Source organism: Schistosoma mansoni (assembly GCF_000237925.1).
Source record: "Schistosoma mansoni, WGS project CABG00000000 data, supercontig 0306, strain Puerto Rico, whole genome shotgun sequence".
Classification (NCBI taxonomy): Eukaryota; Metazoa; Platyhelminthes; class Trematoda; order Strigeidida; family Schistosomatidae; genus Schistosoma; species Schistosoma mansoni.
Window position 1 is genome coordinate 339 of NW_017386162.1, and position 72,089 is coordinate 72,427.

General features: G+C 39.1%; 2 protein-coding genes across 2 annotated transcripts; one reads left to right on the top strand and one right to left on the bottom strand.

The window, feature by feature from the left end:
- Positions 1-7,160: 7,160 nt before the first annotated feature.
- On the top strand, positions 7,161-10,015 carry Smp_154450 (hypothetical protein; the record flags this gene model as incomplete). The annotated part of the gene is made up of 2 exons (XM_018790410.1): positions 7,161-7,380; positions 9,870-10,015. Coding segments are annotated over 2 exons (366 nt in total), but the record flags the coding sequence as incomplete, so codon positions are not given.
- A 20,940-nt stretch (positions 10,016-30,955) lies between these two features.
- Smp_060130 (Rho GTPase, putative) lies at positions 30,956-31,628 on the bottom strand (the record flags this gene model as incomplete). The annotated part of the gene is made up of 3 exons (XM_018790421.1): positions 30,956-31,189; positions 31,329-31,418; positions 31,482-31,628. 3 exons carry the CDS (start codon positions 31,626-31,628, stop codon positions 30,956-30,958), a joined length of 471 nt encoding a protein of 156 aa, XP_018647417.1.
- Between the last annotated feature and the right edge of the window lie 40,461 nt (positions 31,629-72,089).

Genomic DNA, 72,089 nt, shown 5'->3' on the forward strand with positions numbered 1-72,089 from the left:
CTTCAGAGTAACTGCACATAAGATGAAACTAAATGAATTGTATAGACAGTATGATTACTCTTCTGTAGTGATTAACTTGAAACGCTGTCTTGACAATTACATGTGGTATGTATAGAAAAGTAACTTGTCTCACGGCTACTTCAGTTTCATAAGCTTAACAACTCCTTTGTCCATTCACCCAGCATTCTGCGTCGAACATTGGCATTGCTCACTCGTTAATTGTATCACACATGAAAATTAGTCCAATAATACGTAGAATCGGATATCTACAAACAATTGGTGTTTTGCAGATGTGAAGTTATAGGAAGCCAGCCCCATGTCATGGCACTAGCCCTCTGCCTACGCCAAATGCAGCGTGTGTTGGGAGAGATGAAACGAACTCCTTGTCTCTCACCTGGCTTCATTAGCCGCCACATTGTCACGGCTAGAGGGGCATTTAGTTGAAGTGGTACATCTCCCTGACTACCTAGCTGCCAATTATCAAAGTAGACTAATATAGGCCAACCCTGAAGTACCGTCTGGCATCTGAAGCATAAACAGTGTAAATGTTTCGAACCACTCCGAGTAGTAGGGAAACTGTTATCTACCAACAACACGACTTCTGGTTAGTGAATCTACAGGATTTATTCGAGAAGTACAACAAGGAAGCACCACCTCACGGAGCATGTAGATGACGAAAATAAGTACAACTTTAGGGTAAAAAATCCATACGAAAATCACACCATTTAGATGAAGAATCTTTAACTCTGACTTATAATCTTAATGTCAGTTTCAAAAACTAACACCGTCACAAATCTCAACAAGTGGAATCAAGTATCACTGGTAAGTACAAGTTAGACGTTACGTGGTTAACAGAGCCTGACGAATGGTAGCCATTTAACCAACACACTATTGGTCATGCCCAAAACACAGACTTGCTGTCTCCCATCTGTAGTTAGGGATCAAATCGTTGTAGGACTGAGAATTTCAACACAATGTCAGCCAAGCTACTTCCCTGTGGTCATCACAAGACTCATGAGATTAGCAACTAGACACAGACAGAAAAAAATACCATTAGCTAAAGAACACACCAGGTAGTCGGATGACAGGTTTCAAGCTATTGATAGATAAGCATACATGGAGAGGTATACGCAATACTCAGTCTTAACAGGAAATAAAATACAGAGCAATGCAACGCGACTGGGACAATTCAAGACGAAAACTACTCACGGAGGAAGTCTAGGCAGATACCTCAACAACTACAACTCTTGCAAATATGGTTCAGTCGAGCATTTACATTTGGGCTACAAATAACAAGAATATTATTTGGCGTTCTGAGCCACTAGTCAATCAAATAGTGGTAGGTAATAGAGCTGTTTGTTGAGATATAGCAGAAGTATTTCGAATTCCACCAGATACTTGATGGTAACCTAGGTTTAGGGTTTGTGATGTTTAGGACAACGGACCAGGTTGGTTATAACAATATGTGTTCAAAACACCTCGAGATGATTCGAAGTATGCAGGAAAGTTAGGAACAAGAAGACCCCCTTTTATAACAAGTCCAAGTCGCTGGCCCTTTACACAAGTAAATAGTTTAATCCAGCTTTCTTGGTGGCAGTGGACTAGGCTGATTTCCACTGAGTCGCTTAAGTTGTTTTGTGAGACAAGTCCACCAATCCCCTAGGCACTACGATGTGTCGGATTTTCCACTACCACACAAATTCAGTTCATACTAGTAGGCGAAACTACATTGTCAAACAAATAAGGGTTAAAAAGTACGTTTCACAACAACGACAGGTAAAACACTTACTATATATCACAAAAACACCAGATAATGGCATTGGTAAATGAAACAGTATTCATGGCCAGTACACTGCTTCGAGCCAAAACTAAATCAGATGTAACTGGAGAAGTAACACTAATTGATCTAAACCAAACAGAAGTAAACAAGACAATATTCCAGCTCACTCCTGTGAATATACGAAGCAAAGCATTTGGTAAATAGGTGTGTCAATTATTTTCCAGACTAGATAACCTTGGAACAAAAGCTAGTTGTAAATTGGCTTTGTATATTTTGCTACACTTAGCAGGCAGAATGCTTGAAAACAAAGTTAGAAAGCTGACTGATTATAGTAATTTATTCTCAATAAATATAAGTTACATGAGGCATGCCCTATTTTAGTACCAAGGCAAAAATAAATGGCAAATATTTCCGCGGAATGGATTGTCTTGTTGGCAAACAAAAAATATGATTGTTAAAGAAACACGCAGCCGATAGAAGTAGCAATTTAAGGTCCTGAGGAAGAATTAGGAGGGGAATGTATGTTTCGGAGACCGGAAAATCAAATCTAGACAATTTAGAGAACAGTGGAGATCAAATTAAATCACACCTCCTCCTCTTCTTCTTCGCTGAATTCAAGGCGGCTCGAGTAGCTGCTACGAAAACATCGCTGACTCCTTCCTTGGTCTTAGCTAAAGAAGGCTAGACATAAGTAAAGACAGTACCTGAACACTCAAAGAAGGCATAAGCAGAAATCTTTTCAGCTACTTGTTTACCCTCGTTAAAAGTGACAGGAAGTTGTTTGGTTCTGTGTAGCTCATTCTTTGTAGCCTCGTCATGTCGTAAGTCTTTTTTGTTTCCAACTAAGACAATGGGAACATCAGGACAAAAATGACGGATCTATAATAGGATTTATGAACTCGCGGTATCTACTTCTGGTAACCATTTTTCCTCAATGTTTGCAAAACTATCGGGAGAATCAATACTATAACATAACAGAACTACATCCGTATCAGGATAAGAAAGTGGCCGTAGCCTATCATAATCTTCTTGGCCAGCAGTGTCCCAGAGAGCTAATTCAACCTAACACATATAGTAAGTACTTATACACCTACTTGTCTGTTATCAACTTCGATATCTGCAACATAGTTTTCGAATACAGTAGGAACGTAAACTTCGGGAAACTGGTCTTTGCTGAATACAATAAGTAAACAAGTTTTCCCGCATGCACCATCTCCAACAATAACAAGTTTCTTGCGTACCGCACTCGCCATTGTTGCGGCCCACAGCACACGAACTGACCGCGATTATTCAATTTCGGTTTCAGTTTTGAGATAGTAGAAGACTGGACGTTTTAGGAGTTGTATTACACTTTATGAGCATGCTTTTCGTATGAGGAAAGTGTCTAGAATGAGGAAGGACATCCATTCAGTGAACGAAAGAAACTTTTGAAAGACCTTACGAATCAGACATTGAATTCATGCATTAAGAATCGCAGAACTCATGTCAGTCAACACTCCAATTTATTTATTTGCTACGCGACACTTGTCCATAAACAGCAATCTCTTCTCCAATTTTCACACGATATTTGTTAATAATACCTCTCACAATATTAAAAATCTAAAAGTTGCTCAATATTGCAGAAACTGCATAGCTTGAACTCATCGTAAGATTCTGGAGTGTTGTCTTCGTTGTTATCCAATGGAACTGGAAAATTGGAAATCGGGCAGCCAATGGTCGAAAGTAAGAATTTTAGGGAATAGTCCGTGGTTTAATGTAGAGTGAAATGATAAGTGAAGAAACGAGAGGAAGAGTTAGATCGGAATAACTTACCGATCCTCCCTCACATCCATTGCCAGCCTATGTGTATCTACATCTATTAAGCGCCACATTTGCTAGTGGTTGGTGTTTCTAAATGTCTATTTTGCCGATGTAGACGATTGTGTATTTTTTGTTGGTGACACGACTGATGAGATCGATCTATGTATGGTGAAGGCCAGAGTGGCTTGTGTCAATCCGGGTCACCACTGATGTCTTCGTGATGTTATTCTGGCTGTTAAGCGTCGGGTGTGCAATGTGTCGGTGAGATATGTTTTGCTCCATGCTTGAGAAGTCTGTAGTCCTCGAGTTGAGTACGTTACGTAACTTTTATGCTTGATCATCGTTGTCTCCAAACTGTTGACCATATTTATCAAAATGCCATGCTAGTAATGCAGTTGCTGGTAATAAATGTTTTGGTCCAGTGACGATAGTTCAGTTGGTGTCAATATCTTAAACCATCGACTATGGTGGTTTGGATATATGCTACAAATATCGTGCATGTGAATTCACTATCACGCATCATATGCTTACGCTGTAACTGGTTGGGAAAAATAGGGAGGTGAATTGGTTATGACATGTTTCTTGGATTGTAGCGAAATAGGTACTTAGCAGGCTTCTACCAGTCGATCACGATCATCCATTTTGGTGTCCTACAATATGTACAACGTAGTGGCTCTGGAAATTATTGTAGAGGAATCACAACAAAGGCAGTTTGCAATCCTACACTATTTGCCCTTTACTTACTGAACAAAAAATCATGGGACCTTTTCTACTGAAACGATTTTTTCTGGTTTTATTTCTCTTGTCGCATGACTACGTTGGTATCCATTTGTACTAGTATCTGTGTTTAAGTAAATAGACATCAAACAATCAATTGTCCCATTATACTGTTTATCATCACAAAATAGTAATCCTCCTTTAATAGTAGCAATCTAAATGAAATATTGTTTTCCAGTAGTGTGTTAATTGATTCACTACATTTATGTTATCTATTTATAGAATTATGAGATTAACACAAATGCAGTAGTGTCATGAAAGACAATGAACATTCTATAAGCGCTAAAGTTGCATTTCAAATATGAATATGTAATTAGCTGACAGAAAGTGGGAGTTTGTTTTCTTATACTCATCAATATTTTTCATACGTTAAAGTACATAGTATTCGTGTCAGTTATCACTCACTTCTATTGCTGTGCTACGCTACAGTTGTCTGAATATAGCAAGCGTTACTTGCGATTTATCGGCCTATAAATTGTGCAAAGAGTGGTCTTTAGGTCATTTTTACCTATATATTCAAAGGGTTTTAGGAGGTTTCGAAGCTTTATTCACACACTTAATCTTATGCAACCCCTCACCTATGCGAAATGAACCATCAATGATAGGATTCCAAAGTTCTTAAATCAAGCGTAATTGAATTAGCTGTAACCTGTATTATTGGATAAAGTATATTGAGAACGAATAAAGTGACCTTATCCGGAATGACTCCACAAATTCAAGATCATGAATGATTAGATGTATGAATTTCTCTGTTTAGTTATCTCGGTCGCTAGGTGGAAACGCGGGTTTATCATTCTATATGACGAGTTAAGACTGTAAGTAAGATGTTGATAATCAAATGAGTTGAATGAGCGTAGAAAAAGTCCAGTGTGTCATGCATTTATTAACTATACTTGTTGCCAAATATCCCCACTTCATATAGGTTATTGTCACCGTAATTGTTGCGTACAAGCAGCTTATTCGTACATAGGTGTTGTGAAGAAACTCTAAGGATATTATACGATCTAACGTATTCATCATAATCTCAGACACTCCCAAACTCCTCAAAGAAGCCTGTGGTGAATGAGGTCAGTCTCTGGACCACGGGGAACAGACGGCCTTGATCGGTGTTGGTGCCACAATAAGTATGGTAAGTCTTCTAGACATTGAGCGAAACTACAGCCTCTCAATCTTCGAACCATCCGACACGAAAAATCTTTCGAGAAACTCCTCTACCGGTATGTGCTGGCGGCAACCGTAGCTGGCAGACATAGCTGTCTGTTATACGTCACTGAAGCGGCGACGAAAGTTTACCATCTCCTCGACAGTGACACAGGAGTAAGCATTCTTTCTGTGTATGCTAACGACTGTCTTCGAAAACTTGTCTTCAACCCACAGGCGGAAAATGAGGAGCCGATCACTACACACGGTAGAAGATATGGTTTTCTTAACTTGGGCTTACACAAACCCTATCACTGAATTTTCGTTGAGCTACACATCACTTTCGTCTACTGGTCAGCCTACTATAAACGCTCTTAACATATCGGCAACTTTCCAAATATTCCTTCACACTCATTCATTCCTGATTTTCTTTTCACTGGGTTTGTACTAATTTTCATCATAGCGCTATATACAAAATCGTTGTCAAACTCTAGATAACCATGGCGTATTTGGTGGTGAACCCGAAATGGCCTGGCACACCTATCGATTAAATGCTACTCCGTTCCTTGTTACTCAGTGGTGAATTAGTCACTAAATCTCCCGGCTGTGATTCTTACTCTATATGGTGAAATATGATGTTTGGTCTGTAAAACGTTACATATTAGTGACTTCGGGATTGACAGTCGAAACCACTCTGTTGAAACGCTTCATGCTACCTCAACATCGTCTTATCAAGTTTTTTCGAATCTTAAAGGGGTTTTGCTATAAAACCTTAGTGTGAGTAACCTAATATCGACCATTTGTGACGCTACTAACTTATGGAAAACGTTATTGGTTGTTGTCATTGTTTATCACTATCCTGGACAACACAAATACTGCGTCACTGTTTTCATAATCTTTATATTACATGTCACGAATAAATTGTGGTATGAAGTCGAGCTGACGAGGTTGCGTGAGCTGTAATTATCGTGGTCATGTATCAAGGTTTCATCTATGAACATTTGTTCGGTAAGTATCGTGAGGACTTTAGTCCCCTAACAAACGAAGAAAGTGCTTGATAGCTAGACAGACGGTTGACAGCTCTCTTCTGGACGTGCTGTATCAGACGTGGATTGGATTCAAACTTATCGTGGTGATCTGTTGCCATCACACCGTCCTCATTATAATATTGGAGGCATCTTCTGTAAGTATAAAAGGCCTTAACTGACTTGGTGCGCGAGTAATGCCTGGTCGTCTATTTCACTTTTGTGATCTTCAAAATGCCGGATAGCTTTGAATGACAAATTTGATGTGCGCGAGCGAATGCGTAAACAGTCCATGAAGAACTTCAATATAATTGTGCATTTTGGGGCCAAAAGACAATGGTCAATAGACTACTAAAAGCGATCGTAGTTTTCTAAATGAATCGGATGAGTGAGACTATACTAAAGTGGTCCATTCATTTTGCGAAAGTATCTTATAAAGCTGCATAAACTGGCCTGACTTGCTTTATATTGAACACGCTACGGATGCGAATGATTGGGGAATTACCAATATGCATATCGTAAGCCAGGAACTATGCTATCATGTATATCGGCTTAGTCCTGTTGACACGAATCCATGTTTCTTTAACCGTACGTGGAAATTATAACTCACTTCCGTCTTCACTGTGCACCCAGACAGAATAAACTCACCTGTTGTTTACCACACTAATTCACTCCAGATCCTTCCCTTGGAAGTGCAGTCTAGAATAACTGCGTACCTTAAGTCAGATCTTCAAGAACATCACTTACCGCGACGAGCTATACATATAGTGTGTGAAATGAAAAAGTCAATGAAGCATGACATAAAGAAGGGGTTTATTCACCTTCAGGGAATATGGGATACTGTTTTACATTTCCCAAGTTTCAGGAATTTGATAAACAGATTCGTTGCTGTATGCTCATTATCATGAGCTCTGATGTATAGCTTTTCGAGTCTACGCAAATTAGAAAACTTGGTTAGTTTACTCACCGAAAGACATTTTTGTGTTCGATGTTAACAAAGACCTTTTAAATTATTTGGATTTTCAGTATACAGTTGTGGAGGTTGCTGGGTTTAAATCGACATCATTAATGGATCAATTTTGGACTACCACTCGAAACCTGGAAGCACTGGACGGCCGTTTCATCCCAGTATGGGAATTCTGAGCAGTGCGCATCCACGATCTCACACACCGGGCTCGAATCCGGAACCTCGCGCGCTAACGCTCAAGCTCTAGATCGCTGAAACGGCATCCAATGGTGTCAATTGTTGGGATGACCCTGCGATTTTCTCGCAATCGACAAGACATACCAGTGGCGACGTGCAAAAACTACAATCAACAAGACTTATCAGTGGCGACGAGAAAAACTACAATGAGTATTTCTTTGGAGCAATTTGAAGCTTATATGGAGCGTCAAGAAGAACGGTTTGAACAGTCTCAAATCAGAATCATGGAAGCCTTTTTACAGAAATTTAGCATGTCCCAACAAAACTCTACTTCTGCTGAACTACAAGTATCTCATACTGATTCAGTTATTAATGCAATCCATGAATTTAATTTTGATGGTGCAGCAGGTGTCACTTTTAACTCTTGGTTTAAGAAGTATGAAGATTTGTTCCGTATTGATCTCTGCAGACTGGATGACGCTTCAAAAGTCAGAATACTTCTAAGAAAGCTTGGGACAACAGAACATGAACGCTATAGTAACTTTATTCTTCCGAAGAACCCACGAGACTTTAGTTTTGATGAAACAATTCAAACCCTGTCTCAAATCTTTGGAGAACAGTCGTCTCTATTTAATATCCGTTACCAGTGCTTGAAGATAACGAAAGAATCAGAAGATGACTGGGTGAAACATGCAGGCATTGTGAACCGAGAATGTGAGAGGTTCAAGCTGTCTTCCATGACTGAAAACCAGTTCAAATGCCTGATATTTGTCTATAGCCTGCGTTGACCTGAGGATGCCAACATCCGAACGAGAATCCTAAGCAAACTTGAACATTGTCCCAACATGACCCTGCAGGATGTGACTACTGAATGTCAAAGGTTAGTGAATTTGAAGCATGATACCTCGATGGTAGAAAACACTAACCAGTTCCCCCACGTTAATGCTGTTGAGAGAAAAGTCGTGCAAGGTTCCAGCATACAGAATTATCGAAATGACAGCGGTAAACCTCATGCTGGTTATGTGGAGGTTGGCATTTCAAAAGGTTTTGTCCGTTTAAAAGTCATCGTTGTACTACGTGTTCCAGGAAAGGACACAAAGAAAGTCATCGCGAAACCCGAAAACGCTGTCAGCCTAAAGTTTATTCTAAAAGATTCAAGCCACGTACAGCCAAAGTGACGGTAGCTGCTAACAGAATCGGCTCCCATAATCGTAGAAAGTATGTTTTCCTCAAGATTAACGGGTACGATGACCGCTTACAGCTAAAGACAGCCTCCGATATAACGCTTATAAGCAGGAGGACGTGGGAGAAAATTGGGAGGCCGAGAATATATTCAACTTATCAATCAGCACACGGCGGATCTGGGGGAATTCTAAACATTGCTGGTGAGGTTCACTGTGAAATCGCAGTCGAAGAGCTTACAAAGAAAGGAGTAATATTTTTGACAGAACGGCCATCACTCGACTTATTGGGGCTTGATTGGATAGGAAGGTTGAAATTATTAGATCGTCCCATAAACTCAATCTGCAACAACGTCAGTATGTCGAAAGTTGGGGACCCAACATTGTTTCGTGGGGGAGGATAAATGCAGTCTGGGTACCTACCCTGAATCTTCAGAAAAAAAGGGGAGGTGTTGGGATGACCCTGCAATTTTCTCGCAATCGACATGACAAGCTCATGAAACATCAAGGAGCATTTCAATCAATCAGCGATTGATTAGAAGTTATGTGAAGTCATGTTACTAAAATAGCGAAAATGAAAAGTCACATGTAGAGATTCTGATTGGCTGATAACTACACTGCGACTATGTTGAGTAGTATTCTGGAATTTTCAGTACAACCCAAAGACCTCTAAAATACTATAAAAACTCTATATTTTCTGTACATAAACGAACCTTGTAGTAAAGTGCTTCCCACATATTTTGTGCCTTTTCTCTCGTCTTCAAGTCGCTGTATAGTTCTAGCTCGGGGGTTACGAAACTAACTTAGGATCCGAATATAGCGTTCAATCCACAAGACGTATCATCAATGTCTAACTTTCACCGATCCACGATATTGCGCGACTGTACGCCATTGTCTTCGGTGAGTAACTGCCCCGCAACAGGCACGGTTGAACTCCACTGGCCACGGCTTTTCATTAGGAATCCAGGAGACTCATCTCACAGCCAGTCCCTAGTGAGTCTGAAAAATGTATTCATAGTTAGTCAGCCTAATTGAAACCCATCTTTTGAGGCTGATGAATGTCCAAGCAAAAGTTGACACTGTTGACCCACAACATAATCCTTCAAGCACGGAAAATATTCCTGGAAGTGAAGCCGACACGTGTTGCCTAAATGTGCCAAATACCTAGCCTAATGGTGTCTTATTGAGGCGCAACCAAGCAAAGCAATTATTATCACCATCCACAAACAGCTAATTCATGCAGAATTATTGTGAAGAAACCGTTTTGGGTTTCATCAAAAATACAATTATACACAACTTTCAATAGTTTTCGCTTAATATCCATCACATTTAAACAGTTCTTGTAGTATTTAGAAGAATACTAAGTTTAAGGAAAAAACGGGATTCGCTTCCACCAGGGTTCAAATCTGTGTTAGGAGGACGTAGCCGAATCGTTCACTCTGTATCTTGCAGCCTTAAACACGTGAATATAACCAGTGACATTTTACAAGGAAGTGTTGTTGGCCCATTACTTCTCCTATGCATGAATGAAGTGTGCGCATTCTTGAAATACGGTTAACCCTTCCTTTTTGCTGATGACCTGAAAGCAGTTTATTCACTCTCATTTTCTACCAAGGAATGCTATATTTCAGAGGTAATTCAAGGGGACATAAACGAGCCATACAAATTGACTGCGTAGTGGAATCTGTCACTGAGTGTTGATGAAGGTGGATTTATCTCCATTGGCAGTAGCTCTAACCTAAATCTGGTTCTACACAAACATGTACTGAAACTCCTCAACATTGTTCGCAACCTGAGTGCAAGGTGTAGCAACATGTTGAACTTTTCCGAGCACACTGCGCCACAAGTACCCAAAGCAAAAACCTGGTGGAATTCATAATGAAAAACTCCAATCAAAACGGATCTAGATTATTGTTATTACATACAATTGGGTTACACTCATCGTTGAATATGGTATTCTAGTTTATAGTAATTGCAGATATAATGATTTAATGAAAAATTGAACGTAGTCAAAGAAGGTTCGTTGAAGCTCCTTTGGGGTATTCTGACAAAAAAGATTATCACCAAATATATCGACAACTCAAGTAAGCACCTCTCTGGATCAGACAGATTAAATTAAACCGTGTCTTTGTCTACCGGTTTGTAAATGGTTCTCTCTACTCTTAGACTTTCACTCCTATGTCAATATCGTGTCATCTCACAACCTGCACATTAAGGAGAGTATTCTGTCGACTGCCAGAAGCTACACAAATTTATGTCGGGATTTTTTCGCTGTTTGCTATTCAACTACGTGGAACAGAATCCCAGAAAGCCAGTGTTCCAGTAAAACTATAACCCAGTTCAAGAGTCCCACTGATGACATTCTCTCCTAGGTAATCCCGTGTATATTCCATGCTACAGAGTGGACAATTTTGATACAAATGTTTTATCGAAAATACTTACGTATAAAAACATATTAGAAAACAAAGCGATTGAGTTGATTTCGACTCGATAGTTTAAAAATACTGAGAACACAACCAAATGATTCTTGTGTGCGTTAAGTGAGACAAAACGAAACTATATGGAGTTTCCATGTTCAGTAAATGTCCAAACACCCCAGAAACTTCAATATTCTTCCAGAGTACGTCGTTGAGAACTGCTTTCCAGATATCAGCGACGTTTCTTTGTGGTCGTTAATTATCGTGGAAGGCATCGCAATACTAAAGCTTATATCACTCGGTTGTTCAGGAGGAAACATGGAAAAGGTTCGATTATAAGTAAGCGGCTTTTAGTCGGCCAGTGCTGATACCTTCGTCATTTCTGTCCATATAAACAGTATGTTGCCCGGGTTCATGATGAATGATTTTTTAGGGCTCTTCGTATGTAGTTAATTAACCATAGTCTCGCGGAAAAGGGTTTGACTGAACTCTTACTGTTTGTAAGCCTGCTCGTATATGGTTTTGAGATCCATATTCGATGGGGAAGATAGAGGACCTACAGATTCTCCTGGAAACCTGAGTGTTGTTCCGTAAGGGATCTGTGCTGTAGTGTATCCAATGTTAGCTCTCACTGTATCGTGAATACCGGGTAAAGGAAGTGGAAGATCGTCAGTCCATCGTGGAGCGTTTGCAGCTCAGAGTAAAGCTTTCAACCGTCAGTTAAACCGTTCTACCAGACCGTTAGCTTTTGGGTGGTAGACGGTTTTTCGGAGTCTTGTGATCCCTAGTAAAGTAGTAAGATAACGGAAAAGTGCAAACTCAAATCGCCACTAACTATCTGTAGCAATGGCTGAAGAGTAGGCAAGGAAGAAGCAGACCACTGTTTCAGCAGTAATGTCCCTAATAGATACTGCTTCTGACCATCATGTGAAACGGTCAACTCACGCTAACAGGTAAGAGTGTCCATTCAACTCCGGCAAGGGTTCTACAAAATCATGATGACTATGGTCAAAGTGAGCGTCGGGAGTTGAGAGAAAGCCTAGGTGACATTTGCTTTGTCTGATGAACTTATATTTCTGACTGCCTACACTAGAGTGTGCATACACCCTCACATCTTTATTCGTACAAACTCAACAGAATCGTTCTGCTATGAGCTTGGTGGTTGTGCGGATAACCAGAGTAGAAGGTTTGTGCAACGTACTGAAGACATAGTATGGACAATGTTTCGGCACGATCGGGCCACTTTAGCGAGAACACACGGGTGAACGAGAAAGTATGTGGGGCTACCGCATAAAATATACGAATACTCACTTATATATGTGTATAACTGTGGTCCTTAGGAAAACTACCTATTTCCTAGACATTTTACCATTCTAAGGCACTTCGAACATCAGTTTTGCACTGACTCTTTTTACAATGACGCACGCTACCCACGTAGGCCTCCACTGTCGAAAGTTTGTTTAGTACACTGTTTATCTATTGAAAACTAATGTTCGTCGTTCCTCACCTTGGGTTTGAAACCCCGGATTCTTCTTTGTGGGTACGTGCTAACAAATGAAGTCCGAGTCTTCCTTCCGATCACTGATTAGCAGGGGAGACACCCTTGGGTGGAGCTGGATTCAGGGTTGTTCATAGTGATTTTACCCGTCCTGTCGTCTTTTTTGTGATCATTTTGAAGTTCACTGGAAAATTTCCGCCTCCATTTGTGCACCATATAAGAATAAGAAGATACCTGATTGCAGACAAGATTAAACGACTGATCGAGCGTTTTAAAATCAGGATTGTAAATTGGATTAAATGGACAACTATACAGTTTTAATTCTGTGATCCACTCAAAACTCAATAGATTGAAGAATCCATTAGTAGCATAACATATGGATTTTACTATTAAACCATTAAATTTGACAATATATTTGATAATTCCAAAAATGTTTATTGGGGTGCTAGATGCATTCTTTATGTGATCGTTAGTAGAAAGAATGCTTGGCTGACCAATATCGTGCCAAGTTTTATAAGAAACCAAGGTAGCGTCGGATCCACTGTCCAACTGCATTGTGGTGTTACGATCATTAACGTATATGGATAGATACTTGCGTAAGTACTGAGGGTTATACTTTGACAAATTATGCATACAATCGATGCTTTTTTACATTCGATATTGAAATGAGGGTTTGTTGTGTCTGCGATATCCCTCCTCATGGCTAATAACTCCACATTTTGCGCATTTAGGTTTATTGAAAGTGCAAAAACGGGAGAAATACCATGCCTCACAGTCTAGTAACTATTGGAAGGCCCTGTGCAACGACGTCGATTGGAATTATGGACATAAGACATTCTATTCGGATGGGAACATTTCAGCTAATCATGCTTTGAGACATCGATAATACTGAGTAAGAAATTTTCTAGTCAAATGATTTAGGATTAACGGAAAGTGTGTTATATCATTGGACCCTAACCAAACGACATTTGAAGCTCAGCATATAGTTGCTGGAAAGGTTTATATTTAACAAGTGACATGAAGAGTAGGTCAATAAGGGAGAAGGCGGAAAGAAAGAATCCAATTTAATCGGATGACATGGCTCAGCCTCATAGGCGTGGTCATTTATGTGTAACTTATCTCTTTTAGTCACACTAGACATATTGTTTTATCTCCAGCCTAGATGTGTTCTTTGGAAAGGCCAATCATATTGCTGATTGTCACAATACGGTAAGTCAGTGTAGAGAATGATGCGACCTCCATGTAAGATCTAATAGATTAGGCAGTCACATCATAACAGATTTACAAGATTAGGTCTAGTATTAGAGCAGTACTAATAAGAACTTAGACCGTATTTCTACAGATGTACGACAAGGATTCGGGCATTCTATCATTTTAGTAACATTCCTGTGATTAATAATGAGACAACATTCATTATCAATATCTTTCAACGCAAGATTGGGATCTGACTCTTTTCTGCTTAAGCTTCTAGCACTTGTATGTGAGTCTATCGCATCACTTCTAATTGCCATCGACTGACCTCTTCATTTAACTAATTCTGACTGTCTTGTCATATCACAAATAACGCATGCTTTAGATCAGTATCTTCTCTTCGAAACATAACGAGTTTAAGAGAGTCGGCTACTTGGAAACCGTCCAAGGAAGTTATACGAGACGATACGTTTGCCAGTACTTTGTTTGCCCCAGAAATGTGAAGCGAACTGAGACATTTGGTCCAGGTGTCAGGATTCTCGAGCAAAGTACTCTACTGAAGGCTAGCTTAAATAGAAGATAAGAGGTTTATAATCAGTGAACGGGGTGGATTACCGTCCCTCCACATAATGTTGAAAATTCTGTACGTCACGATGCATGGCTAGCAGTTCCAAGACGAAAGTGCTTCACTTTGACTCAGTGCCCTGAAACCGTCCCGACAAAAATGTTAGAGGTGGCCAGGTGTTGTTTGCCCATCGTTGCAAGACCCCCGATTCGGATGCCTCAACGATGATGTTAACGAATGTTTAAATCTCCTGGTATGAGTCCAGTTGCTTTTATGAAAACTGTCTCAGCTGTGGGGGATGCTTTCTGAGCACTGTCGTCCAAATTGATGAGTTTCGTATTTCCAAGAAGTTGTTCTGTTAACGTTCTAATGACGGACGCGCAATTCGGTATGAACCATCGACAGAAGCTTACCATCCTATTGAACGTGCGCAATCGCTTGATTGTGTTCGGTTCTGAATAATCCATAATGGCAGCCACATTGCTTTTTGGATAGCGAATTACTTGAGCATCAATCGTGTGTCTAAGAGAATTCAAGGAATCGGTTCCCATTTCACATTTCTGAATATTTACGAGTACATGCATTTGGAGTCGTTTGAAAACAAGTTACAGGTGCTGCAGGTGGGATTATCTGTTCGTACCCGGCTGGCATAGAAATATCTGTCGCAACGAAAATCCAGTAACAGGGTTTGTGTAAGCCCAAGTTAAGAAAACCATATCTTCTACCGTGTGTAGTGATCGGCTCCTCATTTTCCGCCTGTGGGTTGAAGACAAGTTTTCGAAGACAGTCGTTAGCATACACAGAAAGAATGCTTACTCCTGTGTCACTGTCGAGGAGATGGTAAACTTTCGTCGCCGCTTCAGTGACGTATAACAGACAGCTATGTCTGCCAGCTACGGTTGCCGCCAGCACATACCGGTAGAGGAGTTTCTCGAAAGATTTTTCGTGTCGGATGGTTCGAAGATTGAGAGGCTGTAGTTTCGCTCAATGTCTAGAAGACTTACCATACTTATTGTGGCACCAACACCGATCAAGGCCGTCTGTTTCCCGTGGTCCAGAGACTGACCTCATTCACCACAGGCTTCTTTGAGGAGTTTGGGAGTGTCTGAGATTATGATGAATACGTTAGATCGTATAATATCCTTAGAGTTTCTTCACAACACCTATGTACGAATAAGCTGCTTGTACGCAACAATTACGGTGACAATAACCTATATGAAGTGGGGATATTTGGCAACAAGTATATTTTATTTATTTATTTATTTATTTATTTAAAGACGTACATATTGGTACAAAGGGCTCCAGATACATATGCGCCACTCAAAATGATAAGAATAAGATGAGAAACGGGAAGATACGTATTTATAAAGGAAGAAAAAAGGATGAAAAAAAGAGAAGAGTAATGATGGGGGAAACTGAAATTTACAAATAGAAGAACTCTCTCAGTTACAAAAGTTACAACCAGTCTTTATGAGGAAAGTAAAAGAAGGTTACAGCAGGATCGCCACTGACTTCTTTTCTGAGCCATATCTGATAACGTCTCTAGTCATTGTGTTGCACCATCTCTCGGACCCCAGCCAGAGAGTCGTGAAGGACCAACAGAAGCTAGCCCTTTGCAGCTTTCTTTCATACCACGACACCATGTCATGCACTGACCACCTCTCCACTCTTTCCAACCAGTCCCAGCGCCGGCTAATAATGCACAACGTGGAATTCTCTGAGACGACATTCGTAAAACATGTCAAAGCCACCGAGGTCGGTGTTTCAAGATGGTGACACCAATTGAATTATCGTCTCGGCGCCCGAACACACGATGCCGAACCTCTGCATTACTAACATGGTGTTGCCACTGTATATCAGCAATCCTTCGGAGACAACGATGACCAAATAAACACAGAGTGTCGTCTAACTTCCTCAGGCCAGGTTTTACAAGCATAGGGCAAAACTGCTCTCACCGACGCGTTGTAGATCCGAACTTTTACCGCCAAACTATCACGAAGGCGCCAAAGATGGCCCAGATTTGCATAAGCCGCTCTGGCTTTCATTATACGTGCATCGATCTCATCACTCACGCCATCACCAGCACTTATGCGACTACCCAGATACACGAAATTCTCGACCACTTCAATCTGCTCACCATCCAGGGTGAGTATAGGATTAGAATCCTGCCAGTCTTATAGAAGTACTTTGCACTTCGAAGGTGTAAAGCAAATACCGCACCTGCGGACACTGATTGCCAACTGATTAAGTGAGGATTGCATGCCTTGGGCATTATCGCACAGTAAGAAAATATCATCCGCATACTCGAGGTCGAGAAGTCGTTCTCCAGGCAGCAGATCCACACCGCCATTACCTACATCCATCAGAGCTGTTTCCAGAATATCATCAATGGCAAAGTTGGCGATGAATGGTGAGATTGGGCAACCTTGTCTAACCCCACTGCTTGAATGGAACAATGTAGAGGAGTGGTTGTATGCCCTTTTTAAAGAAAGGGACGACTATCGACCCATTCCATGATATTGGAACTTTTTCTAGCTTCCAAACCTTTGCAAACAACACAGTCAGTTCCTCAGCCAGAAAGTCACCAACATCTTTAAAAAGAGCCGGAGGTAAGTCATCTGGACCCGGTGATTTGTAGCGTTTCAAGAGTTGTAGTTCCTTGCGGACTTCCGCCTCGTTTGGTGGACCAGTCGTCACCGGCTATGAAGGGCGGGACAAACTATTGGCATTCCGTCATCCTCGCAGATTGTTCCACTCACACCAGACTTCTTACCGCCAGTGGCTCGGATGAGTTGAAAGAGCATCCGGCAGTTACCAGATGCAGCTGCTGCTTCCAGCTCATTATCACGCTCTGACCACCAGGCTTCTCGGTCCTTATACAAGCTTTGCCCAATTTCATTACATAACAGCCTTCGTTTATGGTCAAACTCACGGTCACCCGGAGTACACCGACGGGCTTCGATCAGTTGTAAGGAGCCAGAAGAGACCCAGTGCTTATAAGCGGGGCGTTTCGCGAAGCCGCAAGCGACTTTACTCGCCATTTTCATGGCGTCATGCAGTTGCAACCTATGCTCATCTAAACTTTTCGGTGGGATGGTAGCTAGCCTAGAAGCTAGCTCGACTCCATACTTACTTGCAACAGAAGTTGCAACCAGTTTGCCAACATCAATCAGTTGATCACGGCCAATTCGGTGGCCACTGAAAAGTAAGGTAAGATTGGCGCAGACCAGGGCATTATCAGAGTCCAGATAGGTACTCCAAAAGGAGCGGCAGTCTTGTACACAACCACGCCAACGGTAGATGATCGCGATGTGATCAATCTGATTCCAGGCTTGAGATGCAGAGGGAGGACACCAGGTGGCACATCGGCGATGACTGTGCCGGAAGTCAGTGCTGGCTAGAAACAGGTCGTGGTCTGTGCACAGTTGCAGTAGACGGTCCTCGTTATCTGTCCTGCGACCAACAAGTCCCCATCCGCCACCCAAACGACTCTCTTCTGTGCCTAGACGCCCGACCTGAACACTCAAGTCTCCGGCTAATACTACAATATCTGTCGAACGCGCTTTCTGGAGAAGAACAGTTAACAGGTGGTAGAACTCATCCTTGATTGCATCCGGGTTGCAATCTGTCGGGGCATAGGCGGAGATGACGAAAAGACACCGTTTCTCACTTTGATGGAGCTTTCTAATCTAACAGCACATAACCGAATGTCAATGGGGATCTAGTCGATTAGTGCTGCCTCAGCTCTAGCGCTTAGTGCGACACCAACGCCAGTAAGACCAGACGAGGATGCCACAGGGTCCCCGGATAAGCGCACGTGAAACAAGCTTTTCGAGGGGACAGATGGAGAGCGAATTCGTAGTACCTCACTTAAGTCTTGAATACGGGTCTCGGATAGACAACGGACGTCAACATTAGGACTTTCTAAAGACATAGCGAACCCTATTATTATTATTATTTTTATTCACAAACACCTTATGAGTACATAAGTGCTGTGAAGAAACCATTTCGGGTTTCTTCAAAAAATGCAATAATACGCAATTTTCAATAATGTTAACATTACATATGCCATGTTTGAGAAAGGAAGGAAAAGGAAAAATAAAATATTATTAATAGAATAGTAATAATAGTAATAATAAATCAGGTTCTGCGTAATTAGCAAGAATTTTGAATTGATTTTGAAGAAGGAAAGGAAGAAACTAAGGAAATAGAAATAAAGGAGACGCGGAATACGTAAATAGTTTAACACCGAACAAGAATAAACAACTATGTATGTATAGCAAAACGAGTAATAAAAATAAAATAAAACAGAATAAATTGATAGGTAAATAACTTATTATTGCAGTAAGATATGACGTCAGAATAAGTGTTTGTTCGTGCAGACATAGTTTTGGGTGATGCTATGAAAGTCTCAATTAAGCGCAAAAGATAATAAATATGTATGAGGTGTATATACATAGTAAAGATAAAACGAGTCTGATAAGTTGAATTCAGCGTGACACAAGTTATTGTCTCAATCCAAAGCTTCGTAATCTTAAGAATAATATTTATTTAGAAGGAAAAAAAGGGAGAGAAAAAAGAAGTAAACACATAGTGAAAGGGTCCAACAATGATCATAATGGTGTAATGAATATAGACTTTTGAGATAAAAGAATAATTTAAAAAATAATAAATAAATAAGAAAAATCAGAAAAAATAAATAATAACAATAATGGTAACAATAATAATAAACCTTTACTGCACACGGATAAATACATGTAGACTTATGTGACAGTATACAGAGTGAAAACCAGGTATTAGTATAAACATTAGTGCAATAATAATAATTTAGAATGATGCTATCATAGTCACAAGTAATTGCAAAGGATCATCAAATATAAATTTCTATATGTTATATATATGTTGTGAATATTAAAAAAAATTATTTGTTTAAGTGGAACATAGGGTTTTTGTCTTTAGTTGTAGACTTTGGATGTTTAGGAATAAAATATATTTAGAAGGACAAGAAGAGATGAAAAGAATATCTAATGTGTTGGGAGACTAATGATGATATTAATAACAGTAATAATTATAAATACGAACATAAGGAGACTTTGTATATTAAGATAGATGTAAGATAAAGTGAAATAGACGTGAAAAGTTTCAAAGGTTTCACTTTGCTTTTCAGTCAGTTAGATAGATGACGGACCTTTTTGTATAAATCATTGTTAAGCACGTTGATATTCAATAGGTGATACAATCCACTTTCGGAAAGAAAAACATCAAGAAGACTTCGGAACCGGTTTGTAGTTTCACTGCAACGGAGGTTCATTGGCAGTTTGTTCCACATAGTTGAGTAGCGAACAACGAAAAAATTCTGGTGTAAATTTGTGTGGGTTTTTGGAATCACTAGAATATTTTCCTTATTGCGTAGATTGTGGGACGGTATCATAGAGTATGAAGGGGTAGATAGCGAAGAGTAAGAAATACCGTTAAGAAGCCGGTAGAGAAAGATAAGGTTTAATTTGATACGCCTGATCCAGAGAGCTCCTAGTTTGAGTTGTTGACATCTTTGGTGATAATCTTTGTTGTCAGAATACCCCAAAACAGCTTTGGTGAACCTTCTTCGAACACCTTCGATTTTAATCAGGTCATTATGCCTGCAATTACTGTAAACTAAAATACCATATTCAAGAATTGGTAAGATACATTTTCTGTATAATAATAATCTCGGTTCGGTATTATTGAAATTAATCATTATGAATCCGATGAGCTTTGTAGCTTTGGGTACATGAGATGCAATGTGTTCAGAAAAGTTCAGACTGTCGCTATATCTTAAACCCAAGTCATGAACAGTGTTAAGAGGTTTCAGTGTATGTTTGTGTATAGCCAGATTTAGGTTAAGGCAGCGGCCGATGTTAATAAATCCACTTTTGTCAACATTAAGTGGCAAATTCCACGAGATAGTCCATTCGTACAACTTGTTTATTTCTTCTTGGATTACCGTTGAAATATAGCTTTTTTGGTGGGAGATGAGAATAAATAAACCACTTTTAAATCATCAGCGAAAAGAAAAGGTTCACCATATTGAAAGAGGGAGCAAACGTCATTGATAAAAAGGAGAAATAGTAATGGACCAATTACACTTCCTTGTATAACCCCACTGGTTACATTCACAGGTTCGGAGTAGCAAGATCCAAAGCGGACAATTTGGCTACGTTCTCCTAAAAATGACTTGAGCCAAGATAAAAGGGGATTCTGTATTCCATATGAAGAGAGTCTTAGAAGAAGAAGTTTGTGTGAGACGTTGTCGAAGGTCTTACTAAAGTCGAAGTACAGAATTATCACAGACTGACCAACATCTCTTCTCTGGGTAATTTGATCAAAAACTTCCAGGTGCGATGTGAAGTATGAGCGTTTGGTCATAAACCCGTGTTGGGATGGGCTGATCAGATTAGCCGAAAGCAAAAATGATAATAGCCGTTTGTGGATGATTTTTTCCATAGTTCTTGACAGCACGGATGTCAAATTAATTGGTCTGTAGTCAACAATATCACTGCGTGATCCGGTTTTGAATCTGGGGGTGATAAGAGATGTTTTCCATACAGATGGATAGGCCCCATATTCCATAGATAGGTTGAAAAATTTTAAACAAAATAATGGGAATTCTGTACAACCATATTTCACAAATGATGAGGGAATCCCGTCAGGTCCACCGTCATAGGACTTTTTCAAGGCAGTTATGCCCTGCTTGATGTTGGAGGGTACGAAATCAATTTTCGACAGGTGTCTGCATGTCAGCATTGGAAATGTATTGATACAGCTTTCAGTTCTAGTGTTATAGCACTGCGAGAAATGCTGACTGAATTGTCCCCAAATAATACCGGGGTCATCAACAATTCTTCCGTTAACTATGAAGAATTTGGTCGCGCCAAGAGAATTTGACTTTATCTGTTGTCCGATCTGCATTAGTGTGCGAAAGTTGAAGGAAGCCAGCTTGAACGGCGTACGTGGTTTCAGAAAGACTGGTTCAGTATTCGTACTCGGTGGAAGCATTCACTTTCGACCAGACAGTGACTCGAGATCGTTTAGATAGAACAGAGTTTCCACCATGGGCGAGCTGCTGCATAAGTTGAAAAATGGGAGTACATGAAGTAGGAATAGAGGGAAATAAGTGACGTAGTATATAAAAAAATGATAATAATAGTAATAAAAGTAAAAATGAGTGTTATCAAGTGAATGTGAATTGTCTGAGTTTCCACCATGGGCGAGCTGCTGCGTAAGTTGAAAAGTAAGGGTACACAAATTGTCAATAAAAGCGAGTGAATACGCAATATGGTAAATAATAATAATGATAATGCAAATTGTCTTGCTTCTAGTATGAGCGAGAATAGTATTGTCAGTAAAATTCGTCATTCCATTTATTTGTGTGGGGGCTGTGATACTGCCCGGGTGCTCAAACCGTAGCAAGTGGTTTTCTTAGGGGGCCACATCCTGAGCCTTTGACCTAAAGGTCTAACCCACGAGGCAGTGGAGCATCGTAAGGAGATGCAGTCCCAAGGTAGCCGGTGACCAACGATTGATTTATACGCCGTTTGTTTCCTCAGGATAATGGAGCCCATGTGCACCATTGGTTTGGAATCAGGGTTTTCCAACTCCCCTAGGTGAACTTTCCGTGTCCATCGACCCGGTTAAAGCGCCGGACATTCGCTTTTCGTCCTCTCAATTTCGTAAACAACAGTAATTCACTGAGAAGGCAGTGAGTAAGACTTCCCTGGCAGAGGCTATATATTCGCGTGGCCATGTGAGAGCATTTGGAGAGGGAGAGCGAACTGTCCCCACTATCGGCCGTACCAGGGCATTTGGATTTTTGTACGCTCATTCAACTCATTTGCTTATCAACATCTTACTTACAGTCTTAACTCGTCATATAGAATGATAAACCCGCGTTTCCACCTAGCGACCGAGATAACTAAACAGAGAAATTCATACATCTAATCATTCATGATCTTGAATTTGTGGAGTCATTCCGGATAAGGTCACCTTATTCGTTCTCAATATACTTTATCCAATAATACAGGTTACAGCTAATTCAGTTACGCTTGACTTAAGAACTTTGGAATCCTATCATTGATGGTTCATTTCGCATAGGTGAGGGGTTGCATAAGATTAAGTGTGTGAATAAAGCTTCGAAACCTCCTAAAACCCTTTGAATATATAGGTAAAAATGACCTAAAGACCACTCTTTGCACAATTTATAGGCCGATAAATCGCAAGTAACGCTTGCTATATTCAGACAACTGTAGCGTAGCACAGCAATAGAAGTGAGTGATAACTGTCATGAGTTCTATGAACACGCTTAGCGTGATGTTTTCACACTCGCTAAGCCGAGGCAAACTACTAAATATTTTGAAGCTCTTTCACATCACACCAATTTTCAAAGGTGTTCGACGCAGCGAACCCTCAAGCTACCGACCGGTGGCTTTTTTCTATACCTTCTAAAATTATTTAGTCCTTGATATGCGATTGCATAAAGGACTACTTATTATCCCTAAAGTTCTTCTCACCTTAATAGCATGGTTTCAGGAAGGGTTACTCTTGTATAACCAATTTGCTGAATGCGGTGGACAAATGGAGAAGCATCCTTGATCGTAAGGGGAAGGTTGACATTATTTACCTTGATTTCTCAAGAGCTTTTGATAGGGTCAACCATATATGTCTTAACAATAAGCTTAGACGATTGAGTATCGAACCCCCTCTGATTGGCTGGCTCGCTTCATATCTAAAAAATCGACATTTTTAGGTCAGGGTTAACTTCACATTTTCTTAGGCTATGGAATGTCCTAATGGGGCCCCCAGGGTTCAATACTAGGACCTCTTCTTTTTCTCGATTTATATAAACGATCTTCTACAACAAGTATCGTCTGCCTTGTTGCTTTTTGCTGATGATGTGAAACATTGGAGAGAGATACGCAAACAAGGGGATATATTGGCACTTTAGGAGGATTTGATTCGACTTCAAAGTTGGGCAGACGACAACGGACTTACCTTTAACAATTCAAAGTGTAAAGTTGTCCATCTGCTACATGTCGTAGACTATAGTTACAACTTAGGAAACTCCTCTCTAGAAATATCCCAGGTCGAAAAAGATTTAGGAGTGTTGGCACCCTACGGCTTGAAGTCCTACGCTAACTGTGTCAGAAACGCCTTTCAATCAAACCTTGCACTGGTAACATTGAAGCTCATTTTTGACCAATCTGACGGTAGAACTTTCCACATAATCTTGAGGATACGACTAGTATTCTAACTTTACAATTAGCTACCAGTAGCACCTTCTATAATCGAAACCTTCTTGGCCAAATATATAATATATATATTTGATACGTTATCAATATATCGAGGAACGTTTATTCTAAGCTGACTAGTGAACGTAGGAGCAGTGTCCCACGCCGAGTTGAAACGTGATCTTGTACGGATGCATGACCGAAAGCCTTCAGTTAAACAAGTCCACTTAAACAACGTGGTCAGCATCCAATATCGAACACTTAGAAAGCTATTGATTTTGGGGAATTATTTACAGCTACAGATCACTCCCCCCCTAGTGAGGTAGTGATGCCCCTAAGACGTGACCGGCCAGAATTTTAAACCCAACGAGTTTGTCGTTGGTAAACACTCTTCTGATAGCTTGCTTCGTTTAGCAGCGTCTGGTCGTCTTTCCCTACACTAAGGGACCAAAATGTACAACATAGCAATTAAGAAATAAGGTACAATGAAAATTTCGGTTCCTTGCGAAACTTCGTCGTTCTTTTCCAGCCGTCCTGGAAAAGAGAAAAAATAGAACGTGTGAGTGCATGTCGAAAATGCACTCGTACTTGCGTAAGGACACAAGATGAGCGGGAAAAAAACAACTAATACACTTACAAACAGCGTAAAAGCGATCGGAAAAAAATGGTTTTTTTATATATAAAAAAACACAAATACGCTCAAAAAAATAATAATTTTTTTAAATGAATAAAAAAATGAGCACATTAAAAAAATTATTTTTTATAATAATAATGATAATAATTTATTCTCAAATAACAGCTTGTTACATGAGGCATGCTGGTTTACAGGCAAGATCAAATTGTTAAAGAAGTTACAATTTTCACAGTTGAAAATTACTCAGCTGGGTTGATATTCTATAAGATATGAATGTAAATGGATTTCGTAAGAAACATTTCAATAACACACTTGGCGCACTTTATGGAGGTAGCGTTGCAACATACAACTGATGGTCGAGAATAGATACATGCGAAGTTGGGGGCTTTTAGAAGTTTCGAACTTATATCCCTCCAGAATATCGGAAGCTTTAATAACGGTGTAGGACGAAGTCACCCGTGCCATATCTGTTTTCGGTGGAGTATCTTCAGACGGCTGAAAAAGGTGTAAGAAAAAGGAAGGACGAAAAGCAGAGCACACAATATTCATGGAGGAATACTTAAGGTATAACCATTTAGTTTGTTTGTCTGTTACTGAAGTACTTATTAGGTAAGAGCATCCTAATGTGTTAAAGAAAAATAAGTGTAGGCAAGGTATTAGTGGATAAGGAACTGTATAAATGAAGGTAGTCCAGAAGGAAGTATGGAATTGCGTTTTATAATAAACAATGAAAAGGGGATTCGAGATAAAGCTTGTGTCCTACGTGCAATAGTCGTTAAGATGTTCTGGAAATCTTACTCGTCTTCCAGAACGCGTTGTTTTAGGTTTGTCTATCGGCGTTGACGAAGTATCAAGTTGTGTGTCGGCTGTCGTGTAGGGTACTACGAGTGTAGGAGCCGTGTCGTACGATTGTACCGAAGGAAATTCGACGTGGCTAGGGTTTCCTTCTAAGTACGCTGCTTTTAAGCGATCGATACTGATTCTATCGTTCGTGCCGTTCTTATCAACTACATAGTACTTGGGTTCACGTTGAAGAACTTTGAAGGGTCCTTCGTATGCTGATTCGAGAGGTCGTCAATGTGAGTCTCGACGAACGAAGACATGTGTACTATGTCGTAATTCAGGTTGAACGAAAACATCAGTTGATTGAGATCGAGTGTGAGCAGGTTTAACTGAACGCATAGCGTTTGTAAGCCTACTCGTGTAAGAGTTTAGATCCATGTTCAATGAGGAAGCCGAAGGATCCACGAATTCTCCTGGAAGTCGGAGTGTCGTTCCGTAAACGAGTTGAGATGCCGTTTATCCAATGTCAGCTTTCACTGCATTGCGGATACCTAGCAAGACGAGTGTAAGAGCGTCTGTCCACTGTGAAACGTTTGCAGCTGATAATGAAGCATTCAATTGTCGATGAAAACGTTCTACCAACCCGTTTGCTTGTGGGTGGTATGCTGTCGTTCTGAAGCGCGTGATTCCTAATAGTGAGGTCAGACAACGGAAAAGTCCAGATTCGAACTGGCGTCCGCGGTCTGTAGTGATCGTGGAAGGGCAGCCGAAATTTGCTACCCATCGTTCGACGAAAGCGCGAGCCACTGTTTCAGCAGTAATGTCCTTAATCGGTACTGCTTCTGGCCATCGAGTAAAACTGTCCACGCATGTTAAGAGATATGAGTATCCGTTTGAATCGGGTAAGGGTCCTACCAAATCTAGATGAACGTGGTCGAAACGAGCGTCAGGGGTTTTGAAAGAGCCTAAGGGACATTTGTTATGTCTTATGACCTTAGATTTCTGACAGCTTACACAGGAGCGTGCCCATTCCTTCACGTCTTTATTCATGCCAGGCCAGCAAAGCCGTTCTCCTATGAGCTTGATGGATGCACGAACACCTGGATGAGAAAAATTGTGCAATGTATTGAAAACGTTGCGTCGGTAATGTTTCGGTACTATTGGACGATCCCTACCTGTTGATGTGTCGCAAAGTAAGGTTTCCTTACCTGTTCCCATCCGTATAATACGCAGTTTAAGAGTTGTCGAGGATAACTCGTGCTGAAGATCAATGTCTTCTTTTTGAAGCTGAGCGAGTTTAAGAAGGTCGATTCCTTGGAAACTGTTCAAGGAACTTATTCGAGACAAAGCGTCTGCGACTACATTGTTTGCTCCAGAAATGTGTTGTATGTCTGAAGTAAACTGCGAAATGTAGTCGAGTTGTCGAGACTCTCGCGGTGAGTACTTATCTGAAGATGAACTTAAAGAGAAGGTAAGAGGTTTGTGATCGGTAAAAAGCGTGAATTCTCTTCCTTCGATGGAATGTTGGAAATGCCGTACAGCACAATACATAGCTAGGAGTTCCCTACCGAACGTGCTGTACCTAGATTCCGCGTCTAGCAACCGTCTCGAGAAAAATCCTAAAGGTTGCCAAGAGTTGTTAACCCATTGTTGTAAGACTCCTCCGATTGCTGAGTCGGATGCGTCTACGGCGATACTAATGGGCGCTTGAGTGTCCTGATGAGCAAGCAGGGTTGCCTTAGCGATGTGTTCCTTAACTGTGGGGAATGCTTTACGGACTGTATCGTCTAAACTAATTGATTTTGCATTTCCACGAAGTTGGTCGGTTAACGGTTTCATAAGAGATGCGCATTTAGGTATGAACCGTCTATAGAAACTTACAAGGCCGTTAAAAGTTCGCAATTGCTTGATCGTGGTCGGTTCTGGGTAATCCAGAATGGCCACCATTTTGCTTCTAAGGGGTCGGATGCCTTGGGCATCAATAGTGTGTCCTAAGAAGTCTAAGGAGTTGGTTCCGATTTGGCATTTCTGAATGTTTACAGTTATGCCATGCCTTTGGAGTCGATCGAAAACAATGTCCAGATGCTTGAGATGTGATTCTCTGTCCGGACTTGCTATTAGACAGTCATCAACATACGCATGTACGAAGTTGAGACCTCGGAAGACGTCGTCTATAAACCTTTGAAAGGTTTGAGCCGCATTTCTTAAACCAAAAGGCATTTGCAAGAATTCGTAAAGACCGAAAAGAGTGATGATGGCGGTTTTAGGAATTTCGTTGGTCGCCATCGGTATTTGGTCATAAGCCTTAACTAAGTCGATTTTCGAAGAGACAGTTGTACCTTTCAAGGTAGCTGTCAAATCGTGAATGTGAGGCAACGGGTAACGATCGGGAATGGTTTTAGCATTCAGACGCCGATAAACATCAGTTGGCCGCCAATCGTTGCTGTCCTTTTTAGGGACCATGTGCAATGGGGATGACCATGGACTATTTGATGATCGAATTATCCCTAAGTCTATCATATGGTCGAATTCGTTTTTGGCTAACCTAAGTTTTTCGGGAGCGAGTCGACGGGCTTTCGAGAATACAGGTGGTCCTGTAGTCGAGATGTGATGTGTAACATTGCTGGTTACACAAGGCGATTTCGGTTGCGGTTGGTATATCCCGGAGTAATTGTCGAGTAATGATTGGTATGGGGGGTCTATGGTGTGGTTAATTGTGACTGGGGATAACCTGCAACCAGAAAAAGGAGTTACGCAAACGGATAACTTAGTGTTTCCGTCTATTAACTCTCTTGAGCGAGTGTCGATGAGTAGATTGTGGTATTGTAACAGGTCTATACCAATGATTGGCATAGCGATATCTGCAACAACGAAAATCCAGTGTATGGGTTTGCGTAAACCCACGTTAAGGTAGACGTACCTTTTACCGTAAGTAGCGATCGGCTTTCCGTTTGCCGCCTGTAAACTGAAAACAGACTCGCGAAGTTTGTCGTCGGGATTTGCTGGAAGAACGCTAACTTCTGCGTCAGTGTCGACGAGGTAGCGAACTTTCGTAGTCACATCCGTGACGTATAACAGACGGCTGTGTTCGCCGGCTACGGTTGCCGTTAACGCGTGCCGGCTTGAAAGTTTCCCGAAATCTTATTCGTGTCAGTCGCCTTAGACTTCGGGTAATTGCAGGGCTTCCTGCAATTTCTAGAGGATTTACCGTACTGGTTGTGATACCAGCACCAGTCGGGGTTGTCTGTCTCTCGTAGTTGAGAGGCAGATCGCTTACGTGAAACGCTCCTACGTGAGGATTTTGACCGACTACGGTCATTACGAAATCGAAGATAGCGTGTCAGTGTATGACATAGTTCGGTAATGTCATTCGGGGTCGATTGGGGTTTTTCTTTGACTGAAAAGACCTCGGCACTAGTAGATTTAGTGATTTCTAAGATTCAGTCGGCAGATGCAGCCAGCTCGTCTACGGCGTTGTTTTGAAACGAGGTGAGAACTGCTTGCACCTGTTGAGGAAGTTTAGACAAGAAAAGTTGTCTGAATAGGCCATCATCGAAAGTTCGTTGGCCGATAACCTCTCTCATTCTTAGCAAAATGTCTGTGGCAGAACCATGTTGCAGGTCGATATTGTTAAGGAGTTGGTCTAACCGTTGTCGATCAGTTAGGTCTCCGTGTTTTAAAATCGACCGTTTGAGAGTTTCGTAAGGTTCCGGAACATCACTAGTAAACATACTAGATGTTACGTACCTATTAAATTCGCGCGGTAACGCCTTAACTACCGTGAGGAATCGTGTGCGCGAGTCCGTGATTCCGTGCATGCAAAAATGAGCTTCTACGTAGCAGGACTCGATATTGTCAGGCCAAAATGGCGTTAACTGAATCGAAATAGGGGGAATAGATTTTAACTTAAAAACCTTAGGTGAGTGTTCCGTCATATTTATATAAAGAACGAAAGATGTCTAATTAAAATATATCCGGGATAAACTCGCGAAAAAAAGTATATCACAATATATAAAAATCAAATAAAGAATAACAATGAATAATAATATTCCAAAAAGGAACAGACTCGCAGTTTATTGGCTTGGTGTACCAGATCACGTCAGGCTCACCACTGAGGATACGACTAGTATTCTAACTTTACAATTAGCTACCAGTAGCACCTTCCATAATCGAAGCCTTCTTGGCCAAATAGAAATCAGAAGTCAGACGAGAAGAGGTAGGAAAGATATATTTGATACGTTATCAATATATCGAGGAACGTTTATTCTAAGCTGACTAGTGAACGTAGGAGCAGTGTCCCACGCCGAGTTGAAACGTGATCTTGTACGGATGCATGACCGAAAGCCTTCAGTTAAACAAGTCCACTTAAACAACGTGGTCAGCATCCAATATCGAACACTTAGAAAGCTATTGATTTTGGGGAACTATTTACAGCTACAATCTTCAACAGTTTTATTCGTCCCCATTTAGTGTACGGAAACATAGTATTTCCTGCCTCTCTCCAAAAAGGTAAGGACACTCTGGAACGTATCCAACGTCGGGCCACGAAATCAGTTCCGGGACTCAAATTCAAACCTTATGAAGAGCGCCTCCGATCACCGAACTTTTACTTATTAGAGTACAGGCGTCTTAGAGGTGACCTTCTTATGACTTACAGCAACTTTAACAATTCTGGACATCCCCTTAAACACTTACTTCAGTTTAGCTCTAACACAAACCTTAGGGGTAACACTGAGAAACTGGAGACTCAACACAACAGAACGGACTGTAGACACAACTTCTACTCTTTAGGAATTGTCAAATGCTGGAATTCTCTGACGGCTGAACTAGTCCAAGAGACTTCTCAGGAGTCCTTTAAGAGGAAACTTGACATATTCTTAAGGACTAAGGGTAGTATCTTACTGTGATTTACCAAATTCTTTTTTTCCTCTTTTATTGTTATTATACCTAGGTCCCTGCTTGGAAGTATAAGTGATTCACTGCTACTAGACACGGAAGCCCGTTAAGCGAAAGCTTCGTCTATTCCGTCCACAACCATTTGAACCATTTGAATGTCTGATTCGTAAGGTCTTTCAAAGGTTTCTTTCGTTCACTGAATGGATGTCCTTCCTCATTCTAGACACTTTCCTCATACGAAAAACATGCTCATAAAGTGTAATACAACTCCTAAAACGTCCAGTCTTCTACTATCTCAAAACTGAAACCCTATACCCGTTAGAGTACAGGCGTATTAGAGGTGACCTTCTTATGACTTACAGTATCCTTAATATTTCTGGTCATCCCCTTAAACATCTTCTTAAGCTTAGTCATAACACTAACCTAAGAGGTAACACCCAGAAATTGGAGACCCAATATAGCAGAACAGACTGCAGACACAACTTCTACTCCGTTAGAGTTGTCAAGTGCTGGAATTCGCTGCCGACTGAGCTAGTCCAAGCGACCTCTCAGGAGTCCTTTAAGAGGAAACTTGACTTATTCTTAAGGACTAAGGATAACATATTATTATGATTTACCAAATTCTTTTTTTCCTCTATTATCGTTCATATACCTAGGTTTTTGCCTGGAGGTATTGGTGATCCACTGCTACTAGACACGGAAGCCCGTTAAGCGAAAGCTTTTTCTATTCCGTCCCCAACCATTTGAACCATTTGAATTGAGAACTCGCGGTCAGTTCGTGTGCTGTGGGCCGCAACAATGGCGAGTGCGGTACGCAAGAAACTTGTTATTGTTGGAGATGGTGCATGCGGGAAAACTTGTTTACTTATTGTATTCAGCAAAGACCAGTTTCCCAAGGTATACGTTCCTACTGTATTCGAAAACTATGTTGCAGATATCGAAGTTGATAACAGACAAGTAGGTGTATAAGTACTTACTATATGTGTTAGGTTGAATTAGCTCTCTGGGACACTGCTGGCCAAGAAGATTATGATAGGCTACGGCCACTTTCTTATCCTGATACGGATGTAGTTCTGTTATGTTATAGTATTGACTCTCCTGACAGTTTCGAAAACATTCCTGAGAAATGGTTACCAGAAGTAGATACCGCGAGTTCATAAATCCTATTATAGATCCGTCATTTTTGTCCTGATGTTCCCATTGTCTTAGTTGGAAACAAAAAAGACTTACGACATGACGAGGCTACAAAGAATGAGCTACACAGAACCAAACAACTTCCTGTCACTTTTAATGAGGGTAAAGAAATGGCTGAAAATATTAATGCTTATGCCTTCTTTGAGTGTTCAGGTACTGTCTTTACTTATGTCTAGCCTTCTTTAGCTAAGACCAAGGAAGGAGTCAGCGATGTTTTCGTAGCAGCTACTCGAGCCGCCTTGAATTCAGCGAAGAAGAAGAGGAGGAGGTGTGATTTAATTTGATCTCCACTGTTCTCTAAATTGTCTAGATTTGATTTTCCGGTCTCCGAAACATACATTCCCCTCCTAATTCTTCCTCAGGACCTTAAATTGCTACTTCTATCGGCTGCGTGTTTCTTTAACAATCATATTTTTTGTTTGCCAACAAGACAATCCATTCCGCGGAAATATTTGCCATTTATTTTTGCCTTGGTACTAAAATAGGGCATGCCTCATGTAACTTATATTTATTGAGAATAAATTACTATAATCAGTCAGCTTTCTAACTTTGTTTTCAAGCATTCTGCCTGCTAAGTGTAGCAAAATATACAAAGCCAATTTACAACTAGCTTTTGTTCCAAGGTTATCTAGTCTGGAAAATAATTGACACACCTATTTACCAAATGCTTTGCTTCGTATATTCACAGGAGTGAGCTGGAATATTGTCTTGTTTACTTCTGTTTGGTTTAGATCAATTAGTGTTACTTCTCCAGTTACATCTGATTTAGTTTTGGCTCGAAGCAGTGTACTGGCCATGAATACTGTTTCATTTACCAATGCCATTATCTGGTGTTTTTGTGATATATAGTAAGTGTTTTACCTGTCGTTGTTGTGAAACGTACTTTTTAACCCTTATTTGTTTGACAATGTAGTTTCGCCTACTAGTATGAACTGAATTTGTGTGGTAGTGGAAAATCCGACACATCGTAGTGCCTAGGGGATTGGTGGACTTGTCTCACAAAACAACTTAAGCGACTCAGTGGAAATCAGCCTAGTCCACTGCCACCAAGAAAGCTGGATTAAACTATTTACTTGTGTAAAGGGCCAGCGACTTGGACTTGTTATAAAAGGGGGTCTTCTTGTTCCTAACTTTCCTGCATACTTCGAATCATCTCGAGGTGTTTTGAACATATATTGTTATAACCAACCTGGTCCGTTGTCCTAAACATCACAAACCCTAAACCTAGGTTACCATCAAGTATCTGGTGGAATTCGAAATACTTCTGCTATATCTCAACAAACAGCTCTATTACCTACCACTATTTGATTGACTAGTGGCTCAGAACGCCAAATAATATTCTTGTTATTTGTAGCCCAAATGTAAATGCTCGACTGAACCATATTTGCAAGAGTTGTAGTTGTTGAGGTATCTGCCTAGACTTCCTCCGTGAGTAGTTTTCGTCTTGAATTGTCCCAGTCGCGTTGCATTGCTCTGTATTTTATTTCCTGTTAAGACTGAGTATTGCGTATACCTCTCCATGTATGCTTATCTATCAATAGCTTGAAACCTGTCATCCGACTACCTGGTGTGTTCTTTAGCTAATGGTATTTTTTTCTGTCTGTGTCTAGTTGCTAATCTCATGAGTCTTGTGATGACCACAGGGAAGTAGCTTGGCTGACATTGTGTTGAAATTCTCAGTCCTACAACGATTTGATCCCTAACTACAGATGGGAGACAGCAAGTCTGTGTTTTGGGCATGACCAATAGTGTGTTGGTTAAATGGCTACCATTCGTCAGGCTCTGTTAACCACGTAACGTCTAACTTGTACTTACCAGTGATACTTGATTCCACTTGTTGAGATTTGTGACGGTGTTAGTTTTTGAAACTGACATTAAGATTATAAGTCAGAGTTAAAGATTCTTCATCTAAATGGTGTGATTTTCGTATGGATTTTTTACCCTAAAGTTGTACTTATTTTCGTCATCTACATGCTCCGTGAGGTGGTGCTTCCTTGTTGTACTTCTCGAATAAATCCTGTAGATTCACTAACCAGAAGTCGTGTTGTTGGTAGATAACAGTTTCCCTACTACTCGGAGTGGTTCGAAACATTTACACTGTTTATGCTTCAGATGCCAGACGGTACTTCAGGGTTGGCCTATATTAGTCTACTTTGATAATTGGCAGCTAGGTAGTCAGGGAGATGTACCACTTCAACTAAATGCCCCTCTAGCCGTGACAATGTGGCGGCTAATGAAGCCAGGTGAGAGACAAGGAGTTCGTTTCATCTCTCCCAACACACGCTGCATTTGGCGTAGGCAGAGGGCTAGTGCCATGACATGGGGCTGGCTTCCTATAACTTCACATCTGCAAAACACCAATTGTTTGTAGATATCCGATTCTACGTATTATTGGACTAATTTTCATGTGTGGTACAATTAACGAGTGAGCAATGCCAATGTTCGACGCAGAATGCTGGGTGAATGGACAAAGGAGTTGTTAAGCTTATGAAACTGAAGTAGCCGTGAGACAAGTTACTTTTCTATACATACCACATGTAATTGTCAAGACAGCGTTTCAAGTTAATCACTACAGAAGAGTAATCATACTGTCTATACAATTCATTTAGTTTCATCTTATGTGCAGTTACTCTGAAGTAGATAACACGGTGAATTTCTCTGTGTTTTGCTCGACAAATGTCAGATGCGTATCAGCAACGTAATACCGCTGTGACAAGATGTGCTACCTGCAGAATGTTCGTAGTTAAAATAACGGGAATGTTGTCGGCAGTGTGCGTCGAAATTCCTGATTTTCTTAACAATAATTTTAATTAATCAGTGTTGGTTGTAAAGAAAGTCTATCCTGTTGGAATGTAAACCATCAGTTATAAAACCATGAATACATCACACCACGACAGAACCTTGAGTCGCTCGTTGAAAGTGGTGACTTATTAATTGAAGTGCTTGACTTTCAGCAAACAAATCTTAAGTCACCATAGTTCAGTTTGGTCAGCGGGTTAGTTGGTCGTTACCGATGGGTTAGGAAAGATAAGACAACCTAATTAGATTGCACAGTAGTACCTTGCCAAGAATTTTAAACGCTTTCGGAAGATCTTAATCAAGCTATATTGTGTAAATAGTGTCTCCCGAGCTAAGTGTGATTCCTTAAAATGGCAATTATTTCTGTGTGACTGCTGATTCCATCTTGGTTGCCTCCTGTTAACAGTTGCATCTATCGCCTTTTTTGTAGACACCACCGTATCAATCAACCTTATCTGACCAATACATCCTGATCATCTATGTAGATTAGGGCATAATCAATGTGCTTCTCAGCCGGCAGTTACCAATTTATTTGAGAGAAAAATATCGCAAACCCAATAAGCAAGACGGAAATCTAACTCAGACTAAATTTCTATTTGTTTGCAAGCTACTGTTTGCTAACCCCAACGTAACTTTCTTACAGTTCACTTTTGAGGGAATAGATGACACTTCAGTAGTTTGTCTCTGTTCATTGTATGTTCAGTGCTCAGGACATATTGTTTGCTAACTTAAGTTTTCCACTTATAAATGTCAAACAGCTAATTAAATTTGGAAACTATTCAAAGGAATACATATATTCTCATAAAGTGATACATTGTTTTTTTCTGACGTAATCTGTTATCTTTTCGAGAGAATTTCTCACTCTAAATAGATTAGCTAGTTTTCACTGCTAAGTTGTGTTAATATCAAGTGACTTTTGTGCAACTAAGAGAGAATATAGTGAACTAATTATTACTTACCCCTGTTACCCCTCGTGGAGGAGCATAGGCCTCACACCGGCATTCTCCATCCAACCCTGTCCTGGGCAATCCTTTCCAGTTAACATTAATCCTTTTCATATCTGCTTCTATTTCCCAGCGTAATGTGTTCTTTGGCCTTCCTCTTTTCCACTTCCCTTCCGGATTCCAAGTCAGGGATTGCCTCGTGATGCAGTTTGGTGATTTCCTCAATCTATGTCCGATCCACTCCCAATGTCTTTTCCTAATTTCCTCTTCAGATGGAAGCTGGTTTGTCCTCTCTCATAAAACGCTGTTGTTGATAGTATCCGGCCAATGAATGTTGAGTATTTTGCGTAGACAACTGTTTATAGATACTTGTACCTTCTTGACGTTGCATGTAGTAGTTCTCCACGTTTCAGCTCCATACAGTAGGACTGTCTTGACGTTCGTATTGAAGATTCTCACTTTGAAGTTAGTTGACAGGTGTTTTGAGTTCCATATGTTCTTCAATTGTAGAAATGCGGTCCTTGCTTTGCCAATCCTCGCCTTTACATCTGCATCAGATCCTCCTTGTTCATCGATGATGCTTCGCAGGTACGTGAATGTTTCTACATCTTCCAGAGTTTCGCCATCAAGTGTGACTGGCTTGGCGTTCTCCGTGTTGTATTTGAGAATCTTACTTTTTACTTTGTGTATGTTGAGGCCCATTGACGCAGAGGCTGCTGTTACATTTGCTGTCTTCGTCTGTATTTGTTCGTGTGTATGAGATAGGAGGGCTAGGTCATCTGCGAAGTCCAAATTGTCTAATTGGTTCTGAGATGTCCATTGTATTCCATGCTTCCCCTCAGATGTCGAAGTCTTTATAATCCAGTCAATCACCAGAAGAAAGAGGAAGGGGGAGAGTAGGCAGCCTTGTCTGACCCCGATCCTCATTTGGAATGCATCTGTCAGCTGTCCTCCATGCACGACTCTGCACTGTAGTCCTTCGTATGAGTTCCGGATAATGTTGATAATCTTCTGAGGAACTCCATAGTGTCGAAAAAGTTTCCATAATGTTTTCCGGTTCACACTGCCAAACGCCTTCTCATAGTCAATGAAGTTGATGTATAGTGACTAATTTCACTCAACTGAATGTTCAACGATGATCCGTGGTGTCGCAATTTGGTCTGTGCATGACCGATCCTTACGGAATCCAGCCTGTTGATCTCGAAGTTGGGCGTCTACTGCGTGAATTAATTATATCTTATGCATATTATTGCTCCTGCTCAATTTCCGTTTAAACAACGACTCATCTGTTATAGGCGATTGTCAGATTGTAGAAAGGTATCCACAATAAATGAGTGTCTAGGTGATCGACTTCCATTCTGCAAACATTAAGGATGTCACAGTATAGAACTGGTTCCCATTCTAATGAAATAGTATTTCTTGTTTAATTTCTGGAAAGATAGCTTCGGGTTAATGCTGTCATACTTTTCGTATGGATCGTTACAGCTACATATTTAGCATGGAAACGGATCGATAGCGTTATACAATTAAGTGAAAAAATCAGGTCACTTTTAGTCTGAAAACAAGTTGTTTTGTTTGTTAGTTTATAGGTCGCCATAATTGGTGCTTGCAGCTATTTTAAATGTGTCTAGAAAGAACTACGCACATTAGGACGTAACCATATGAAGTATTTACTCGTGTGCGTACGTATGAGCGTAAATTAATAATGCATATGACCAAATCTGTTCAATTTAGTTAACGATAAATGGCGTGTCATTAAACTCCTAAATGCCCTGAAGTCTAAAATTAAACTTCTAAACATCAGGTTAATCGATTCCTGGACTATTCAAGGAAGTTAATTTATGTTTATCCGGTATCCGGATTTTCATTCTTACTCTCTGGGATATGACTGCATGTTTCGTTATCAAAGTAACGACTGGATTTGACTGCTAATTTGTTCAATTTTCACTTGGATCTCCGAGTCTTATGTATAATAACCGTATAACCTAAAGGCTTGCTTCAAATGGCGATTTTATTACACTAACCAATAATGAGTCAGTTTTATGTCCACATTAACAGTCCGGTTTCACATCGCATACTGATAATCAGAAGATTAGTTACTTGCATTCACCAATGTGCGTGGCCTCAGTGTATTTTCAAAGAAAAAAATATGAACCAACTAGATTTAGAGGATTTCCATTCTGAATAGCATCCTAGCTTCAATCCTGAATGTCTCAATAATGACGAGATTTCATTTCAACGCCCTCAATAGTCAAGTTGGATATTTCAATCTAGAAACTTTATACAGAACAATCAACCGCCACATTGAGTCAGTATTCGTTCTCCTTATTAATGTAAAAATTATAGAATAATGCTTCTGTTCAAAACCTAAAATTAGTAGCTCACCTGACCTACTAGTACTTATTACTCATTGTTTGTGCGTAAATCAAAATATTTGCATGTTTCTTCCATCTCCAAAAATAAATTAACAACAAGTAAGGTAGAAATTATGTAGACCGCTGGTATATTTATTGTCTGATTTCTCTATATAATATCTTTGATTCCACCCTTTATTTTGATTATATTTACCGACTGATTGTCTTAAGATTTGTGTATATTATGAACGTGTGACTCTTCTTATACAAAGAAATGTTTCCCCACTTGACATAATATAAAAACTGTCTTGTAGATTGAGTCAAAAGACTGGTCTTTGCTATCTAATCAGATTCGTGTCTATTTAGATAAGGTATGTAGTGTTAAAGGTTTTTCATATGATCACAATTCGAAGTTAGATGGGAAATGAGTATAAGTCAGGCTAATTTCAGTAATATAACAGATCCGAAAAGCCTTCAGCAGTATCAGTCTCTCAGAAATATGGTTGTATCTAAGACTAATGGTAGTGAGAGATAGGACTAAAGGAATTGCAATTCATAGTAGTATAATCCTCTAGATGCACAACAGTGTGTTGATATGACTTCAAGTGAAGATGTTACTTGGCAACGGGGCATATGAACTCCTGACCTACCAGGTGGAATGTAAAGAATAAAGCATTATACTAGTTTGAATTTGGTGTGGCTTTGGTCACAAGGGTTGTAAGTTCCTCTTAAGGTAAGTAGAATGTTGGATCAAGAAAGGTAGGCGCTTGATAGTAAGTTATTTTAGTACAGGATGTAGTAGCTTCAAAAACCTGTGAACGAAAGTGCTAATCAATCCAGTTCTCATTCATTGTTAAGATCTGCCACCATTCTAGTCGTTCTTTAGTGCACCAGTGAATTTACCTGATATTTCACAGTTCATCTCATCTGTTGATTTGACTTTTTCTGACGAACATTACCTAAGCTGCGTTTGGTAGTTTCAACTCCTTAGTAAGAATGACAGTGCAGTTGTCACTTACAAGTTCCTTACTAACAGATTGGTGTTAGGCCTTTTGCATGAAAGTTAATTTGATAGAAGCCAGTTCTTCAACTTCCTTAGAAGACTTAATATTCAAATATAGAGTTGTACGTCTAGACTACCAACTTGTATCATGCTAGGTCGTTAAAAAGTACGAGCATTTCTGTTTTTGAGAAATGGGTAATTGGTCTCTCATTGAGTTAGACGGCAAAACATTGGAGTATCAACATTGCTATTGGTATCGCTGGGAAGAAACAGAAAGTAAGTCATTTCGAAATCAATACAGTCGGTCAATATTTAAATTATAAAGTCAATACCTAACTCGTCATCAGCCATCTCAAGAAGTCCTTTACTAACAAACTAAAGAACGAAATATGTTAAGAAATTCCTGATTCAATCAGTATGATGAACACTTCTCAATTAGTGGGTATGAAGTGCACAGTAAGCTATTTTACCAAATCTTTTACAAAACAACTATCTAAAAGTTGCAGTAGCTTCATTTTGTTTGTTGTATTGAGACTCTGCTGTGCATTTTTATTGTTCGTGTCCACTATGAACGATTAAGAAAATTCCGATTCATTGATTCGATTGTTAGTTTGCTTGTGTGTTACATTCGTTTCCATGTTTCGTGTACGAGTACAGAAATACAATTCGTGATCAAACCAATTATTGGTCTTCTGTTGTTGCTGGTTCATACTATTGGTTTATCACTTTCTAGCTAAGCATATACTCGTGGTTGAGGATTATCGCACCCAACAAGGTGAAGTAATTTATATCAGCTACAATTGTGACTATACTGGTTTCGAATATCTTAATCATGATGACCAGATTGGAGCAATAAGCACAAAAAGGAAAAACATCAACTGGGTCGGATTAGCTTCGACTAAGCTGTTCAAAAACGCTCTTATCTCTAGCGAATCCCTTAACCTAAATATTTAACCCGTTCCCCAGTCAAAATATTTGCTCTTTACTGAAAGCACTACATAATTTAGTGCATAAAACTAATTTCAAACATCATCCACCAAGAATGATTGTGAATAACTATGATGATTAAAAGTAGTTGAATTGTTGTGCTAACTAAGAATTCCCAGAATAGTTCAGAACCCGATCTTCACAACTGGACATATTACATTTGGAACTCGAATTAGTCGCAGATTGAAGTACAAAGGAATCACTGTTGTACACAAACATCACGAGAATTTAAGAAAAATAGGTAGGCTGAGATAATCAATTTAGATACCACATCGTGGTTAGCAATCTCCTCGTACATAGAAAATCTCTTCCCATCTAGGGAGAACAAATATAACTGAATTTCTCGCCTGACTATTTAAAAGTTAGTTGGCATAATCCCTATCCTCGGTTGTGTCAATAAAGTTCGAGTCACCTATTGAATTTCTTTATGTGGTTTAAGTGTAAAGTTTGGTCATTTGAGCATACCGAGTTATGAGAAGCAAAGTTCTTAGTTTATTGTGTATTACTGTCTAATAGCATGAAGATTTACTCTGTGAAACTTTCTCAACAAAATATGTGACAAGTTCCACTGGTCCCTGAAGGATACGTTTTTTTAAAAAGAATACTGATTATATTTCATTCTCAGTAAACTTAAGTTACACGAGAATGAAGACGTTTAAGCGAATAGAATTTTCTTTCCTACGCTATCACTTATTCAAGCTGCACAACCGTATTTATAGACTCTGCTTCGGTCGGGGCACCCGGGCAGTATCATAGCCCCCATACAATTAAATGAAATGACAATTTTTTGTGTGGCACACATATATCTAGTGCCTCCTTGTACCAATATTTATGTGTTCAAATAAATAAGTAATTTATAGGCACCTTTTCACATGTAGTAAAGTAGAGGAGTGATTAAAAAGTCATCAAATATAGTATGATAATTAGAAGTATTTAAATTGATTTGCTAACTGGCAATTCCAGAAGTAGTGCAATTTAAGGCAGATAGAACTAGATCTGCACAGCTGGATGTATTACATTTGGAATTTGTAGTAAGTGTGCAATCGATTACATAAGAATCATCAGTTAGTAAAAATAGCACAGATAGTCAAACTTGTTCAAGTATCGGATGTAAAATTCAGCGAAAATGAAATCGTGTCCCATGATGTAATCAAAGTTATCCAAAGACTCCAAGTATTGAATACAACAATTTGTATATGGAAGGGTTATATTTCAACGTAATTAAAGCCACCAGAAGTCTTCAAGTATTGGATAGAAAGAGCGTTGCATCATTTAGCGAAGCAATGGAAAATTATCACGAATTAAAGCTATCTAATAGTTTTGGAAGCACTAAGAGGTGATTATCAATGGAATAAAAGCGAAAAATAACTGTCTACTTTATGAAGAAGGAGAAGAAGTCGAAGAGTAATGTAACAATTAGCACTTACGATTTGTAAAATTCGGAAGATGTGCTAAGGCTATAGAAGGGTAAGGGATTAAACATAACTCTTTTGTACACAGAAGTCGGGTTTCAAATGATGAATTGTTATAGCCTCAGCCGTGCGAAAATTCCTCATCCAAACCTTTTATGAGCCAGTTCTTCTTACTTTGTAGAAGATTTTGAAATGACGATTCACATGGTGGGAGGTGATCCGCGTTGACCATGGGTTCATGGATTGAGCTGCTGACCGGTTTGGATTAACTCTTAACCACGCAGAGTAGTGGTCGGATATTCGTTTATAAAGTGTGCACTTTGTGTAGATAAAATAATTTGCTCCACACGAGCAAGTAAATGCACCTTGAGGTGAGCCTAAACGGCAGTTTATCCTCGACATTCCCCTGAATGATTTTTTCGTTGAAGAAAAAGTTTCGAAGAATATCTGGATAAAATATATATCTCAGCTATCTAGATAATCTGTTCTTTAACATCTCAGTTTCTGTATCTCTCTCGTGAATACAATGCCCAAGAAAAAAACTTTCTTAGGAACTATGGGAATACTTTCAACTTGACGTTTTGGTTTTTGATTACTACCAATGAACCTGTGTAAGAAGCCATTTTCCAGGAGTGTTTATCGAATTATATGTTTTCAAACACTTTGATAAACTTCTGAAACTGGTTCCTAATTTCAAGCCATCTGGTCTAAAACGATAGGAAGGTTTAGGGTCATTAAAATTCGCGAGGTAATGCGTAACATCAGCTTTTAGAGTCAGGTTAGAACTTAATGATTCACCCAGTCACAATCACTATTGTATTACTCTCGAGGTAGGTGTGAATAATGCTTATCAATTATAGTTACTTTTAGACTCACTAAAAATTAGTAATAACGGCTATGATTCAGACTGACTACATATAAAAACTTTTTAGTTTATTATACTTAAAATACACCTCTATAAGTAAGAAGAAACAACAATAGTCGATTATGCTTAATGATTCACTGAATAAGAGATGAATTTATTCAGTTTTTCGGAATGGGTGAACTTTAATCGGTGGGTATAAAGAAAACGCTACTTGTGTCGTACAGTTGAGAGACCTGAATGTGGTAAATGGAATTTATCAGGTTATTTTACTGCGATAAAAACAATAGAAGATAAATAGTTTCTGTTTATGGTAAATTAGAATTAGTTAAAAGTGAGACCTTCAATGGATAAACTTTTCACAAAAGTGTATTTCCAGGTTGTGGTAAGTTACCAGTATCATGAATCATGTATAAAATTAGTAATATAGTCTCATCTTGTCAACCACTTCATATTGGACTAATTTTATTTATTTATTTATTTAAACACATAAATATTGGTACAGAGGGGCACCGAATACATACGCGCCGCACAAATCTCATTCGATTTGTGTGAGGGCTGTGATACTGCCCAGGTGCCCAAACTGAAGCAGGTAGTTTTCTTAGGGGGCAACACCCGGAGCCTTTGACCTAAAGGTCTGATCCACAAGGCAGTGGAGCATCGTGAGGAGATGCAGTCCCATGGTAGCCGGTGACCAGCGATCGGTTCATACGCCATTTGTTCCGTCAGGATACTGGAGCCCATGTGCACCATTGGTTTGGAACCAGGGTTTTCCAACTCCCCTAGGTAAACTTTGAGTGTCCACCAACCCGGTTAAAGCGCCGGACATTCGCTTTTCGTCCTCTCAATTTCGTAAACAACACCCTCGCCACGAGAAGGCAGTGAGTAGGACTTCCCTGGCAGAGGCTATATATTCGCGTGGCCATGTGAGAGCATTTTGAGAGGGAGAGCGGACTCTCCCCACTCTCGGCCATACCAGGGCATTTGGGGGCTAAGATAGAGTGTAAATCGGTCAAAACAAAACAAACCATCAAATAAAACTTTATATTACATAAAAATGTTAAAGATAATACACATCGATACCTTAAAGCAAAAATAATGACATCATTTCAATGCACAAAATATCAGGAAGAAACTTGTGATTAGAAAAATAACACAGAATGTTTAATTATTAAATCCAGTTGACAAAATATCATCTAAATTTCAATCTTAATATTCAAAAGATAAACGTTTTAGCGAACTCAGTGGAATTGACTAATTATATTTTAGAAGCGTTGAGATAGATTTTTATAAAGTTGTGGTGAAGAATTATAAAATGTAGGGTTTAAATATACCGGGAATCAAAGAGATATTGTTTATGGGATTGACTAATTGTCGCGCAATATTATACCGGCCTGCTTAAACATCTGGGCTACCTGTTTCTGCTCTCTAGGTATTTCAACAAGTTATCTAATTTTGATTGTTTTAATACATCATTATGGCTATTAATCGCATAACCTATTCAGATGCGCTTCTGGAAAGTGTACAAATTTTCGTTGTACAGGTTACAAAGGCCCAATCAGAGATATCGTTTTTGCTGGCAATGTGCAGCGAAAAGAATGTACATTATTTAGATGTCGATTGACTGGACTGTTAACTTTTAACTGGTGATTGCTCAATATTTGTTATCAGGATCGATCAAGAAGTAAGAAACGGAAACTTGTTGAAATACATTGTCCTGAGAATTCTATATTGTACCAAAAATATATTGAATAAGGCTAATAATAATGATGATAACTTGACTGAATTAGGGATGTAAAATACAAAGAATAAAATTCATTTGCAAAATATATAACACTCCAACTATTTTAATTAGATAGCACTTTTTTATTCATTTATTGCTAAACTGTTGATCATAGATTAACTTATAGTGTTAAACAATGTGGTTACCAAAAACTAAAACAACACAGTAAACCATTACGTTACAATTCCAAACACATAATGCTAGTAAACTAACTTTTTTTGATTATGGCTATAGATAATGATGATATGGGGCATAACAGATCATTTAAGTTGCATAGTCAGTCAGTCACAATGTAGAACTTCCTACGTATGTACATCAGTTCGAGTTGCCATACCACATTAGCACAGAGATACAGTTGTCGACTCAAATCCCATGGTGGTAGAGGTAGTAAGAGTATAAGTAGTAATCCGAAAGATTAGGGTTTTAAGATGTTACTCAAGGAGTATAGTAAGTTGCATAGAGTAATTTCTATGATTACTTCAGCCTCATCTTTCAACATTTAGACAGATAAACCAGTTATTAATTTGTAACACAGGGTATTTCATTTGCTGATGAATTAATAATAATGTCATTAAACCATGCAACAGTATTTTAATGAACAGTTTAAATAAGTTCTACATACACAAGCTAGGATATAACTGAAAGACTTTCTAACATTTTCCAGGAATCCACAGTTACTCATGTGGGAAAACGATACTCGCATAAAGTGTATGAAAATTGTTCGTTTTGGTGATAGCTTACATTACTGACTGATTTCAGCCAGACAATTATTCGAAACTAAACTAGACAGGTGGGTGATACGGTTTCAAATTTCACAGGAAGCACTAGTCCCATCAAAATTCCAGGTTTGCTGTGTTGATGAGTCCAGCTAGCATGACGATTAAATCCATAGTTTTCTGCTGACTACCTCCAACCAAATTACACTCAAACAATTGTCTTATTTCGTTTCAAACCATAATTCCGTTAAGGATTCTACCTAGGATTACTAAATTCCGCAGTGAACATGTTGTCTTCAAACCGCCTACCAACCATCCAATAATTTACACTTCCAAATCCAGCCTGTTTTCATTAATGGGCGACCAGCATCCGGACTGTCATCAATGATCCATCTTTCGCTCTTTTTGTTGGTCGTCGGTGTACACCGACAAAGGGATCAAAGTTAAAATGAAACAGCTATATAATCCTCTTTGGTTCCCAATGGTAAACTAGGTACAGCCAATATATGTGATATAAACAACCTTTACAGGCTACACAATTATCAGACAGCTAACATGTATAGAACAGAGTTAAGTAACTTACAACAGTATAAATACTTTAGGTTTTTGATATGGGGACGAGAAAAATAGTGATTTGTTGTTTACCCAGTCAGACCAGTAGATAGTCTCGCAGGTATTAGATGTGTTACGCATTTCTTCTTGCTATTATTGTTGTCAGTTGTAGACATTGAAATACATACACATTCTAGTCAGGTCAGTTACATGTTCTTGATCACAGTTGTGCTGAAGACCTGCAAAATAGATACTGGCAGAGTATCTAGTCTAAATATTTGTGCTATATCCAAACGAAGAATAAATAACTGCTAGGAACTATTTAAGGACTATTATTACATACGTAATTACTGAATACCTAGATGATATATATATATATATATATATATTCGCATTCCTTTTATCATAAGCTTTCATTTGAGCTATCGGCTATTTTATGTAGTTGAGATCATGAGTCAATTGAAGTTAGACCACCATGGAAAACCTGGAAGCACTGGACGGCCGTTTCGTTTTATTGCGGGACTCCTCAGCAGTGCGCATCCACGATCCCGCCTCGCGGGATTCGAACCCAGGACCATTCTTAACTTCTTCCAAATTAACCAATCACATTACTGCACACTCACAGCCACTTTGTGCTCGATCTTGTATGATTATTACTTTCCATTTTATGGTGTGATGCGGTCTGGTCTGTTTGTGTATAAACCATGTCCGAAACACACGATTCATAGCGCGGAGGCTGATATTTGTGTTCTGAACTGAACGGGCTGGGTTAGGCGAGAAGTTATTATACAGAGGACCACTAAGGATTCAGAGTTGACTCAAGGCTGCTCGTGCTGGTTAATGCATCAATGGTCTAGCACAGAGAACAGATCATATACGTCAGTGCTCTGTTTGGTGATTTTGTCATGTGATAATTTGACAAGTAATAGGTCATAGGACAATTTGTCTAAGGCAAATTAGCGTCTCGCTGGTGTAAAGGGGAAAACCAAGTGTTATTACAGTCTTATTTGACCGAAAATTATAACTTATTGCTTAAGCTTTCATCGACAAATAAGAACCAGTGTGAAATTGGTTAGCATAATCTGAGTGTTCCAAATATATCAGTGATTACATTTACACGAAAATATATGCATTCTATTTTGGTGTCTGATTATGACTGCTTTGTTGTTACTAGAAAATGACCAAATAATTAACGTGACAAAAATATGGATATTTACGATCGATTAAAGGGTTGAACTATATACAGAACACTACATATTCAAAAACGACTTCAATGACAATAGACAGAAGTTTGTAGAGAAAGATTAGATTGAGCAGATTAATGTATATATAAGACTAGATAGTATAGACTGATTAGATACATCACATACATTAAACAGAGAAGATAGACCAGTCAGATTAGATTCGATAGACTAAATTCATTACACAAATTGAACAGATGAGACGGATTAGATAGATCAGATAGGGTACATAGATTAGATAAGAGTGACTAGATTGAATTAATTAGACTAGATAAATTATATAGAATAGAGAAGATACACAACATAGGTTGACATTAATTTCACGGCACGTATGAAAGAAGAAGTCGACATCAATGTCGAAGACTTACAGAACCATTTATTTTGAGGACTTATTTACCACTACAGATATATTAGTTAGATTAAGGAAAGTGGATAGATCGCGTTGTGGAAATTAGATGGATTATATAGATAAGATCACATAGATTTGAATTGATGGACTGGGTATATGAAATAGATTAGACAGATTACACAGCAGGGATTAGATCAGATGGAATAGATAGATTAAACAGGTATGTTATATAGATTAGATCGACTAGAAGGATTAGACAGATTACATGGGATAGATACACTAGAGAGACTAGATAAAAATATATTGAATAAATTACATAAACGCTGAAAAATTCGCATTATATTGAAACACAATTATATGAACGAAGAATACTTTCTTCAATAACATCTCATCAGGTTCTACATTTATAAATCCAAATTAGTAATCCATAAAATTGGCCAGGTTTAAGGCAGAGTACATCACTAAAAATCTTAACATGTGGAGATCATCAAAGAATTACTACTAAAATGTACTATGAATGTACATTTCAAATTCAATGGTAAATTCTATAGACAAATAGATGGTGTCGCGATGGGTTCACCCCTAGGTCCTATATTGGCTGATATTTTTCTCTTTAAACTAGAAAACGACCCACTGGTATAACAGATTGAAAAGTTATAATTTTACTGCCGATATATGGACGATACGTTTACCCTTTGTACGACCATACTAGCTTGATAGAAACACTTGAGCGATTCAATGCAGTTCATCCGTTCATAAGATTCACATGAGAGGAAGAAAATGGAGGTAGAATAGCCTTTCTATATGCTCTACTTACAAGGAAAAAAGACGATTCATTAAGAAATATAAACAAGAAAACTACTTGAATGGGTCAATATACAAACTTTCTTAGTTTTGTTCCTCTACAATACAAAAGGAACCTAATTAAGACACTGCACCATAGAATAAAGACCATATGCTCTCTAGATGAGATCGAAGATGAAACAAAGGCATTGTACACGACCCTAAAAGAAAACGGATATCCGGAGAAATTTATAAATAAAAACATAACCAATAAAAGAGATCATAAAGAATTCCTAACTGTGAATAAAAAGCCTCTGCATATACGTTTAAAATTCAAATGCGATGCACCTGGTGAAAAGTATTGTGAGCAGAAAACGTTATTTCATAGGTTTGTGCGAGGGCTGTGATACTGTCCGGGTGCCCAGACGTCTCTCTGTGTTCGATCATCGTTGTCTCCGAAGGATTGCTGACATCCAGTGGCAACACCATGTTAGTAATGCAGAGGTTCGGGCTCACAGACGACAACCCAATTGATGTCACCATCTTGAAACACCGACCTCGGTGGCTTGGACATGTTCTACGAATGTCGTCTCAGAGAATTCCACGTTGTGCATTATTTGCCGACGCTGGGACTGGTTGGAAAAAGCGGAGAGGTGGTCAGTGTATGACATGGTGTCGTGGTATGAAAGAAAGCTGCAAAGGACTGACATCTGTTGGTCCTTTAAGACTCCCTGGCTGGGGTCTGAGAGATTGTAGTGACCTGCTTTTTTCGACAAGAACGTGATTGGTATAATAGAAACAATTATTATTATAACCAATTGTACCAGCGATTGTTTTACTGTACTTGTTGTTGTTTAACTGTATCAAAGTCACTTCTCGTTCCGCTGTCCATCTTGTTGGTTCGAACATTCTTACGCTCTGCTCTTATTGCCTGTAATCTTTGGCGTGTCTCGGTATTCATTCGATACCACGAGATTGCCAATAAACATACTTTATCTGGACCAGTTATAGTCTTCTGGTTTGCGAGTTATCAAAGGAACCAAGTCTATTTTGGGCGCGTAACCTTATTGTAGTGGTGATCACAGTCAATCGCGACTCGACGCCATCTACAAGATGGTGCTACACAGTGGCTAGAGATGTTATCAGATATGGCTCAGAATAGAAGCCAATGGCGATCCTGCTGTAACCTTCTTTTACTTTCTGAATAGAGAGTCGTTATAACCTCCTTAACTGAGAGAGTTCTTCTGGTTGTACATTTCAGTTTCCCTCACCAATATCCATTTTTTATATGCATCTTACGCCTTTCTCTTCCCATTTTCATTGTTTTGTGTGGTGCATATATATCTGGTGCCCCCTTGCACCAATATTTATGTGTTTAAATAAATAAACACCTGGTGAAATGCTAAGGCTGAAGTTACGCAGACCAATCCAAATAATTTTCAATACAGGTAAACTACAACTAATGTTTTCCACACGTCCGATGTTCACTCCAACTTTGAAAGATAAATTGCCTAGATTAGCCACTTATTTCTATCTATCTATCAATTCAACTGCTCCTATGGAACAAGTTATATTGGCCTATGTTCTAGGGATTTGTATATTCGGACTCGTGAGTACTTCCCAGTGTGATTAAGCAAATGTGTAGTTAAAATGGTTAGCAGCTCCATTTTAGCCCATTTAATTCAGACGGGACATATAGCCAACGTGTAGCAATCTTTCGCAATAATATATCGTGTTAACAGCAGTTTACCTAATTCCATCAGACTGAGAATCCTGGAGACGGCTGAGACAATTGCTATTCGGATAAAAAAAGCCAGCGCTTTGCATCCAAAAGAGATATGTTTAACCGCTCCTTTTACTCGGGCCAACTAGTTATTAATCAGTTTTATAATATGGTGACGTTAATGCTCATTTTTATATCCTAACCTTATTTTATCTACACATCTTACCATTGTCATTATTATTATTACTACACTTGCTAATCTTTAGAGAAATTTGTTCAGCAACCACCCCTATCTACTATATTTGACCTAATTAATATTATCTTACATATTACATAACTTCTAATTTGAATTACATTATTCTCTCTCACACTCCATGTTGACCATATTTATTCTGATCATTTATCTCAAAATTTCATTTCACTTAGAAATTGATCCAAGTTAACACTTAATATTAGTCATCCCAACACTAACGATTTGATTTTATATGACAAACAGTCCTTGATTTACATGTCACAATTTTAAGTGATATAGTCTGCCCTAAAACTCCGCCTGTATCCCTTTCGGGGGCAGGAGAGAACGACCTGTGTAGCAGCAGTAGATTTCAATATACACAAAGGGAAAAGCAAGACTCTCCGATACAATACAACATGCACCAATCAAATTACACTTGATGGAGAAGCTTTGGAGGATGTGGAAACCCTTACATATCTAGGCAGCATCATTGATGAACACGGTGGATCTGATGCAGATGTGAGGACGGGGTTCGGTAAAGCAAGAACAGCATATTTACAACTGAAGAACATCTGGAACTCAAAACAATTGTCAACCAAAACCAAGATCAGAATTTTTAATACAAATGTCAAGACAGTTCTACTGTAAGGGGCAGAGACGTGGAGGACTACGAAAACCATCATCCAGAAGATCCAAGTGTTTATTAACAGTTGTCTACGCAAGATACTTCGGATCCGTTGGCCAGACACTATCAGAAACAACCTATTGTGGAACAGAACAAACCAGATTCCATCCAGCGGAGGAAGAAATCAGGAAGAAGCGCTGGAAGTGGATAGGACACACATTAAGGAAATCACCCAACTGTCACAAGGCAAGCCCTCACATAGAGTCCTGAAGACTAAAGAATACCTTTCGCCGAGAAATGGAGACAGACATGAGAAGAATGAACAAAAATTGGATAGAACTAGAAAAGAAGGCCCAGGACATAGTGGGTTGGAGAATGCTGGTCGTCGGCCTATGCTCCATTGGGAGTAGCAGGCGTAAGTAAGTACTCTGCCTTAAACCTGGCCAATTTCATTGATTATTAATTTGGACTTATGATTGTAGAACCTGATGAGAAATTACTGAAAAGAATATTTTTCGTTCACATTGTTGTGGTTTAGATTATATAAGTTAGGTTGGACAGATGATATAAATCAGATAGATTGGGTATACTAAGTAGATTACAAAGATTAAATAGTTTAGATAAATTACGTACAAAAAATAGATTAGATTCACTAGTGATTTGTGATAAGATATATTAAATTGATTAGATAGATTGGACAATTCAGATGAATTTAGACTAGACAGGTTATAATACACATATTAGATGGACTAGATAGATCACTTAGATAAGATGGATTATAAAGATTAGTGATGTGGTAGCGAGAGTAAAATATAGTTGATTGTTGAGCGTGGACAAACAGGTACTTGACCTACTGACTGTTAACTATGCAATTTGCTTTCCTGTTACTGACTTCCACTCCGGACTCATTGAGTGTGTTTGTAATTGTGTCGAGTAGATTATTGTCTGGTTTTAATCTGACTATATTCTGGGTCGTGAATTCTGAATCTGATATCACGTGACTAGTCGCACTATCGTACTAACTTATTATCGTAGTGTACCTGAGTGAAAAATATTTTAAACTATCCGTTGTCTCAGATAGATAGATAAATACGCCTGTTAAGAAATTATTGGGTAAAATTGAGGCCGTTAAAGAAGTCAGATGTGTTTTCTGAAAATATTAAATACTGAAATGAGACAACTCTACAGTGAATATCCACTATTCGTCGTTTCGTCCAACAAACCTGTCTAGACTTCTTCAGGGTAATAATCGGAATCAAAATCATCAAATAAATATATAACGTTTAACAATCAAATCAAATAGATAGACCGAAACCATCAAAGAAATATCTAACTATTTGATTTGATTGTTAAACGCTATATATTTATTTGATGATTTTGCTTCCGATTATTGACCTGAAGAGGCTCAGACAAGTTTGCTGAACGAAAAGTCGAAATTATTTAAATTTCAATCGCTGAGATTATTTCAAATATAATTTTCACCTATAATAAAACGGAAGTGTTTTTCATCAACTCAATAACATGAATTAGTTGAACTGGTTCATAAAAATGTACGTATCTTAGAAAACATAATCTTTTAAGTTTGGGGCTGTACCAATGAATGCCGACACAGTGGTTAATTATTTGTCACGAGGCGTAAAGTTCTTGACTCCAGTCCCTGAACGAATAGTGGATATCCACTGTAGAGTTGTCTCATTTCAGTATTTAATATTTTCAGAAAACACATCTGACTTCTTTAACGGCCTCAATTTTACCCAATAATTTCTTAACAGGCATATTTATCTATCTATCTGAGACAACGGATAGTTTAAAATATTTTTCACTCAGGTACACTACGATAATAAGTTAGTACGATAGTGCGACTAGTCACGTGATATCAGATTCAGAATTCACGACCCAGAATATAGTCAGATTAAAACCAGACAATAATCTACTCGACACAGTTACAAGGAGTCAATCCCCGAAAATTCAGACGATGAAAAATCTATTTCCACCAGCAGGTCTATGATGAAATTGGACAGAGGTGGAGATAGTAGACAGCTTTGACGGACACTACTTGACGCTGCGAAATCAGATGACAGTTAGCCATAAGTTCGGACTCCACAGGTAGTGTTTTAGTAAAGAGCCTTCACAAGGTTTATGTACTTCTGAAGTACACCTTTCAATGATAGACACTGCCACAGAACCTCTCGGTCAACAGAGTCAAATGCTGCTTTCAAGTCAAGAAAAACTATCATTTTCGGATGCCGATAAACATGTCTGAGTTCTAAAACCTGACGAATGGTGAATATGTGGTCGAAAGAGCCACGACCAGATCTAGAGCCAGTCTGATTTTCTCGTGTTTGCAGTTAGTTCACGAGTCTTTTTGAGCGTCTGATAATTATTGAGGTTAGTATTTTAGATGCTATATTGGTTAAAGTAATCCCTATATGGTTATCACAGGATGATTTTGATCCCTTCCTTTATATTGAGATGATCAGTGATTGAAATTAGTCAGATGGGATTGAATCCAGTCCCCAGATTTCAGCTAAAATATTAGTCAACCTAATAACTAAAACTGGACCACCATCGTTAAAGACTTCTGGAGCGAATCCATATGGACCAGTTACTCTTCTCCGATTCAGACTAGCCATAGCTTTTTCAACTTTAATTAGTCGGGGGAATTATTTCGACTTTCTACTCAGGCTGTTTGGAGATGGTGGGTAGCTGAACTGCTTTGGGTAAGTAATAGTTAAGTTAGACGCGGGATATTAAGGACTGGATGTAAATCAGTTGATGAAGTTGTGAATCTACATCTAATGAGATGGCTGGGCCACGTTTTACATATGCCTGAGCACCGATTACCACGGCGCGCAATGCTGACTAGTTAGAGGCGGCCAAACCAAAACGTAGCACCAGTCCACTAACTTCTGGTCTGAGCCATGTTGGTAGATGCAGACTACTTGGCTGGGGTCCGCGCGACTTTTGTAATGAACGGTTAGAGACTCTGGGTGGCATGGCTCAGAGTCGATCATAATGGTGTAGGTGTATACAATTTTTGTCTTCCCTTAAACGGTATGATTAAAATTACTGTATACCTTTCTCTCTACGAACTAATTCTTTCTTCCTGTGTTATATCATACACAATCTTTCTTTTATATATTACTACCATTGAGGCAACTATTTATATGTACTTGGTATTCATCTTGTTGTGCTAATGAGATATTACAAGTTGGGCCGATGCATATATGTGCCTGGTTCTACGTCGTAGCTGACTGACTGATGAATACCCACAGGTGATGCATCAGTGATATGTATGGAATGTAGACTCAGACAGTAAGTTCGAATATCGTAATCACTTGTAACAAGATTTAACAGTTTTCTACGGATAAATCTCGTTCCTCTCCTTGTTTAAATTCGTTGAATGTCAAGATCTGAAATAGACGGGTAGAGCGACAAGAAAAATTAGGAACAAATCGGGAATGGTATTGAAGAGCACACACTAGTGTGCGGAGCTCTGTAAGACTTTTCAGGAGGTGCATTTTTCAGTGAATCTAGTCGCTTCATATATGGGTTTGAAACCGTTACCGTCAACTAGGCATTCAAAACTATGTAAACAAAACGAACACGACAATATTCTTTTCAAGTGGATGACTCAGCAAAGCAACGAGTTTCTGATGACGAGGTACTTTATCAGAGTCACGAATAAGATCATCGTGATAAACTTCAACACTTTAAAGAACACTGACTACATTATTCATCATTTTCTGTTATATGACTGGCGAACAACTTAGACCAAGTGGAAGCTGTATTTGAGTAGACCAGAAATGTGTTAGTTGTCGTAAAAATCGATCAAGATTGATTCAAGAGAATTTGAAGAAAATTCTCTTCAAGTTAACTTTCGAGAATACCTTGGGACCATGAAGTCGATTAAGAATATTCTCAGCATCCACTGTCATGCACATTGGCCTTAACAAACAGGAGTTCAGCGTTAATCTGCAATCAGCACATGTTATAGGGTTCTTGACATCAGGCTTCAAGGTCGTTACAATAGGAGTATTCCACACTCTAGACCGGACAAGTTTAATAATACTTCTCGCAAACAAATCATTTAGAGCCTTAAGTGCCGCTTCTCAAAGACCATAAGGAGGTATTCATCTTTATAGAAAGACTGAATTATCCAGTATTTGTGTTCTATGGACTGAATCCTTATCTCCCCATTGCACTTAGTACACGAAGCTACCAAACATTTAAGTAAAGCGTCTGAATTTCCTATGAGAGCTTATAAAAAAAATCCCACTTTACGATTTTTAAGATTTTTAAAAAGAATAATAACGGTCTTGACACACCTACTAAAAACAGGGCATGTATGAAGAACTATCACCTTTTATAAGCAATTCAAAACATACCCGTATAGTCCAGTAATCCTTATTACCAAAACTTCAGTAGGTCATATTGAAACACAATCTAAAGATTTATAGTTTTTGGATGAGATAATGGACCCTATACTGCCTGTACAGACAGTATAAGGTCAACAATAAAGTCATAAAAGGATACAGGAGGGTATATAATCGCTTCTGGATTTGGGAATTACCTACTGAAATCGTACATAAAGATAGGTAAACATTATAAACTTCCAGCGTAATAAAATACCAAATGGAGGGCTCATTATTACTCGAGGCAAAGTGAACAGTAGCTCTATAGGCCGACTTGATGTATCGCATTTTACCACAATCAAAGCATTTGGAATCGAATTATACATTAACCACGTAAGTGAAACTTATCACAGGATAAACGTTTACCAGAATTGTGCTCCCTTTGTAACTTGCTTTGCAACTCGTTAACGGACCAATTTTATTATTGCCACGAGAATATAAACCATTGTTAAACAAACGCCAGCTTGAGCGACCTTGGATGTGTAGGTCATAAAGACGACTAAGTTAAGTACTAGAAATTTTTACTGACTGGACACCAAACTCACTCATAGTCAATACATGTTGCTTAAATTTTTTGAAAAGAGTTTTTTAGGCTTCTGAATCAATTTTCTTTGTAAATGTGGAATATTTGTCGCAGCAATCAATCGATCATGAAATTAGGTTTTCAACTAGTCTCCGATTTGATCAGTGATTTCGGATTCTGTTAACAGAAATTTATTCGTTAATCCTATAACAGACACATCATAAACTAGTATCATCCACGACATGTTTTAGTTACCATGCTCAAAGCAAACATGCATTGCTTTACTTATGAAGAACATCTGGCTAATTTATGTGGCACTCAAGGTAATGTTATACACAATTTCTGTAAATGTTCAAAAAGCGGGCAGAAAAGGCTATCAAAGTCAATCGTTACTCACATAATTTTTCTTTCTCAGATACCTTACATAATAAAATGTCAGTTCGGTAGAAAACGATGATACTTATAATGGATAGAGCTGTTTACGGCTGTATACTGAGGAGTTATATAATATTCATAGATATTTCATAAACAACTACCAATACCGATGTTCATCACTATCATAATTAAGGAGGTGAGTCATATGTAAATAATTTTAGAGCCCATTTCTTCTTGAAGCTCTGGCTGCAGTCGATTTTTGACTTGATAAATGGTGAATTTCATTTTCCTGAGCTTGCGTTGTTACAAATAACCACATTAGTCCTACTAAACATTCATCCAGGTTGTGAGCAACAAATATATCAAGCTACTAGTAGACTGGAATAAAAGCTATGTGACAAACACAAAGATTACGAAAATTGACGTGTGACGGAAAAAATGCCGTTACTAGATGGTAAATAACGAAATCCAAATCCTCGACATGTAACATGTGAGTGAGGACCCGTGGTATGAGTTTTCGACCATGCCCATTCTTGCGGACCAGAACACATAAACTGACCGCGAGTACTCAATTTCGGCCTAAGTTTTGAGAGAGCAAAAGCTTAGACGTTTTGGAGTTGTAGCGGTAAATACGTTCCCAAAATAAGTAAACATTTAAGTCTTCAACATTGTTGATGACCGCACTGGTTTTAATGGACATATCTAGATGGAGGTACACTGCAACGCGCCCGCATCAGATCACGAGTGGGTACACCATGCTACGCATCTCTTACAACCGCTATCTAGCTTAGACTAATCACTTCCCGATATATCGATATCCTATCAAATATATCTTCGAACGTCTTCTCTTCTGATTTCACTGGGTGGGAACGTTTCGATTATAGATGTTGCCGGTTAACGTGTTGTCAAACTTCGAACACCTGTGGCATATTTGAAGGTGTTTATTTTCGATATATTATCTTCATTTCTTTTTCTTTCATTGTATTCATGTCATCTACCTGTCATTTCTGTTGTTGTGTTTGGCTACTTTTTCTTATAAAGCAGGCGTTATTTTTGATTTACCAGGCTATAAATTGTGCGATGAGTGTTTTTTAGGTATACGACCAGTGAAATATCCTTGGGCCCTTGACAAATCATCTGACAGATGGGTCACTTAATGTGGAACAGTTCACCGTTCCTCATCAAGGTCAAGGACATCCAAAGCGTATCAGTTACTTGCACATCGTGGACTGGCTTATCTGTGGTGATCCGTTTCATTTTACTGTGCCCTCATTTACTAGGACATTTCTGTAATAACGTCGTTTGCATTGTATGGTGATCAAAGTAGTCTTAGTACCTGCAAACAACGAAAAAGTAATCCACGTTAGTTATTGAACGTGAAGTATAACTTCGACGTTAGCTGGCTGATCAAATAACCCAAGTCTAAACCGAGCAAACCCCCAATTATTCGACACAGATCATCTAGGTTAGTGATATACATAGCTCACTTTTAAGTATCTCCAAAGGGTTTTAGGAAGTTTCGAAGCTTTATTCACACACTTAATCTTATGCAACCCCTCACCTATGCGAAATGAACCATCAATGATAGGATTCCAAAGTTCTTAAATCAAGCGTAATTGAATTAGCTGTAACCTGTATTATTGGATAAAGTATATTGAGAACGAATAAAGTGACCTTATCCGGAATGACTCCACAAATTCAAGATCATGAATGATTAGATGTATGAATTTCTCTGTTTAGTTATCTCGGTCGCTAGGTGGAAACGCGGGTTTATCATTCTATATGACGAGTTAAGACTGTAAGTAAGATGTTGATAATCAAATGAGTTGAATGAGCGTAGAAAAAGTCCAGTGTGTCATGCATTTATTAACTATACTTGTTGCCAAATACCCTCATAGTATATGGGTTACTTTCGCTGTGATTATTGTTCAAGAAATGTTTTATTATATATTATTATTCTGAAGAAACATTTAGTGGTTCCTTTAAAATTGCAAATGTACACAACTTTCATCAATGGTTGCATAATATCCACCTCGTTCAAACAGGTCCTGTAGTATTTAAAAGAATAATAATTTGATTTTAAAGAAAAAACGGAACATGCTTTAAAAATTAAATAAGTACGTTTGCAAAACAGAATAAGAATGAATGATAATATACGTATTACAAAAAGTACTTAAAATGAATCCATAACGTATTAATATTTGACAGTAGAATAAGAGTTAACCTAGTAATCGTTTAGGATGATATAATGAATACCGAATTGATTCTAGTGAATGATCACGGAATATCAATTTGTTGGAGTCATGTATACATAGTGAAGACAAAATGAATTTGAAAATTCAACTAAATGCAGTAAGTGCACAACAAGATTTTGTGTTTTTAATTACAAACTGTGGATGGCTAAAAGTGATATTTACCTAGAGGAAAAAAGGAAAGAGTAAAAGATACCTAGTGTTTCGGTGGGTCAATATTGACGGTACTAATGACAATATCAAAAATGGGCATAAGCTGACTTTCGATATCTGCATGAAAAAGGGTCGAATGTTCTACTTTGTTTTCCAGTCAAGTAAATAGATACCGGACCTTGATATATAAATCCTTGGTTATCAAATCGATATTTAATAGGTGAAACAAGCTTCTTTCGGAAAGTCATCGATAAAATACTTGGATTGGGATACAGTTTTACTGCAACAGAATCTTACTGAGAGTATGTTCAACATAATTGAATAAACAAGAAGGAAGAAATCTTGCCATAAATTTGTGTAGTTACTCTCAGTTGATATATTAAGCTCCTCATTGTGCTGATCATGAGATGATATGATAGATTATTAAGAAGGGATTTCGAAGAGTACGAAAAACAGTTGATAAACAGGCAAATGAAAACAAGGTTTAACATTATATGTCTGGTCCATTGGGGTATAAAATTCCACAGGTTTTCGAAGTTTGACAACACGTTAACCGGCAACATCTGTAATCGAAACGTTCCCACCCAGTGAAATCAGAAGAGAAGACGTTCGAAGATATATTTGATAGGATATCGATATATCGGGAAGTGATTAGTCTAAGCTAGATAGCGGTTGTAAGAGATGCGTAGCATGGTGTACCCACTCGTGATCTGATGCGGGCGCGTTGCAGTGTACCTTCATCTAGATATGTCCATTAAAACCAGTGCGGTCATCAACAATGTTGAAGACTCACAGAACTATTTATTTTGGGGATTTATCTACCGCTACAGCTCACTCCCCTCTTCGTAGGGTATTGACGGCCCTAAGACGTGGCAGGTCAGTAGTTTAAATCCTGTGAACTTGTCGTTGGCAAGCACTCTTCTGATGGCTTGCTATGTTCAGCAGCACCGGGTCGTCCTTCCTGAATATAAGGGGCCATGTGATACCACATAGCAGTGAACAGCAAAACATGTGATGAAAATTTTTATTCTCCACATTCTTTGTTGGTTCTTCGTCTTTTACAGTTTTCCTGGGAAAGAAAAGAATGAAGCCCTAAGTGCATGTAAAATACACTCGTACATGCATGTGGACAGAAAGCGGACGATAAAAGGAATTTAAACCTATATAAATGCGTTTTGTCAACATACAATAAAGTGAAAACACAATTTTCATACAACTAGTTTTCTGGATGTCTTTCGGAAAAAAACGAAATTATATTCTCATATGAATGAACATATTAGAGAAGTGTTTATTCTTAGCCTTCTTAACACAGTAATGCAAACAAACGGGACAAAAAATGTCATAAAGTGTTCTACGGGCAGTAATCGTCTGTGTTCAGAATGCTTTTCCTTCCTTTCAGAACGCGTTGTTATAGCTCGGTTATCAGAAACCACTGGAGTATCGTCGTGATTTTTGATTATGTAGAACGGTATGATAAATATGAAGCTTTTACTAAAGGAAAATCTACATGGTTGGGGCCCCCTTTAAATACGCGGCTGATACTGGTACTACCGTCAGTTCCGCTTTTATTGATGATATAGTATTTAGGTTCACGCTGAAGAACTTTGAAGAGCCTTTCGTATGCCATTTCAAGAGGTCATTGAAGTGAGTCGCGACGTGCAAAGACGTGTGTACTATGTCGTTGGTCAGGTTGAACAAAAACATCAGTTGATTGTGGTCGAGTGGAAACAGGCTTAACTGGACGCATTGCGTTTGTAGGCCTGCTTGTGTGGGAGTTTGGATCCGTGTTCATTGAAGAAGATGAAAGATTGACGAATTCTCCTGGAAGTCGAAGTGTCGTTCCCTAAGCGAGTGTATTTAATGTCAGCTTTCACTGCATCGCGAATACCGAGTAAAAGGTGAGCAAGAGCGTTGGTCCATTATGAAATGTTTGCAGCTGGTAGTGAAGCTTTAGTCGTCGGTGAATGCGTTCTACCAACCTGTTTGCTTGTGGGTGGTAGGCGGTGGTTCGGAAAATTTCAGATTCGAACTGGCGTCCAAGGTTCGTAGTGATAGTTGTAGGGTAGCCGAAACTTGTTACCCATCGTTCGACAAAGGCAGGGGCCACTGTTCCAACAGTAATGCCCTTGATGGCTACTGCCTGTGACAATCGTGTGAAACGGTCTACACAAGTTAAGAAATAGGAACCTGGTAAGAGTCCTACCGAATCCGGATAAACATGATCACAAGGAGCGTCGAAAGTTCTGTTAGGGCCGGACTTGGAATTATGGCAGCCCACACAGGAACGTGCCCACTCGCTCACTTCTTTATTTATACAGCAAAACCGTTCTGCTATGAGCTTGATGATTGCACAAAAATCTGACTGAGAAAGCTTATGCAACATGTTGAAGATGTTGCATCGACAGTGTTTTGCCACGATTGGACAATTCCTATCTCTGAATGTCTCGTAGAAAAGTTTTCTTACCTGTTCACATCTCTTTAATATGCAATTTAAAGGTTGTTGAGGATAACTCATGCTGAAGATCATTGTCTTCTTTTGAAGTTAGGCGAGTTGAAGGAGATCGATCCTGCGAAAACTGTTTGATAACGTTCTACATGATCATGCGTCTGCCACTACATTGCTTGTAGGCGTCCAGCCAAACGTAGGAAATCTACACAATCTAAAATTGCTACTGACAGTTTCAACCAGACGAGCTACTCCGTTCATCCGGAAGCAGACAAGTTTTTACCGGTTGTCTCCATTCCAGACGTATTGAAGACTCTGTTGGTAAACAATGATGATAATCACAACTGCAACCATGCGAATGATATAAAAGGGCTGCAAGTTGACATGAACATTCTCAATCCCCTCAAGTATCTCATCAATCCTAACCTCACAGAGACTCCAGATCAAATGAATGACATAAATGACTTCCTAGATCGTGTTGCATCAGAGGTATTTGAAAGAATAAGGTGATCTAGCAGTGCAATTGTGTTTAATATACCGGACTCATATGCCCTTAAAAATAACAAAACTAGTCTGCTTAGAGCCAGCAATATGACACACATACCATGTGTATGCACAAGATTAAAAAGAAGTCACCCTGATATGCACTCACCGATCTTGTTCAAATTCAACTCATCTGTAGACGCCAGTGGGTTTTTAAATTCCTCCAGTTCATTGAAACAGAAACAGATTTTCAAGGATATTAAAATTCTACCAGATAGAACACCATGCCAGCAAAAAGCAGGCCGAGATAACTACAGACTACCAGCATCAAACTCCCAAGCGTATCATAATCCTAAAGGTCGTAAAATTTAGTCAGATCCTAAGAGGACATCTAACTTTACGAATATACAACCACCGAAAAACTCTCCTGAATCTCCTAAAGTTCAAAACCCAAAAGACAGTAGTCCCAATCTAGGTGATGTCCATCCTTTTAAGAATGTTGACTTACATTCAACCCTAAGTATTTGAACTGATTACGAATGGGATAACACAGTCCAAGTCGCTGTTAGTGCAACAACCAGTTGCAGTGACTGTGCAACGGATAACGGGAAAACTGGTCATAAAAATTATCTGCCTGACCACACACTTAACGTCGATATATTCGAACCTTGCAAACCATCTCAAGCATCTTTAACAACACACGACCCTCCTCAAATTACGAAGGAGCCAAAACCGACCACAAACCTTGGAAATAAGCGTTTAGAACATGTTCCCTATACGTCAGGTATAAATAGTAATCTAAATTGTAAACGGCCACTTGGTCGCACACATAGACCTGATATCCTTCTTGGTCCAGCTCCCAATATGTATACTATTCCTTTACCAAGTGTTATATCCAATAACAATGAGAAGACTTTTTTGTACTTCCGCCGGCTTTTCTGCCGGCAACAGTAAACATACTTCAAATGATGACAAAGTTGTTGAATCTATTTCCAATCGCAACACAACTCTCACCTTGGCTAATCCTACGAGTATTCATGAAAATACCAATTGTGATTTATAATCTAACCTGCTTCACCCTGGTAATTCTCAATTTATTATTCTTTCGTTCAATACCCGCTCTCTGCCCAATAAAATTACTCACCTCAAAACCCTTTTATTCCTCGTAAATTCAGCTATTGTACTTTTCACGGAAACGTGGTGCAATTCATCTATATCCGATCACTCCCTGCATATTGATAACTATGTTTTCTTTAGAACCGATAGATGTTATGGATTAGGGGGCGGTACACTTATCTATGTCCGTTCGGATATTCAGGCCTGCAAATTTGAGGATAAATCTCTTGATGCTATAGACGACTTCACCTGGGTTACTGTAAACTGTGGATCTCGGAATTATCTACTGGTGGGATGCATATACAGACCACCCCATGCAGACTCTAGGTTTGACAGATTACTAACAAACATCTTTTCCATTGCTTCACACCAACCGCATACTTTTAAAATTATCGGAGGTGACTTTAATCTGCCAAATATTACATGGGATTCGACTCCGGTACCAGGTCGACATGACAAGTTAGTTGAAACACTAGAACTTTATGGATGGGTCCAACAGGTCCGACAACCGACTAGAAGGAATAATATACTTGATTTACCGTTTAAAACCAACATAGATTCTATCTCAGTGCATATTGGTCAGGAGTTTTTTAAGAGTGATCACAGAGTAATATTGTGTATCATTCATTCTTTCGACGCCATGCAATTGAATTCTAAAGCTGCAATGATGTACAAGAGTAGACATTTTGATCAACAAACATGGAAACGGACTGGAACTCTTATTCGTTATTTACCATGGGAAACGTATTTTACCACAAATAATATTGACATTGCACTATTTGATCTATACCATAATTTGATACACTGCCTCGACTGCATTGCTTCGATTATTAGCCATGTGGCTTATAACGCTAATAGGGGCAAGAATAATTTTAAAACTTTTAAAAGAAAGCTAAGGAAATTAAAACACCGCTACCACGAGCATAATGACTTTTATGCACTACAGAGTATACTTAAGTTAATTGACAGGAGTGCTTCATCTAAACGCAAGTATTTTATGAATATAGAAAATAAAGCCCTAGGTGATAAAAGCCCAGAATTATCAATACTTTGGCTTTTTAAATCGCGTGTGAAGTCAAATCCTCTTGGCGTGACCAAATTCTTCATAGTTAACGGAAGAATTGTTGATGACCCCGGTATTATTTGGGGACAATTCAGTCAGCATTTCTCGCAGTGCTATAACACTAGAACTGAAAGCTGTATCAATACATTTCCAATGCTGACATGCAGACACCTGTCGAAAATTGATTTCGTACCCTCCAACATCAAGCAGGGCATAACTGCCTTGAAAAAGTCCTATGACGGTGGACCTGACGGGATTCCCTCATCATTTGTGAAATATGGTTGTACAGAATTCCCATTATTTTGTTTAAAATTTTTCAACCTATCTATGGAATATGGGGCCTATCCATCTGTATGGAAAACATCTCTTATCACCCCCAGATTCAAAACCGGATCACGCAGTGATATTGTTGACTACAGACCAATTAATTTGACATCCGTGCTGTCAAGAACTATGGAAAAAATCATCCACAAACGGCTATTATCATTTTTGCTTTCGGCTAATCTGATCAGCCCATCCCAACACGGGTTTATGACCAAACGCTCATACTTCACATCGCACCTGGAAGTTTTTGATCAAATTACCCAGAGAAGAGATGTTGGTCAGTCTGTGATAATTCTGTACTTCGACTTTAGTAAGACCTTCGACAACGTCTCACACAAACTTCTTCTTCTAAGACTCTCTTCATATGGAATACAGAATCCCCTTTTATCTTGGCTCAAGTCATTTTTAGGAGAACGTAGCCAAATTGTCCGCTTTGGATCTTGCTACTCCGAACCTGTGAATGTAACCAGTGGGGTTATACAAGGAAGTGTAATTGGTCCATTACTATTTCTCCTTTTTATCAATGACGTTTGCTCCCTCTTTCAATATGGTGAACCTTTTCTTTTCGCTGATGATTTAAAAGTGGTTTATTTACTCTCATCTCCCACCAAAAAAGCTATATTTCAACGGTAATCCAAGAAGAAATAAACAAGTTGTACGAATGGACTATCTCGTGGAATTTGCCACTTAATGTTGACAAAAGTGGATTTATTAACATCGGCCGCTGCCTTAACCTAAATCTGGCTATACACAAACATACACTGAAACCTCTTAACACTGTTCATGACTTGGGTTTAAGATATAGCGACAGTCTGAACTTTTCTGAACACATTGCATCTCATGTACCCAAAGCTACAAAGCTCATCGGATTCATAATGATTAATTTCAATAATACCGAACCGAGATTATTATTATACAGAAAATGTATCTTACCAATTCTTGAATATGGTATTTTAGTTTACAGTAATTGCAGGCATAATGACCTGATTAAAATCGAAGGTGTTCGAAGAAGGTTCACCAAAGCTGTTTTGGGGTATTCTGACAACAAAGATTATCACCAAAGATGTCAACAACTCAAACTAGGAGCTCTCTGGATCAGGCGTATCAAATTAAACCTTATCTTTCTCTACCGGCTTCTTAACGGTATTTCTTACTCTTCGCTATCTACCCCTTCATACTCTATGATACCGTCCCACAATCTACGCAATAAGGAAAATATTCTAGTGATTCCAAAAACCCACACAAATTTACACCAGAATTTTTTCGTTGTTCGCTACTCAACTATGTGGAACAAACTGCCAATGAACCTCCGTTGCAGTGAAACTACAAACCGGTTCCGAAGTCTTCTTGATGTTTTTCTTTCCGAAAGTGGATTGTATCACCTATTGAATATCAACGTGCTTAACAATGATTTATACAAAAAGGTCCGTCATCTATCTAACTGACTGAAAAGCAAAGTGAAGCCTTTGAAACTTTTCACGTCTATTTCACTTTATCTTACATCTATCTTAATATACAAAGTCTCCTTATGTTCGTATTTATAATTATTACTGTTATTAATATCATCATTAGTCTCCCAACACATTAGATATTCTTTTCATCTCTTCTTGTCCTTCTAAATATATTTTATTCCTAAACATCCAAAGTCTACAACTAAAGACAAAAACCCTATGTTCCACTTAAACAAATAATTTTTTTTAATATTCACAACATATATATAACATATAGAAATTTATATTTGATGATCCTTTGCAATTACTTGTGACTATGATAGCATCATTCTAAATTATTATTATTGCACTAATGTTTATACTAATACCTGGTTTTCACTCTGTATACTGTCACATAAGTCTACATGTATTTATCCGTGTGCAGTAAAGGTTTATTATTATTGTTACCATTATTGTTATTATTTATTTTTTCTGATTTTTCTTATTTATTTATTATTTTTTAAATTATTCTTTTATCTCAAAAGTCTATATTCATTACACCATTATGATCATTGTTGGACCCTTTCACTATGTGTTTACTTCTTTTTTCTCTCCCTTTTTTTCCTTCTAAATAAATATTATTCTTAAGATTACGAAGCTTTGGATTAAGACAATAATTTGTGTTACGCTGAATTCAAGTTATCAGACTCGCTTTATCTTCACTAATGTATATACACCTCATACACATTGATTATCTCTTGCACTTAATCGAGACTTTCATAGCATCACTCAAAACTATGACTGTGCTCGCACAAACACTTATTCTAACGTCATATCTTACCGCAATAATAAGTTATTTACTTATTGATTTATTCTATTTTACTTTATTTTTATTACTCGTTTTTGCTATACATACATAGTTGTTTATTCTTGTTCTGCGTTAAGATATTTACGTATTCCGCGACTCCTTTATTTCTATTTCCTTAGTTTCTTCCTTTCCTCCTTCAAGATCAATTCAAAATTCTTGCCAATTACGCAGAACCTGGTCTATTATTACTATTATTACTATTCTATTAATAATATTTTATTTTTCCTTTTCCTTCCTTTCTCAAACATGGCATATGTAATGTTAACATTATTGAAAATTGTGTATTATTGCATTTTTGAAGAAACCCGAAATGGCTTCTTCACAGCACTTATGTACCCATAAGATGTTTGTGAGCAATAATAATAATAATAATCTGAGGCAAACTGCGAAATGTAGTCCATTTGTCGAGACTTTCTAGTGGATTGCTTGTCTTAAGATAAGCTTAAGGGGAAAGTAGGGGGTTTACGGTTGGTGTGAATGATGAACTCTCTGCTTTTTGTTCATTCCTAAACAGGCACTGATATCTAAAATTTTTGTGGTCGAAAATCCGTTAACAACTTCATTCATCGGTAGGAATTCTTCTTCTGTTTAGCCATATTACAGATAAATGTTATGGAAGAGTTTATCGAACCTCTCTCTGTCGGTCTGGTCCCCACTCCTCAGCCCAACTTTTTTTAAACTTTGGAACTTTTCTAAACATCACTATCCACTGGAAGTGAGCTTCTGAGTAGCAGAATCAGGTCCCTATATTGTCTGACCAGGATGGCTTGAATTGAAATTTAGAATGCGAAAGAGCTCTAATCCTAAATAACCCAAGTCTTTATTCACTCATAATGAATAATCATAGAAATAACAGAGAAAAAATATCCGAAACTATGAAACGATATCTCGATATGTAAAAAAATACAAACAAAAAATGATATATAATGTTTTAACTAGGAACAGACTCACACATTGTTTTTTGTACCAGATTAATTCGGTTTATAGTAGCGAGCCCCGTGGCGCGATGGTAGTGTATCTGATTAGAGATCCAAATGCTGTCCGTCTAAATCACGTCAGACTCATTATATACTGATGCCACAGCTGTCTGGAGTTTGAGAACTTCGTTACACACGTTTCACGTAAGCTGGCTAACGGTTGTGAGATGTGTAGGATGGAGTACCCACTATTGATCTGGTGTGGATGCGTGACTGGGTGTTTTCATCTATATGTATATAATGAAACCAATGCAGTCGGCAGCAATGTCGAAGATTTGTGGATTTATATACCACCACATTAGGTATTCAGTAATGAGTGATCTTTTGGTTCGAGTTGACTATTCTACAAGGTATTAAAACAGAACCAGTGAGCATGGCGAAAAAGCCCGATAAAATTGTTTAAAGTTCCGGATAAGTCGGATAAGTTTAGGATGTTTTTGCAACTGATCTTATGTTTGTTTTTCTTAGTGACTAGATATAAGCGCAAGATATAAAATGTTATTTAGTTGACCTCCAACCCTCACTTTGAAGTTTAACGATCGGACCAAAGGCATTACTTGTATTGGATCATATATTCTCAGTCCCTGTAAGTTTTACTTTAGTCTTGTAGTCGTTTGAGGTACCAGTGTTCATGCATCTAAGCAGAAAGTGACTTCCAAGTTTCTCAGTTTTCATTTCACCATTTGTTAGAAATGCGTGGGATTTCTTGTTTCAGGAACATAATTATTAAGCATTTCAGCAAAAAAGCGACTCATTTAAAACCTAAATAATTTCTCAGATGGATGTCTTCGCTAGATAATGTTTGTTGACTATTTTTATCCAGTCTTCAGTCTTCATTAGTAGGGATGGGTCTATCGACGTATAGTAATCCTTGCAATTCATAACACATTAAATATATCAGCATAAGGTGCTAATATTACGTTTTCTGGTAGAGAATTCTACTCGTCCATTACTCCGTGCGAGAAACAGAACTCTAGACTTAAACGATGTTATCTTGGTTTATGAACTTTCCTAGAATGTCCTGTCAAATGATCAGTCCTAGATAAAGGGAAAAATCGGAAATTAGTACCATTTTCATCGCTTATCATATAAAAAGTCAGTGTTAGATCACCCCGAAACCTGTGGTAAGAAACGAAAATAGGTTGAGGCGTCGCAGTCTGTCTTCGTAAGATATGGTTGAGAGACCTTTTTCCATTTTGGTCCCTCGCCGTTCAACTTTTCGTGGCACATCTGCCTCATACCCAAAGCAATGACTTGCTGCTTTAATCCCATATTCCGTATGCGACCTCACAAAAGTCGGTTATAATACCCTATACACTTTTTCGTCCAAGTACTGAAATGACTTATGAATGATCCTTAAGACCTTAAAACCTTTTATAGAGGCAGTTTTGCAGTTACTTGTAGTTTTGAGGTCGTTGCTTATTACGACCCTTAGATCTTTATAGTCAATTACTTTAGATAACACAACTCCACACATTGTGTGGTGTTTTAAAACGTCTCACTTATTTATTTACATCCCTACACTTTTGTTAAAGTTAACTTCTAATGACCATCTACCCATCCATGCACCAGTGAATCTAGGTTATCCTGTAGTGTTTCTCTAACAATGTGTACGGGTCTCCAAATGAATTTGCTACATTTGGTAAATCAGTTGGATAAATTTAAAAAGAGGAGGACCGAGGATCGCACTTTGAGGAACTCCGCCTTTTACAGATCCCCACGTTGATAAAGTTCCAGCTACTCTGGTTAGACTAACCTATCGATAGTTACTAACCAAGTCTGCTCCTCGCTTTATAAACCTGACTGATTATTGTCTTCCAAGTCTCTTGGTAGACTGGACTGCCTCAAAAACATATCAGACAGTATGACCATAGGTTCAGCCATTACATCTAACAGAGCCTTCATAACCCTAGGACGAATATCTGTTTTAAATTGTGGCCGAGTGCCGTGTTATGTATAACGTAATAATACCGCCAATTAGAGAGCAGTGATTTGTCGATCGGACCAATGACACGAGACCCGTACGAGCAGTCTAGAGTACTTATTGGTCCTGTTTTCTGCCTAGCCCAGCCAGTTAAGTCCAGAATACCAATCTTAGCTTATGCAGTATGAATCATACTTCAAACATACTGAGTTTATATACCAATCAAGCTGACCACATCGTTCCATAAAATAGAAAATAACATTTGTACAAGATTCAGTCAAATGTGGCTGTAAATAAGGGAGATAATAAATGATAGGGCATAATTCAAGAATGGTAGATCATATAGCCATAATTTATAGGTCAAAATAAAGCTCATAATAAGGGGGACACGAATATGAATAGGTTAGTTATTTAGCATTTGTACGATAAAAATATATGCATAGTATTGGTCTAAAAATGGATCTCAAAGTTACCATTCACTATTGTTATCGGGATATAACAATATCATCAGGACCACTGGGCTTATCTGGTTTGAGATGAAGTCGTAAGACAGCCTCTTTCTCAATAACTATGAGATCCATCAACGAGCTGGCATTGTCAGAATTAATTATCGATCTTTCACTATCGCCAGTAAAAAAGCACTACTAAAATATTCTGATAATGCCTCAGCTTTCGCAACATCATTTCTTGCCAATATCAACGGGTTTTCTTGTAGTGAATGTTGTGGGATCCCATCACTTCTCTGAGCTCACTTTTTATATACGAGAATGACCTTTTCGGACTATTTTCACAATCTCTGACCAGTTGTTCTTCATATGAATGTCTAACCTTTCTTAACTCTTTTCAACCGTTTCTAGTTTGGAAATAAATGAATCTGTACTGTTCACAGCATGTAGCGATAAACATACTCCATTGCCTTTTCCTACGTCTAAGAAGGTTCTTGACCTGTTTGGTTATCCACGATGGACAGTTTTCGGGTCTGCATGTTACTAAGCATGGTATAAACGGGGACGTAACTAAACTAAGCTTTTAGGGGTGCTAGATCCCCAGAACTCACTTGGTAAATGTCTTATTTTTGGAATTTTATGTTGGAAATTTGAGTTTCTTTCGCACCGAAAGCGCCCATTTTCACCTTCATATCGTATTTCTCACTTTGGAGGACCTTAAATGTCATTGGTTCGTTGACTTTTTAATATACTATTTTGTAACGTTTCCCAATGACATTTTTATGTTGTATATCTACGCTTGAGTTATGCTTTTCGGTATCCGTGATTCTGGCTGCTTGTGGAATACGTTTTCTCTCATCTAGACCTGGACTTCTCTCTCTAGTTAGCGGGGCTGAGACCTATCGGAATAGTTAGCTTGTCTGGTCATTATGTCACTGAGTCTTCGTTCCGTCCGCAGATCAGGTGAACTCGTAATCTCTTCAAACATAGAATAAGCGTACCTTTAAATAAAGACCATGCTTCTTCAATTGATTAGCTAGTATTTAATGACCAGTCCGTTGTTGCAGCGCGCTTCTAAATGGCTGATATGTTTGGGTGAGCCCTCAAATGCCCTGATACGGCCGAGAGTGAGGAGGGGCCGCCTTCCCTCTCGAAATGCTCTCACACGTCCACGCTTATATAGCTTCTGCCAGGGAAGTCCTACTCACTGCCTTCTCGTGGCGAGGGTGTTGTTTACGAAATTGAGAGGACGAAAAGCGAATGTCCTGCGCTTTAACCGGGTTGGTGGACACTCAAAGTTCAGCAAGGGAAGTTGGAAAACCCTGATTCCAAACTAATGGTGCACATGGGCTCCAGTATCCTGATGGAACAAATGGCGTATGAACCGATCGTTGGTCACCGGCTACCATGGGACTGCATCTCCTTACGATGCTCCACTGCCTTGTGGATCATATTTTCCGGTCAAAGGCTCTGGGTGTGACCCCCTAAGAAAACCACTTGCTTCAGTTTGGGCACCCTGGGAGTACCACAGCCCTCACACAAATCAAATGAGATGACAATTACTTCTCGAAATACTACGCTCGCTTCAATTAGAATTCAGACAATTCACATTCACTTGATAACACTCATTTTTACTTTTATTACTATTATTATCATTTTTTTATATACTACGTCACTTATTTCCCTCTATTCCTACTTCATGTACTCCCATTTTTCAACTTATGCAGCAGCTCGCCCATGGTGGAAACTCTGTTCTATCTAAACGATCTCGAGTCACTGTCTGGTCGAAAGTGAATGCTTCCACCGAGTACGAATACTGAACCAGTCTTTCTGAAACCACGTACGCCGTTCAAGCTGGCTTCCTTCAACTTTCGCACACTAATGCAGATCGGACAACAGATAGGGTTGGCTATGTCTCTAGAAAGTCCTAATGTTGACGTCCGTTGTCTATCCGAGACCCGTATTCAAGACTTAAGTGAGGTACTACGAATTCGCTCTCCATCTGTCCCCTCGAAAAGCTTGTTTCACGTGCGCTTATCCGGGGACCCTGTGGCATCCTCGTCTGGTCTTGCTGGCGTTGGTGTCGCACTAAGCGCTAGAGCTGAGGCAGCACTAATCGACTAGATCCCCATTGACATTCGGTTATGTGCTGTTAGATTAGAAAGCTTCATCAAAGTGAGAAACGGTGTCTTTTCGTCATCTCCGCCTATGCCCCGACAGATTGCAACCCGGATGCAATCAAGGATGAGTTCTACCACCTGTTAACTGTTCTTCTCCAGAAAGCGCGTTCGACAGATATTGTAGTATTAGCCGGAGACTTGAGTGTTCAGGTCGGGCGTCTAGGCACAGAAGAGAGTCGTTTGGGTGGCGGATGGGGACTTGTTGGTCGCAGGACAGATAACGAGGACCGTCTACTGCAACTGTGCACAGACCACGACCTGTTTCTAGCCAGCACTGACTTCCGGCACAGTCATCGCCGATGTGCCACCTGGTGTCCTCCCTCTGCATCTCAAGCCTGGAATCAGATTGATCACATCGCGATCATCTACCGTTGGCGTGGTTGTGTACAAGACTGCCGCTCCTTTTGGAGTACCTATCTGGACTCTGATAATGCCCTGGTCTGCGCCAATCTTACCTTACTTTTCAGTGGCCACCGAATTGGCCGTGATCAACTGATTGATGTTGGCAAACTGGTTGCAACTTCTGTTGCAAGTAAGTATGGAGTCGAGCTAGCTTCTAGGCTAGCTACCATCCCACCGAAAAGTTTAGATGAGCATAGGTTGCAACTGCATGACGCCATGAAAATGGCGAGTAAAGTCGCTTGCGGCTTCGCGAAACGCCCCGCTTATAAGCACTGGGTCTCTTCTGGCTCCTTACAACTGATCGAAGCCCGTCGGTGTACTCCGGGTGACCGTGAGTTTGACCATAAACGAAGGCTGTTATGTAATGAAATTGGGCAAAGCTTGTATAAGGACCGAGAAGCCTGGTGGTCAGAGCGTGATAATGAGCTGGAAGCAGCAGCTGCATCTGGTAACTGCCGGATGCTCTTTCAACTCATCCGAGCCACTGGCGGTAAGAAGTCTGGTGTGAGTGAAACAATCTGTGAGGATGACGGGCAGAATTCTTTGTAGGGCAGTTCAACTGGCCTGCTGCTCCGGGAACATCGATCAGACTGTCCTGCCCTCTATGCCCGGTGACTCGACCGTAGCTGCTACCTTGACGTGGTGGTCGGGTTTGCCTATCGTGATGACCCAACCGAGCTATATTGGCTGGAACATATGTTCCTGTAGGTTCTACCATGCCAGGCAGGTCGATTGGAGAACTGTAAGACTAAAAGCAGCGACACAAGGTCTGAGGCCAAAAACGTACTGCTGACTGTAGAGGGGTGTGGCAGCAGTAAGGTGTTTCTTTTGGACAACCAGTATCTGCAGAGATGCTGCCTTCTTACAAGGAAGGAAGGGGTTAGACAAGGCCGACCCTAAAAATGTCATGCCTCACCTTACTTCACGGATTTCCCTCTCCGGCGGTAAGGCTCTTTGAAGAACGGAGCTAGCACGTCAAAACCCCCCACAAGAAGGCCGTGCGCGATTGGCCTCGAGCAGTTGTCCCTTAGGTTCTGCGGTCTCGCTCCCAGGTCATTA